Source organism: Nipponia nippon, unplaced genomic scaffold, assembly GCF_047370975.1.
Source record: "Nipponia nippon isolate SJK-2023a ecotype South Korea unplaced genomic scaffold, ASM4737097v1 scaffold_7, whole genome shotgun sequence".
In the NCBI taxonomy this organism is placed as follows: Eukaryota; Metazoa; Chordata; class Aves; order Pelecaniformes; family Threskiornithidae; genus Nipponia; species Nipponia nippon.
Genome location: NW_028262391.1, coordinates 43313781 through 43385869, shown reverse-complemented (window position 1 = coordinate 43385869; position 72089 = coordinate 43313781). Strand labels below are relative to the sequence as shown.

General features: G+C 40.5%; 1 protein-coding gene across 1 annotated transcript; it reads right to left on the bottom strand.

Annotated features, from left to right (window-relative positions):
- Nucleotides 1-34360: 34360 nt before the first annotated feature.
- GPI (glucose-6-phosphate isomerase) lies at nt 34361-58017 on the bottom strand. The gene is made up of 18 exons (XM_087740643.1): nt 57728-58017; nt 52560-52650; nt 51562-51630; nt 48527-48646; nt 46381-46464; nt 46142-46288; nt 44673-44744; nt 43576-43620; nt 42675-42728; nt 41658-41718; nt 39916-39959; nt 39525-39677; nt 39033-39162; nt 38583-38659; nt 37135-37263; nt 36517-36592; nt 36363-36429; nt 34361-34803 (listed from the first exon to the last, which is right to left on the bottom strand). The coding sequence occupies exons 1-18, from the start codon at nt 57844-57846 to the stop codon at nt 34680-34682; spliced, it is 1662 nt and encodes a 553-aa protein (XP_087596769.1). The 5' UTR covers nt 57847-58017; the 3' UTR covers nt 34361-34679.
- Between the last annotated feature and the right edge of the window lie 14072 nt (nt 58018-72089).

Sequence of the window (72089 nt, the reverse complement as noted above, 5' to 3'; positions counted from 1 at the left end):
ATGTAAACAGAATTGCACTTTGCAGGCATTTTCCTACCACCATAATTCATAAAATTTCTTTATCTAATCTGTCCAGAGTTTGTCTTTCCCATCTATACTATGCTGGAGCAGAGGGCCAGGCAGCCTACTTACAAAGAATATCCACTCAGTTCTCTGTATCATGACCAAGCTGAACGTTACAATTTTTCCCTTTTTATTAAAAATTAAAAAAATCCTGGAGGACATGATACACCATCACTGAAGACATTTTGTTCCAGCCACAGTAAAGAGCTCTTTCCAGCATTTATGTAGTTTCAGCAAAGGCCTGATATTGCAACTATTTATGCACAGGCTTAATGGGGAATAGCTTCGAAGAAATTAATCAGCCTAATGATCTGCCAAGACTAGTCTTGCACATAAACATTTGTAGCAGAAGGGACTAATAGCCTCAAAATTATAGAGACAATTCTCTTTAAATGTAACTTTTTAAAGATCTTGTTAAAATGTTAAGACAAATAGTTCTTTGATCAGCAAAATAAAGTATTATTTCTCATAGATTTTATGTCTCAACATTGAAGTCCTCGGAAGATTAACGAATACAGCTTTTCCCTCAGAAAAAGTCAAAGTTCCTTTCCACTTTCTCCCCAACTATTTTCACATCACTTTAAGAACAACAAAATTTGGTTAGAAGCTAGCCCAAAATTCAGAAATTATATGGGGACTGATAAAGCAATGCCATAAACCTTGTTTCTGGCATGATTTCTTTGGGAAAAGACTTAATAATGCCATGGAAGTCAAAAAAAAAAAACAAACAACAAACAACCCACCACGCAACACCTGTGCCAGACCTTATCAAACCCTCAGTTGTGAAAGATGTATCTAGTTTGTATACATTGAACTAGCAGATTATACGCTAAACAGAATGTGTAAGCACAGGGAGTCAGTCCAGACTTCATTCTGTGCTTCCTATCTATGGTTTTAGCTCTCAGCTTTGACACAACCTTTATTTTACTTCCAAAATGCAAAGTGGAACTATGCATTTCCTCACCCTCATTCAGCTTGCCAACAACTGAAATGAATGCCATACACAACCCCACAGCTTTGACATTACTCAATATTTCATGTGGAGCCTGCATTCAAGCAGGCATTTGAATGACGAGCTCTGCTGTGTGTCAGGCTACCTACTGTTCCTGGTCGCAGGAGGAAACCTGAAATATAGATCCCTGTCCTCATTTTCCCCACCATTTCTTTCTCTCTTCTGAGATGTGCTGATGAGGCAGTTTTATTAATTTAACTCTTCCCCCACCCTGCCGCCCCTTATCATCATAGCCTAGACTCTTCCACATTTTTTCTGGAGAAAACACATTTTGGTCAGTCTGGCTGCCAAGCAGTTCCCAATGCTACCTCTAGAGCCCTGGAGGTCCTACACTCTCAGATGGCTTCTCATACCTCATCCCATCAGTGACACAATGACATCTTATGGCCCCAAGTTGTTCTACATGCTGGTATTCCCCAAATTTGCCATCTGAGTAAAACTGCACAACCTTAATAGTAAATACCGTATTCACAAAGATGCCATAATTAGCACACGTCACTACTGAGGGTCACATCTCCTCTTCCCCTTGTAAACGACTAAGGACTTACTGCGCACCAGGCACTGAAAGTCAGTCCAGATTCTCTAGATACATGAAGCTGAGGAATTAGAAATAAGTCTTCTGGGAAGCAGAGGTTAGTTATTACATCCTCCTCCTGGACTCAATGGGCTGTCCTTCAGCATTCAGTGATATTAATGGTGGAACATGATATGAAAAAGAATCACCTCAACCTACCAGGTAACATTACTCACATCTGCATGACTAACAAGGACAGCATACATGTCTGAGGGTCAGTTTTGGCACACAGATGTTGCCCTTGTGATCTGACCCCCTTTCCATTTGCAGAATGAGAAGCCCCACAAAGCAGCCGCTGAAGGACTCCACAGGAGAGGAAGGGATGATATTGCAGAGATTACAGCTTCTCCAATTCCAAGTCTTTCAGAAAAGAACCTGAAGCTGATCTGTTTACTCAGACATACAAATGTGGACCATCCATTCTGCCAAGCAGTATTTTAATCTCGCGTTCTTGTCCCTGAATTTCCTTATTGTCAATACAAATATGAAAAGGAATTGAAATAAATTCTACTGTGTGAAGCTTTCAAATGATTATGTCCTGTTGCACCTTCATAGTCTGTTGATCAGGCCTAATTTCCTAGCAGTATTTGTCACTATTAATCTGACAAAACTCACTCATGGCACACCATTTAAGTAATTTTTTTAAGACCTCATCAGTGATGCTTACAACACCGGCTTTGGCTATACTTCGTAAATGCAGAGTAGCATATACAGATTTATGAAAAGGCATTAAAAAAGGCAGAGTTTTGAAACGCAGATTAAGCACATCATCATTTTCAGACCCACTTTGGCAAGCATTAGGTGCTGTCTTTATAGCTTGTCCCTCATATCTCCTGAGCAGCAGTATCTTCAAAGAATTCCATCAAGGCAGCGAGCCATGACCTCCACTTCCTGACGCCGTGTCAGCCTGCCGTAATCAAGCTGGGCTTTTCTGAGTAGTCTCCCATTTGATCTCTGAAAAATGATTTCTAGAACTTTCCCGCCAACAGATATCAATCTCAGTGGGCTGGCGCACACAGGAGCTTCCCCGGACAGTTAGGGCAAAGGTGGCGCGTCAGCGCACGCAAGGCTGCAGGCAGCTGCTCCAAACTGAACCACCTTGGCAAAACGCTTCCTGAAGATGCATCGCTCCCCTCCTTGCTCTTGGGCTGGGGTGGTTATTGCCCAAATACTGAGAGGGAGACAGGGCTCAGCCCCTGCCTCACATGACTTAGAGCATGTGCCCGACGCCCAGCAGGGTCAATAAAATGAGCAGGGAACAGCAGCAACCTAATAAATCTCCATGAGCTTGAATGTGTGTCCTGGTCTGCATCCCATTAATGACTGCTTATTTAAAAAAAAAAAAAAATATATATATATAGATATATCTAAGCGACACCTGGACACCAGCCAGTCCTCATTTTCTATCCCAAAAAGCTGATTCCTTAGTCAACCAAATATTCATATATGAAAGACAAACCCAAAATTAGGGTGGTAGATCTTTTGGAAAACTCATCCCAGTTTCCAAAAAAAATTCTTAGAATCATAGAACGGTTTGGGGTGGAAGGGACCTTTAAAGATCATCTAGTCCAATCCCCCTGCAACAGGCAGGGACATCTTCAACTAGATCAGATTGCTCAAAGCCCCATCCAACCTGACCTTGAGTGTTTCCAGGGATGGGGCATCTACCACCTCTCTGGGCAACCTGTTCTAGCATTTCACCACCTTCATTGTAAAAAATTTCTTCCTTCTAGTCTGAATCTACCCTCTTATTAGTTTAAAGCCATTATCCCTTGTCCTATTGCAACAGGCCCTGCTAAAAAGTCTGTCCCCATCTTTTTTATCAGCCCCCTTTAAGTATTGAGAGATCGCAATAAGGTCTCCCAGGAGCCTTATCTAAGCCTTCTTACAAGGCAGGTGTTTCTTTTAAAAACATCTTTATTGTGCTTATTAATGCAGCTACATAAAATTTGAGTTTCTGTTTTTTAAAGAAAATCTTGATGGTTGCTTTCAAGGTTCCTACAAATGGGAAGTTCTGGATGAAAATTTGGGATTTCAGTGTTACATTAGGTTTTTCTTGTAACAGTGTCACTGGTACAGCATAACATGTATTACATTATGGTAGTTTAAATAAGTATTTTTTTTAGGTACCACAGTTCGGCATATTGTTATTTTGTTAAATACTCCTGAGGTTTTAGACTTTTAATAATTTCTATGCAAAAAAAAAGTAAACATTAACTCTTGTTCAGATATACTTGGGAGTCATTTTGATGTGTTTACATTTGTACTAATTTTTATTTAAAACATTTGTGAAGTCTTTTGAATTGGGACAGAATCTGATATGACATATTGCTATGCATTCTTCCTAAGAACTGGTGTAAAAAGTATGTTCAATAACAAGAAAAAGACCTTTAAAACTGAGGTATTTTGAACAATAATTAGTGTTTCTAAAGTTATATTCTTCTGAAGTAAAAGATGATTTATTTTCCTGGAAAGTTTTGCTAATGTAGAAGTTCATTTGGGGGGGGGGGGGGGTAAATCTATTAAGAAATTATTACAGAATTGAACATTGCTGAAAATGTTTCTCTCTTTAGGAATTGGTAAGTCAGATAAATCTCATCTTCAAAGTAAATTTGTAGTGTCGGAGATGGACAAAGGTCCCTCAACATCAGTGAGAATACCCGATCCGTGCGTAGACTAATTCCCCACCTTCAATTACTTTTCAAGCTCTGATTATTTTTGAAAGCTTTTAAGCCACTGAGTTGGCCTTCCCCACTCTGCATCATTAGGAGACCATGTTAGGGGCATACATTACTCTCATCCTTTTTAACAGCAATTTAACACAGAACAGATCATGCTGTTCTAGTTCAGAGACAAAGGTCCAGCCTTAGCCTACATGGCTGCATGCGATGATGCAATTAAAACCACACCATTTTCTGCAGTGAATGAAGAACCAGTGGGGCTAGTATGAGCTCCAGTTGCTTCTGACTCCTGAGGCAACCAGGCACCCTTCCACCAAATGAATCAATGGGTGGATTCAAGTTACTCCAGAGCAAGACTCAAACCACTCTGCTCCACAGCGAGGGCACTGACCTACTCCTGCCTCCTGGTTCTGTCCCAGGAGGGTGTAATGCACGAGCTCCGGTTAACTTGAAAACTTGCCAGGCGGTAGTTGTTCAGCCTGATCAAGGAACGCAGTACATCACAGGGCAACAGGCAAACTGGAACATCTATTTATTGAATTAAGCCACAAAACAGAGGAGATTTTGTTCACTTGCTTAATGTGAAGTTTCAAACTGGCCTCAAGTCCAAGCTATTTAAAAACACAGTTCTCTGGATTTCAAATAATAATTCAAACGAGCAGATTCATACAGAGAGATTAAAACCATTTAGGTGCCATTAGCTCTTCTCCCTCCATCACTCTGCCTGCAGAGAATTAAACGAGGGGAAGAGAAGGATGAAGAGAACAGGAAGAGTCAGGGTACAGTACCACTATAGATTTTTTTTTTTTTTTTTTACCTAAGTTCTTGCCAAACAACTCCACTGCAATGCTCCTGTTATACTAAAAGTACATACTTGCCAAGAAACAAAGAAAAGCTGCATGGCTCTCTTTTTGTCCCTGGAAAAAAAAGGAACGCTTCTCTTGCCCTACAAAGTTTTGCCCTTATACCTTCCCTTGCCTTTATTTTCATTATAATCTTTGTCTCCCTGCAATGTCTGAGATTTCTTTTTAATCTTTCAATTACTCCCCAATATCCATTGTCCCAACTCTCTACGCTTCTCCTGCTTTACATGCAGCCCATGTCCTGCAAGCATGTGAGGAGGCCAAATACCAGGCATCTTGGCACAAGCTAGTACTTTACACCTATTCACAAAGAGAAAACATTCCTCTTTTCTTAAGGAAAAAGAAAGGGGAGCACAGTTCCACCAAGTACTCATAGCAAAGAGATGAAGTAATGTTTACACTCACCCTTTCTAAAACATGTCTGGTCCTTTAATAATGACCTGTCAAAGCTGAAAATTAAGAGCAGCCTTGAATACAGTGAATCTCTTATTATTATTATGCATACTGTAGTTATTTCCTTAGGTCCTGTAACTGTTTCCATTGTGCTAGCTGCTTTACATCTGCAGAACAAGAGGGTTTCTGCAGGCAAGGTACACCCCGGTGCAGCAGATGGCGGCACCCAGGCTGGCCTGATGTCCACAGCCATGAGTGTGGCACAGCAGCACCTGAGAGACTTTTTAAGTTCTCCAGAAGTTTAGTCCGAGACCCAAACCCCCAGAGGTGCCAGAGAAAGAGCAGAAGAGTCAGCAGAGAGTGGCGAGGCAGCCTTGGAGAAAGGGTCTCCAACAGGGAAGGTCAGATGCGCCACAGCGGCACTGGGCCCACTGGGAGGGGGTGACGCCAAGCACAGAGCAGGAGCAGCGTTTCTTTCAAGTAAGGCTCAACTAATAAATGAGATCGGGACCCTCCACCCTGGACTGTGGCTGTTGGGTCCAGACATCCTCCTTCAGACGCCGACATGAACACCATGCCCTGTGGAGAGCAGAGCAACACAGGTCCCCCACCGCTGCCCTCGCCAGCGGGCAGCCCTCCAGAGAGAGCAGGGTGGCAAGCTCTGCCTGAGAAGCAGAACTGCACAGAGGAGCACGGAGCAGCTCTGCCAGGCTTCAGCTTGGCATGCAATAGGGAATTTTTTCTTCCTCTATCCTACTCCACCAAAGAAGCTACCACGAGCAACAAGTCAGAGTCATGTTAGAGGAAGATCTTTGACTCAAAGCATGAGAGGTTTTACTGTAAAAGTACCCTTTTATTTCATTTCAGAATTGCTTCTTATGAAAGAGTTAGCTGCTATCAAATCCTGAGCTGTATTTAGGGGACAGTAAGCACTATGCTATTCCTCAAGATTTAACAGGTTATTATTGAACTTACACCAAATTCCCATTACTATCTTAATATTTTATCATGCTCTTTAAAATCAGACACTTTGCACACATGAACCTGGTTAAGGCCTCCCATGGGCATGGGCAGCATTAGCTCATTGACTTGCACAGCTGAGGATGATGTCCTCTAGGCATGATGGAAAGTAACCTAGTAAGTGCAAAATTTCTCAGTTAGGAAACCTGCAGTAGAAATATTTACCAGTGCCTATTTGTCCTTTTTCAGCTCTGAATTTTCAAGCTACTAAGTCAACAAAATTTCTAATATATGATATAGTCTCCTTCTCTTAGATCATAAGACAGATCCAGGCTCTTGTCCAAATAATTTATAGTGTAATCATCAATTACATACCTTGCTTTTATTTTTAATATTCACCAAAACACACAACAGTAACCATTTTGACATGAAGTACCATCCATGAACACAGATCAGTACAATTTATTTTTTTATGATCAAATTAATACCCCATCAGAATAATTCCTCTTCACATATTTCCACAAGTCCATCCTCCCAAGCAAACTTGTCCATTCTCATGGACATTCAGACCAACAGGACAGCAATTTATTCTCAACAGAGAAAAAAAAAAACAACCAAACACAGAAAACCAAAAACATACCTGGGGAGCAGCAAGACCTCTGCCAAGGGAGGAGAGCCAGGGGCAAAGCAAGGCAGGCAGGGACCTCACAAGCAAGCAACACAGTTCCACAGTCTCTGAGCAAGCAGAGCAGGTCCAGTGGCATTAACCAGGTCAGCCACAGTCCTGCACTCACCAGACAAGTTTGCAGTGATGAGGCAGGTCCAAGGTCAAGCCAGGAACCCAAGGCAAGGTCAGGGTCAGCAATGCACGCAGCCAGGTACAGGCACACACTCAGTGTAGCTCAGGCAGGGAACTGAGTTTAAATGCAACTCCTGAACAAAGGGAGAAAGCCCCCAACAAGCCTTCTCACAGCTTTTTTTCACACCAGCCTGATCCAAGGTTACACAGCTGCCCCATATCAGAGCTGGCCTTGATCATAGCCGGGGGATGGGGAAGAGGTTGCAGACCCTGCTGCCACACTCAACACCTGACATCCACCTCCTGGAGCAGAGAAGCAAGCCCATAGTTGCACAGCCCTCTCATCCTTCACTCCTGCTCCCATCATCACTACAACTGTGCTTCTCAAACAACCTTATTCTGTATTGCATAGACTTTCAGTATGAAAATTTATTAAGCAGGATAGCTTTCACATTTGTATTGCATACCTACTAGCTGATTTTTGGAAAACAATGTGACTGGAGCAAAAAATATGAATGTGATTTATCAATTAGACTGAAGGGATTGCATGGAAGGATTCTTAACTGTATAGTTTAAGTTAGGTATATGCTCATGTTAATGGCAAATTTGTCAAAGCAAGAATTAGGCCAACTGACTTCAATTGGTATTGTGGGCAAATATATATAGGATAAGCTACTCACATTTAAAAAATAAAGACGGTATTAATATTTAAATATGAAAAGCATATTCTTAATATCAGCCTGATCTTAAAAAAAAAACCTAACACCCTAGTTCACATATGTAAAATTCAATTGTATTCTCCTGTATAATAGCTATTTGCAAGGGCCTATGCTCCACAAATACATCACAGTATCTGAGAAAGCCTGCGGTTACATGTTAGACTTTTATGAAAAGCACAACCATATTCTCAAACATCTACTAGAAGAAAAGCAACATGGAGAACAAGCCAGGTTTTATTCTTGGGTCAGGCTAACTCAGCAGAAGAAGGTGTCTCCTCCAGCATAGCCCCCAGGCAGGCACTGGCTGAGCACAGCTGCAAGAGAGCAAGGCAATGCTCAGGTGATGCAAAGCAGCCAAAACGAGGGCACAGGCACCGGCCTGGTGTCTCCATTTGCCCTTGGCAGCAAATTGAAATTTGAAACACACTACTTGGAAGAGACTTCTGCCTACTCCTATTTTCTAGTATTGAAGGAGGTTTTTTGTTCAAAGAACATGGACTTTGTTCAAACCTGACATTTCTGCAAAGCTGTACATTGTTGTGGTCTTGAAAAGAAATAGTTTAAAAGGTTAAAAGAAGAGATTCCTTGCCAACTGGGATTTATTGTTATGTGTTTTTAAAAATACTGTCTGAAAGCCTGCTGATAGGGCTTGTGGCTATGAGAACTGAATAGTTACTGTAAATGATACAAATGATCACATACAGAGTACACTGCTCCAGGACAGATACCAGTTTTGCATCATCAGACAGGCATCTGTAGACCTCTTTCAAATTGTCCTCTTATTAAAGTTTTTGTATTACTGCTTCCTCCTTAACAGCTCTGTGTTATTAAACTGAATGTCAGTTGGGCACAATAAAGTAGTGAATTTAATATATGTAATGGATGTCGTGTCACAGTCACAACAGCTTATTAGCTGACAGTCAAAAACCTCTCCTGGCTAAGCCTTTCCTCAGGATAAACTCGGGAGTCTTGAATTCCCCCATCACTACGTCTTGCAGTTGGCACTTCCCTGCAAGCGGTGCAGAGGACGAGACATCAGCACAAGAGGCTGTGCCGGCCCTTCTTCCCTGAACTTGCCACTCGGATTCATGTTTCCTCCTCCTCCTGCCTGGACAAGCGTACCTGGGCCAGGGTTTACTCTTTTCCAAATTGGTCACGTCGGCCTCAGTCATTGCCCCACTTGCAATGCATATATTACGTTGTTTAACTACAGCCTCTCTTTCAGTGAAAGTTTGGGGGTTTTTGATTGTGCATGCAAACTAAAGAGTCCACCAAGATTTTAAGAACAAAATGTATCTAATTACCTAAGACAATTTCAACAGACTTCAAGCAGTGGTGATACAAGTTTTCTCTCAAACTAAGCTTTTATAATTACAGCTAGCCAGATAAGGATCACAGAGAAAGCCTTCCTGCTGTTTCCACCCTGTGAGGTGTCAGGTTCAGCACAGCTCTGGAGCTGCCGCTGTGCAAGTAGAGCACACTCCTGAAACTTCGAAGCAAGCACTCATGAAATACCTCTTCCCAAAACAAGACCCATTCCTGCAGTTTGCACATACAATGGACAAAATGTCTAAGAATACATGCAGTTTATCCTCAGTAAAAAAAATACTGTTTGTTTGCTTGTTTTTAAATCAACCTACCTTGTATCAGTTTACAAGCAAAATAATCTCTACTAGCAAGTGTTTTTGTTAATACAGTTATGTCTGCAGTCTGACCTTTGCTTGCATAGAGTCTGACTTGAAAAGAACAATAAAAGCCTTCTACAATCACCATTGCGAGGGGAGAACACAAATTCAGTTGAATAGTATAGAAGTCAGCATTCTTTAATCATATGATTCAATATACAAAGCAGATCATATTTTAAAATGCTACAGAATTGTACAGGCCAAAAATAGAAAGCTAAAGTGATCACATCTGAAATGCTTTATGTTGTTGTATGGTCACCTTCCAGCTGACAAACATTTACCATCAATGTCTGCTGTGTAGAGAGCTGGCAGACATAAAAAAAAACCAAACAAACAAAAACCAGAAAATAAGTGTGACACTAGCCCAAAGGTGAAGACTTACAAGAACAAAAATTTAGGATATAGTCTTTGTTTGCCATTTTACTCCTGAGGAAGATTTCTAGTATGAAAAAGTCAGCAGGATGTACAGATTGCTGCACCGTGTTATACTTTAAAGAGTACTTGTCAACTGGAGAAGGAGTAGGCGTTTTTGAAGTTTTTATTTTTTAGAAAAAGAGTAATTTCATTTTAGTACAACAGTCTCTGAAAGTAATGAATATGTGATTTCTAACAAAAAGCCTCGGTTCAAGGAATACAGCAAAGATGATCTTATGAAAACAAAGGTATACCGAGTCCATAAAAAACACCCTGCTGCTTCTTAAAGTTAATGCTGTAGCAAGGCTGGATGGCGTATGTAATTTTTCTCAAATCTATTTCCCTGTGTTTGGGGAAAGAAACCCATTGGAAAAAGCATTAATAACACAGCCAAACACATATTTGCATTGTAACAGTAAAACAGCTATTTTAAGAAATGTCATGCTTTTTTCCTCCTAAAAGTGTAAATCAAAATAATTTTTGGAAGAACTTGGTCTTGTGCTTCCAGGTACTGCATATACAAATACAGTTTAAAAAAAAAAAAATCCATAGGTCCCTGCCAGATATTAAGTATATATTGTCAACAGATGGTTTTGATAAAACCAGACCCAGTCTCTACACACAGCACTTACACACTCAGTACCAGCCTGGCTCGTAATACATTTTTATGTTTAAAGTATGAAAGCCCTTTGATACGCATTTTGTACACAGGGAAGAGGATGGCTGAATAAGACATTCAAAGCCACAGGGGTAGTGATCCCACGTTCCAGCCAGCACCATAACCACCCCACTGATCTGCTTTTCCACCTCAGCATCATTGTCACCACAGTTTATTATAACTAGTCCACTTGTCACTACCAGCCTCACAAGGCGTGATTTCTAACCAGTCACTGTGAATTAACCTTTCCGTTACAGTTGCAGGTCCAACACTCACTCTTATAAGAACACTCATCCTGATATATGTGCTCTGCTGTAAATCTCCTTTAATGAAGACCACCTAGCTCCCTGGTACAGCAATACTAGGAGCAGAGCCTCCAGGCATCCTCAGAGGAGAAACACTGTAAAATGAGTTTTCCAGAGTGACTCCCATCAAGCAAGACAAAGCTACTAGTTAGCCTCTACACAGCAATCAATGAAAACTCACTTGTGGTAGAGAACTCAAGGCTGGCCTGACTTCAATTTGAAACACGAATCTGCGCACGTATACTCATCGCAAGGGGCATGCATGTTGACGTTTTCTCAAGCACTTTTGAAGATGCAGTCTGTTTACTCTTTCTACGGAAAGATAAGTTTCTTTAGAGCTCCCTCTATTGTAAAACAGAAGAAAAAAGTTAAATTTTAATTCTCAGAGCAATTTACCCAAGGACTGATCATTTTTATATAGGAGAGGAAAACAAGTTATAAGAAATGTAAAAGTAAGAGTTAAATTAAATTATCTCAGGAGTTAGTAACCACAAGGGAATATGTAATTTTTGTGTTTTAAAAAAAGAGAGAGAGATTTGAAGCTCTGGGCATTGGTTTGTTTTTTAATTTTAAGTTTAGAAAATTGCAGTAGGGAAGTTAGAGGCACTTCAGCAGCTGTTTGAACTGCCCTCTTTCCACAACTTTCCAAAAAAACCTTTTCTCAGTGGCAGACTCTGACCATACTGGGATAAGCTCAGCTTTGGTATTCCATTCATTTTTTGAGAGTCACAGTAGGGATGAATATGACCCCATGTTTGACACAGATGGCTAATTCAGACTAACAATTTGAGTGAAATGTTAGTGAAGTCCTGAGAACACTACAAGTAGGAGCAATGAGTATATTGAAGCGGACTGAGTAAGCCAAACCAGAACAACATGACGAAGCCTGAGTTGTGATAGTAACTGATGTGACATTTTAAAAGGACCATAAGATACCTAATTCTGCACTAAAGGCAACAGAACAGAGATATCACCTTGAATGTGAAAGTAGCTAGAGCATATCTAGCAGTAGAGCATAAAAAGTCAACTGGATTGGAAGAGATTTACTGTGTAATACACACTGATACATAACATTTTTAACCTTGGAAGTTAAAAAAAAAAAAGTAATTTTATGTGGATTTGTGCTGTACATGGAGATTGACCAGGCTTACTCAAGCCTACCTTCTGTGTCAGTATGTTTAAGTTTTGCAAGCATGTATGGAAACACAGTTCAACTGTACTCAGCTCATTTCTTCCTCTACTCATCAGGTAGTCTTCCCTACCAAGCAGAAAGTTGAACCTACGCCATCCCAAATACCGCCTTCCATCCATTTTCTCTCCAGAAAAAAGGAAGACCAAGAGCATCACCGCCTTTCCTATGAATGGGACAAGGGATAGGCATACTTTCAATTTACAGCTGTTAAATTAGAAGCTTCTACCTCCTATCTCTTCCAGGAGAAAAAAATAAATGCTTTTTCTTCATCCAAAAGCCTTCTAGGACAGCCAAGGTCTGGCAACAGCTCCTACCACATTCCCCAACCAGGCACACGCACATTCTGAACACCACCTTGTACCAATACAAAACTTCAAGTTAGCTATTCCAGCTGAATTTAATGTCTGGTGAACTGTTATAACAGTTGTCACCCAGATTTATGGAGGTAAAAGGGGGAACCTGTGTGACCCCACGGAGCGGCATTGCCACCTCAGTGCTGTACCACCCGCTTCCACAACACACAGGGACCTTGCACTTCAGATTTGGGTCCTGCAAGCATGGTCCTAAGGGGCTGTCTGGTATGGGTGTTCTCAAGCACACTTCATTACATGGCAGATTCATCGTTCACAGATCACTTTTTTTTCACCTTGCACTGCAAGCTCAGGGTTCAAATGCTCCTTAGTCATTCACTCAAACACCATACTGTTCGTTCTTTGATTAGAGACCATTAGCCCAGACCCACTCTTGCTCTGAGAAACACTGGGGACAGAGCCCCAAGAACTGGGGAAATGGGATGCCAGGACCGCACGTGAGTTGTCCAAAAGAAAAAGCAAAGGCCAAAACAGAAGTAGTCTCTATTTCTCCAAAAAGGATGACTCTAGAGACTACAGGGACTCTTCCAGCTCCCTGAGCTTCCCGTGGCAGCCTCAGAGGCTGTGAGTGCCCCTCTCAGCAGTGGTGCATCACCACTGCCACCCTACAAGCCAGGGAGAGCAAGCAGAAACCCTCGTTGTCCCCATGGGACCAAATTTGACTGTAAAAGCAGCATTAACATTTCTGGTATCCCCAGAGCAATGCAAGCATGTTTTTAACAGGGAAATAATTAGCACATCAGAGCGCACAGTGCAAATCAGCATTGGGTGCACCTTGGTTTTAAACAGGAATCCAGTAACATTATACAGCAAGAGTCACATCTCCAAAACCCACCCCACTTGATTAAGTTATAGGGATATTTGCAAGGGTGTAAACAAGCCAACCGAATCTTTACTCTGAAAGCAGCTCATGCATCAGGTTCCACCACTGCTGTGAAAGCTTGATGCTGCTGCGTCACTGTGGCTGATGTATTTCAGTGCACCTCCGTAAACTTAGGGGAAAGACACAGGAAATGAGGTGAATGCAAACATTGTGCAGAGGGTTGAGATTTTTTCTCTTTGCCTTGGAAGAGACACAAATAGCTGAAGGCTGGAGGTCACTGGAGCCCCCCAGCAAGACTTTGTAATAATAGACAGCAATCTCCAGGTCTGCAGGTGATAAGCTATCGTTTTTCAGAAATATTTTGTACACCTCCTGCTGAGCTTTTCTGGCATTCAAGGGACAGATCAATATTTGGTATTTTCACTGTGCTTGAGGTGCTATTGTTCTTTGTATCTGAAAACAGAGTAACAGTTCAGATGTTTATAAAGGTAGCCAGGGCAGCGGCAGAAGGAATGTGACCAGAAAGAAACTAAAATATATTAAAACAAGTAAAAAAAAAAAAAAATCTTCAAACTCAGGTTAGCCCACAGGGTTCTACCAAATCAAAGAAACAATATAATATTTCTTGTGCAACACACAGAACAACTGTCAAATGGCCACAACTAGAAGCCACTGTTTCCCTTAGTGAAATTATATCTAAAAATTGGAATATTCAAGTGAAGCCAAAACAAAGACTATAAATAAGTTTTTTATGTCTTCAGACAGCATTATTAGAATGGTGTTTTTATAAATTAACGAACAAGTGTATTAGAAAGGCTTACATATTTCCCATGTTATAACTAATGGACTTTGGGAACTTCTCTCACTTCTGAATGAATAAAGGCTAAGCCAGGTTACATATTTGTGTCCATGAGGTGTGTTTAGGCTGAGTAGAGAGAAGGACCAACCATGCTTATCTGTGAGATCAGAAAATCAAAATAATTGCCAGTTTTAGAGGATTTTTTTCTTCAAAAAAAAGCAGCTTAATTGTTTCCTTTCTAAAATATCTGTGTTGCCTGAAGAAATTTCAATCTACAAAAGTTAATTTTGCCTATATCTGCTTTGGTCTGTCTTTAACCACTCAGCACCAGGCTGCACCACTCCAGAGTAAGAATATGAAAATGGAGATCAGGTATTTCTGTGGTGCAACCCTCCTTATTTGAAGGGAACATACCCAAACCCTGCTCCTCTGATATACATACCAGGTGCTAATAACAACAACCAGCCACTTACCTTACAAATCCCAAGTCCACCTTTTTAGCTAGGCCTGCGTCTCAGGAAATCGCCTCTCTCTGCTTCCGCCCAGACCCTCTTCCCTTACCTCCTACCTTCTCTTCCCCTGCTGTGCACACCCACCCACACAGCTGCAGCTCAGCAGTCCCTGACCCCTGTACGCTTTCCACCACTCCCAGAGAAATTCTCCAGCAACCCCCCAGCTTGACTTCAGCTCATCCCATTGCCTCCAGCTCCCTATTGCTTTCTGCTATGACTCTAGAAAAGGCTTTTCATTTATTTTTCTGCTTGATGTGAAAGAAAGCATTTACCCTACTCACCAGCATTAACAAGGCCTATAGTTGCCCACATATCAAACAGCTGTAGCTGCTATAGTCCTAAGGGTACAAGGACAGAATTAAACTAAATGGAAAAAATTAGGATTCACAAAGTGTCTGTAGGCTGGCTGCCCCATCACCATTCCCTACATGCCCTCTGCGAGCACTCAAAATCAGACTCTGGCCGTAGACACGCATGGTTTTGTTTGCTGCTGTACTAGGGAAGGAAAACACCTACCTGCCAACCTGCTCCAGGCTCTTTGTTTTCATACTCCATACTACATTTTGTTCACTTGCTGTTGGCAAAAGCACCCACATTTTCATTAATGTAAAGTCAAAAGTGGCATCACTGGGAAAAAAACCAAACAAGCAAACAAAAAAAACCACACCAAAAAACAAGACAAGCAAGGCATTTGCACATCCCAGGCCAGTCATCAAACTAGGCTGTACCGTCTGGGCTTTCTGCAGACGCAAATGGCACCAAAAATGTTTCTGTTTCTTTACTAATGTGTAGTCGCTACAGCAACAATGCTGTCACCTTGTCAGTCAGCAGCCACCACTCAGCCTCACAGTTTCACATGGCATCGATAACAATTTGGACTTGGCTCTAGTCAGCAGTAGCTTAAGGTGTTTTAGAGATGTGGCAGGACTACATATAAACTATAACCATATATAAAAATGGTTACAGGCCTCAGATCTGAGGACTATAATGAGTATGTAACTGTACAGGTCAGCCTTCAGTCTCAGGATCTACTCTAGCTCAGTCTCCTCGGCATCCTGTTCATTGTTGTACAGCAGGAATGGGGCTAAAACCTCAGTTCTGAAGAGTACAGACTTCAGTAGATGGTTAAGAGAGAAGGTAATATGTCCATTTTTAGATATTGCCCTCATTGCAGTGATATTGCATCATCTCATCCTTTTTTCTGTCTACTTTCAGCACTTAAAACATACGGAAGTATTGCATCATCCCATCCTTTTTTCTGTCTACTCTCAGCTCTATAGCATATGGAAACACAAGGGTAAAATGAGGTATAAAAGGATTAAATGGCTTAACAGAGGCTGCAGCAGAGCAGTAACCCAATCTGGTCACAGCACAGGCCCCTAAAGACTGGGGTCTCTAGGACTTCCTGGCCTTGACCCTGCACTCGACATAAGAGCTGCTCTTCTCTGCAGTGAGTCAGTGAATAGTCCAGAATAAGTCCCCTCAGTTACACAGCCTAGATCTGCATTATGTGGAATAGGGCTCTCTGGAGGAAACCAGTATTTATTCTCTTGAGGTCTCTTGCGCATTGAAGGCGACCAGCAAACAGATGTATAGCATGGTATCACCCTGCTGTCAGTCCACAGCTCTTCCCTGGGCATTGAGGAGATTCATGTCTTCAGCAGTGTACTAATTATACACTGACAAGCCAGGCTGAGTGACCTGGCTGGGGAAAAACACTTCAGCTGCCCATTAAGGACCCTGCAAACAGCCTGAGCCGAAGGAACACAACAGTCCATTACCAGTGCTCGGGAATCAGCAGTGAAACAGCTGCTTCAAGCTATCCCAAGCACCGAGCAGGAGCGGTTGTGTCTCACCAGGCCAAGGCAGGCACAGCACTTGCACTAGACTGGTTCTCTTAGCCTTATCCCATTTGAGAGGCCATGGAGATGGGTCAGCCTCACAGAGAACAGATCTTCACTCTCATGCTACTGTTTGGATGGGGGATAGAGCCTAAGCCCTTACTGCAAGAAGCAACAGATTTGGTAATGCAGCTGGTAACAAGCAGGAAGATCTTCACAAAGGTGAGAAACAAACAGCTAAACTGACTTCCAGCAATGGTGCAGCTGCAGCACTAACAGCCACTGCCACTAACCTGACTGGAGTTCAGTCCTTTTAGCTGCTTCACTGATGGGTACACAAATACAATTGTAAATGGAGACTCACCATTAATTGACTGTATTTTTAATGGTGTCACACAGGGTTGGTTCTTGACACTGAGCTGTTTAGCATCTTTACCTATAAACTGGAAAAAAAATATAAACCGTTTGGCTATTAAATCCACAGGTGACACATCTGTTTGAGAATGGTAAATGGTGATAAGAGCAGGGCTCTGAGACAAAGCAATTGCTCGGTAAACTGGCTGTGTGCACTGCAAGTAGTCAGACGTATGCATTTGGCCTGAAAACTGCAGGCCATAACTCCCTCCATGATGGGGTGGTCTGCAGGAATAGCAGGAATCAACCTTAGCACCACATGAAACACTATGGCCAAAAGGACTTACCCAATCCCCAGGTCGCTAAGTGGGAACACCGGATAAAGGCAGAGACGATACACTCCTACTGCATATTCTGTTGGTGTAAATCCTGAACAAAATTACCATGGTTCTGATATCCTTAATCCAAGAAGGAAATTTTAAAAAGAGTGACGATTCAGAAAAGAGTTATGAGACAACGTCAAGTACCAATACAAGAGACCAAGTGAGAAGCTGAGGGAGACTGGTCTGCTTAGTTTGTTCTTGTCTGATTTGAATGTGTGGTTTTAATCTTAAGGAGATTGTGCTTGTTGCACCATATTTGTGCTGTGCTCCTGTTGTCCAAAATAGGCTAAGAAACTGTATATATTTCTCCCTTTTACATATAACTTGACTTTTTAGGACTTGTGGTGGAAGAGGGAAAAATGATACCTTTTCCCTGAAGTGGCAAACATTAGGTATAGCCAGGGTATTTGTGCTCTTTATGGTATTAAACATCTCTGATACACAGGGTTAGGCAAAATCAGGAAAGCTTTTAATTTGGATCAGATTGTTAAGGCAGATGACAATAATTGTTTTGTCTTCTGGGGTACTGTAGTGCATAGTTCGCTTTCCAGATAATCCGGGAATGTCACTTAACAAGTTCCATGTTAATGCAAGGATCTAAGAGCAGAATGAAGCTCTTACTCACTCCAGATCTCTTCCAGTGGGACATGGCAGTTGGCGGCTTTTGATCTTATTACATAAGATTAATAGTTTTAAATTTGTTATAGGGTGTGTTTTGCAACCTGCGGTTTGTAGAAGCATGTGGAGTGTGTGTTGTGAAGACCATTCTGGACTTTCCAGACACAACTACGACACAGTGGCAGCAGGCAAGGCTTGATGAAAAGGCGATTCCTTCTAATCTTATGGACCTACCTACATGAGCAGAACAGAATTGTGACGTCCACTGTGATAGCAAGTTCCCTGGAGATTTTGAGCAAGCTGTCTAATTTCACCCCTATTGTTCCTGCACCCAGTCAGGTTAGGAGAAAATAGAGCTCCTTTACTCCACAACAGAAAGTGGGATCAGGTAACGCTAGTAAAGCTCCTGAAGATGGTATATGTTGGGTAATGAAGATACAGGCAAAGAATTTGATTCTCATAAAGGGAGTTCCCTTTGCAGCGCTGTGAGAAACACAAAGAGATCCTGTTTTGACTAGTTAATTGAGCAAACATTCCATCCTGCCCTAAAATATGCTTGCTATGCTTTTTCAGATTTTTTTTTTTTTATTGGAAGCGTATTCCCCCTTAGCATGTTCATGTCTCCACCAGTCTGAAGAGCAACTGTCTGTTCCAGCCCCTGGGGCTCACCTGCTGTTTCCCTACTCCTGTCAGGTTGGATTTCTTTAAAGAGCACATCAGTTGCAGCAAATCATTTCATGCACTGGGAAAGGGAAGACTTTTATATTTACCACCAGATTGGTTGTGCTGTCTACTCCCCCACCAAGCTTCTACCTCCCTTGACTGTTCTGTGTAGGGCCGTTCATGGCACGCTCTTAGCCCTGCCTTTGCTTGCCCGCCTCTCCCAGAAATGCTGGCTGAGCGCTTTTCCACTGAGTGCTGCTTCAGCTGTGCCAGGCTGCCCTTCTGCCCTCCTCCATACATAATCCAAGTCTCTCCCATCACTGGCAAAACTCCCCAGCAGTCTTCCCTCATCTCACTGTGCTTTTCCATTATACACAAGCCCCTTCACCAACTCCCTGGCCTGGCCCCTCAGCCTGCTGTCCCCATGCCGTGCCACCCCATGCCTGCATTCCCAGCACCTTCCCTGCAGCACTATATCCCAATAGACATGCCAGGCCTGGACCACGTTGCCGGGCTCTCTCTGTTTTCTGTACTGTACTCTTGACGTGTTTTCAGCCTGATGCAAAGCTCATTCAACCAACAGAAAGAGCTGCTTTGACTTTAATAGATTTCAAATGAAGACTTTAGACTAGGTCTCCACAGCAGCACATAAATAACAACAGTGTTGTGTAGAGATACCCAAGCCAGCTTTAAACTAATTAGGTTGTGTCCCAATAACCATCTAATCATAGAAACAGGGAGCTCAGTACTGGGTAATTTACCCTAATGAGACTGTAAGCTTGTCAAAGGAGAAAGCCTGTGTTTGCTTTAGTCCAGTTCCAATTTAACATCATATGCCCATTGCCTTTTAAGAAACACCTACTACTATTCAAAATCAAACCAGCACATGTCAAGATAATCTTTCATAGTAATGCAGCTATACAGCGCAACTGTCTAAAACATTCAATGTCTCGTGGTCAGTTTTCTCCTCTCTCATTTGCCTTCTGCACAGAAAACAAACATTACATATACCAATAAAAGCAATGTTTTACAAAAAAACAGGAAATGCAGAGTACAAGAGAATATGTGATTTATCTATCAGCTTATTTGGGGGGGAAAAAAAGCAACAAATCCTTTGTTCCACAGTACACACAGAGACAGCTATACCTTTCTTTGTAAAAAATGTAAATATGATGAGTATTATTTTATCCTTTCAAAATGCACAAACAAGATACAGGGCTCTCCAGCCAGAAGCATAGGTTTTCCCTTGGAAACCAGAGGTAATCACACCTGCAGCCTTCAGACACAGGAAAGCCCGCTAAATTCCATGTAAGAAAAGCATGTTGCATGGACAACTACAGGGTTTCCTATATTTCAGCATGTACTCCAAATTCCAGTTATGCAAAGCCTACAGCTTAGGCTTCACTTCAAAATGTTATTTTCTATTTTACATTTGCATATAATTTTCTGATTTTTTCCCCATTCTGATTTAAGGAAAATTTTGATTCTGTTTTAAGTCCATACGCAAGCGTCATTGTCATGTTCATTCTGCCAAAATTGTCTGAAACAAGTGCCCACATTTCTGAAAGGAGACGCCTGACTTCTTCTAGTGCTTTGCATTCAGCAGCCACCACTGAAGCCAAAGGTATCTCCATACTCTTGAAAACCAGCCAACATAAGCAGCAGCCTAAACATAGATTTGGAGTCTAACTTTGGGTTTCCAGCTTTGAAAGGCATGATTTGACTTTACTAAGTACTCCTTAAACCAAATAGCATGTGTTCACCACGAATGCCTTAATCCCTGAAAGCAAAGCAGAAGAGTAAGGCACAATATTAGAGCAATGTGCATGAGCATCTTCCATATGATACCGTTAGGCCTGAAAAGACAAGCAGCTATCCCTGCAAAAATCAGATCTCTGAAATAGCAGGCTGTGGGCAAAGGCAGACACAAGTATCAGTGTGCTGGCAGAAGCTGGAGAGCTCTGGGCTTGTGCTGCCTTGCTTGATTTTGTTACCCAAAAACCTTTGGTGCCTTCCCAAAATTGCTTCTTTTCCTTCAAGGCGAAGTCAAGGGAAAGCTCTAAACCAAGACTATTTGGTTCTCATCCCCCCAAAAAACAAAGTGGAGCTTGTAAGCAACTACTAGTTAAGACACTGTCCTTTGGAATTGCTCCCTTTCCTCGCAGGTTGCTGGTGGTTTTGGAGTTCCTGCTCCTTTTTTGACTACAGCTTCTCTGATCAGTGAGAGCCAAAACTTAGGAAAAGCAAAAAATGGGGTGTGCTGAAAAAGTGCCTGCTAAAACCCAAACATGTCTGCGAACTTGTGCTTCTCCATTCTCACTGTCCCACAGAAAATGACTCCTACATAGGACCACGGCCAGCCTGGGACAGCAGCTGTATGACACCAAGTCAGCAGGACCTTACGGACACTGCCACGTCCTCAGCGTGCCCTGCCAGGTTCTTCACACACTGACACAGGTCGGGGCGGGGGGGGGGGGGTGGGGGTGGGGAAGGTTTCCCAAATGGCAGAGGCCAAATTCAGAGCTCCTCAGCTTTGTCCCCCTCGCATCTCCTCAGAGTGGTTTGTGGTAGTCTTGTCAATCTGAATGTGTTTAATGCTAATACCAGGTGTACAATGAAGAGAAACGTCCTACTTTTTTGTTGGATATGCACTATTCGCTCCAACATTTCTAGTCTCCCTGAGCAAACACCTCCACTATAACTTTGTTTTTTTTACTGTATTTTGAATATTCTTCTATGTCTTTTCTGGTACAAGTGACAGATAATAGATCCAAAGTCTTAAAAATATAGGTTAGGTAAGAATTGTCCCACTGTTCCTTTTTTTTTTTTTTAAACTATAAAACTCCAAAGTTTTTTTCTTATTTTTTTCAAATTGAAATTAGTAAGGTTTTATTAAAATTTTCTGGAGAAAACTGTTCAAATATTTCAGCAAGCTTATCCTAAAGAGTAAAATCCTGTATTTTGTCAGAGCTGTACACATCTTTACAAAATTGAGACTGTTGCATCTATTTTTCAAATCCCATCCACAAGGCACTTATGTATTTTTAAAATACAGAAATATATGCCAAAAAGATCAAATAATTTGTTTTCTATCCTGAATCACTCTCAAGAGCTTTAATAAAGTTAATCATTATCTGTCTCCATAATTAACATATCAGGCAACCTGCCTCATTTCACCTAACATTAATGTTTTACTTTTGAGGGAGAAGTGTAAGAATGCCGAAATATTACTGATTTGCTAAGGGAATTGTTTTGTTGTTTTTTTCCCCCCCTAGTCACACAAACATAAGGTATTAGAGATCAGTTTAAATTGGCAAATGACAATTACATCAAATACAGCTAATAAGAGACTTAAGTAAATACAAATAAGGAAAAAAAATGCATACAACAGTGATTTTTTTTTTTAAGGGGGGGAAAAAAAAAGTCAATCTCCCATGGAGATATTAACTGTATTTTTCTTCGAGTCAAAATGCAGTTGGTTGGCTACGGGGCAAGGCAAGGTATGTTATAGATCTGACAGATTCTGACAGACATTTTTCTTACTCTAAGTGAATCCTAGCAAACACAGCCCTTGACCATGGCACTGATTTGCCCAATCAAAACATTACGCACACAAAGAAATGCATTTAAATTAGCAGGCTCTACGCCAGCCCAAAATCCTATCTTTATGGGTGAGATTGCAGGATCAGGAACATGAAAACCAAGCTTTAGTGTTGTTAATGTCTGTGTTCTTGCTACAATAACAGGCTTAGTAAAACTAGATTAAGTTACATAGCACAGCTTGACAAGAAATATAATTGGGAAGGACAGAAATTGCATGCCTTTAATAGTTTGCTTCTGTAGAGTAGAAAATCTGCTTCAAAACAGGGAATATGAGTCATCTCCATTGCCAGCATTAAAACAGTAATATCTATTGCCCTTGTAAAGCCTTCATTTATACCAGTGACATAACTACACTGTTTTGAGTATAGAGTTAATACTGGGGCTTAAATGTACTTTGAACTATATTGACACTTGAAGGGAGATCAACACCTGACAGAGAGAAAAGGCAAGATGATAAACCAGCAATTGCACAGCATGCCTCCAGACTGACTTCAAACTGTGGGGAAAAAATAAAATACAGCCAATCCCCCTGAAATGTATTGACATAGGGGGTCTCCCCCACCTCTGGCTTGCAATTTTGCTCATTACCTGGAATTGTGTCAGCCTCTATAGACTTATCATAACCCTAGCTTTGGTATGTATGACATAAGGCTATTTGGCTGCTTTACGGCTGAACGATCACCATGGCTGCAATACAAGAGCACGGCCTCCCCGCTGCCTCTCCCGCAGCAGCCACATGGCACCTGCAGACAGGACCTGGCACAGCTGCACTCCGTTCTCCAGCAACCCTGCGTACTCCCAAAGCTCAAATAAACAGCAGGGCTCCTACTGCAAGGCAGGGCTGTCCAGTGCCTGCCATGCCCATCCACACTTTCCCAGTGTTGGGGACAGAAGTTGCCTCCCCACTACCCCAGTAAAGGTTGCCTATGTTTGGAAATAAGATACTCCTGTCTCTTCCTTCTCAGCCTGTGTCCACCTCAGATGAATACTACAGATTAACATGGAGAACAATCCTGAACTCCCTGAGCAACATACGGACCCGATGAGCCAGAATAAACGCTGAAATGTAATATTTGCGAGTTAAAAGCAAAATTTTTTTTGGCATTTTTAAATATTCATACCAACTTCAAAATTAGAATACTTTTTCAGGTTGATGTTCCCAAACACATTTTCCAGCATTTTTTGAAATTCTGTAAAAGTTATTCCAGAATTTTTACTTTCTACCCCAATGTGAGTTGGGGTTGCAACTTCTTCAGGGACAGACCTTCATAGTTTTGCCCTTCTGTATCTATTATCCTACTACATACTGGCTTGTTTCATAGACTCACCAATGAAAAGCAGAATGAAACCGCTCTGTATTTGAGCAGGAGTTTTTAGTGGGCACCCCTAGATTTTGCAGGAAGGAATAATGGCATTCAGTTAATCTTTGAGTCCTGAAAGACCCCTTGTTGCTACAAAACATTTTGCTTCTGGAAACTATCTTCTTGAAAAGATATAGAAATGCAGCTGATTTCTAGAGTCGGAGATTCAATGAAATTTTTCTTAAATCGTTCTCTCCAAATTCTAGATCAAGTAATCATATTCTTTCTTCCCCAAATTCCCTTTTCGGTTTGGGTTACTTTCAGGCCTGACACTGTTTCAGTCCTGGACACCGTGATGTCGTGTTAAACAAAGGATACATCATACAGCTTGCTGTACTTAGTTAATTTTAAGTGCCTCTCAGCTTTTTTCCCCCACAAACTACCTTGGATGACAAATTCACCTTCAAATTGAAGCCAATAACAACATTTTAGCATCCAGTCATTCCTTCAGTTTCGTATGTCATTTTGGCCAAAGATTATAATTTACTATAATGAAGACTTTTTTTTTTTAAATAACTAGAGATAGTAGGTGCTGGATGTGGTTATTGTAGAGTGAATGCTCAACAATTTCAGACGTCATCCCACAACTTACATAGAGACATTACAGACGTACCACTGGTTGAGGCACATCTGTACAAGGCTTTGGTGCACTGCCACAAGCTACATATTAAACCTTAAGCTTCACTAAGTCCTGCTTTCCTTGAAAATCCTGTAGATTCTCAGATCCAAAGTCTCTTATTAGTGTTCAAAATTTCCTTCCAGCAGAAGGGAGTGAGGAAGGCCCCAGCGAGCGGGAGGGAGCCTGGCACTGCAGGAGTGGGATTTCACGACCAGCATTACCGCCTAGTGGACACAGCTGCTCCGCCTGCAGCTCTGCTCCAGTCCTCTAATCTCCATCCACACGGGATAACCTAACATTGCCCTTCGCTGATGTATTAATCAACAAGTACAGGGCTGTATCTGTGTTTGGAGCATAACTGTTTGTTCTTAGTATGCTACCACTGCAGCCTCACATCTAATGACCCACAAAAAGATCCATTAAATATTCAAGCACAGGATAAATCAAACCTCCCAAAGTTATTCAGTCTCAGCTTGATGCTCCCTGTCATTTTTCATCCTTTTCTTAATGCTTTCTACTTTATATTAAAACACTTAGCATTTCAGAACTCTTGAAGAATCCCAAGCTATCCTTCAAGACTCTTCATTTTATAAATATATTAAGGATGCTATTAACATGCTTTGGTTCAAAAGGAAACGAGTGCCCTGTTAAATTTAAAACCAAATGAAACCTAAAGGGAAGAGAAGAGTCCAAAGTAAAGCATGTGGGACTAGACTGCAAAGCTATTTAGGTACCAGACTCCTGCTGATTTAGGAACCAACATACCTTGTAGACTAAAGCTGATTTATGATTCCCTCAGGGAATTCTGCATTTCATCAATGAATTTTCTGTTACCATAACACTTTGTCAACATCCTCATTCCCCCCTTTGCACCTCTCCCTGAATTGTTAATCTTCATTTTGCAAAGTCCATTAAAGGACTCTCGTTTTCTTCCATTTCCTTTCATACTGTTTGACTGCTTTGAGTACCTTGAATTTCTCCTACATTCCAGTCCTATCAGACTCCTGCAATGCCTGTAGGTTTATGGTGTTGTATATATTAAAAGATTACACAAATTTAACTAAATCAATTTACAACTCCAGATGTGGCCTATTTTTTCCTGCACTTCTATAACCCAGGAACCTCTGTCCAGCTGGACTCAACAGTATTCTCACAAGTTCAGCAGGATTTAGGCATTTCTGTCCACTGTTGAGATCCCCAAAAATCCCTATTTTTCTGCTACCCAGTCACTACTCATTTTTTCCCATCAGCATCTGCCTTTCTCCAATGACTGTACTTTGTTGTAGAAGAACAGCTCCATGCAATGTCTAAAATTTAGGCAAAAACTCAGTGTTTTAACTAGACAGATAAATCTCAAAAAAAATGACCTGCCACTTCTAAATCTGAAAGCTTAGAGAAGCCTATCGGGGCATATATCCCAACTGAAGCTAAGTCTAGCAAGGGAGTCAACAGGGACTAAGTGGTTACAGAGGTAGATGTCTCTAGGAGATGTGCTGTTACAATGGCCACACAAAAGCACTTTGAGTATTTGAGGAGCCTTCAGTCTTTTTTTCTGTCTGAACGCTGCATATTTCTTACTTAGAAGTAATTTTAATTAGAGCCTACCAATCATGAAAAGTAACAGGCTGGCAGCCCAGGAGGCTCCATGGAATGTGACCAAATACAGAAAATGAGACAATGTTCAAAATCAAACCAGGTTGCCTTCTTCCCATATGCCATTCTCAGCTGTTGGCCTCATAGCACTGCACCCCCAGGGTCATCTCTCCTGAAACTGAATCCTGACTGCATCATGAAGTGATCCTGACTGCATCCAGAACAGCAGTCCTTCATACAATCTGCCATGCAGCTTTTAATCAGGAACCCTAGAAAAGGTACGTGTACAAGCAGCAAACGACAGTGCAGTATGTGAAGTTTTGGCTTAGAGCCACGTACACCAGCAGAGAGCAGCTCTGCTCAGCCACAGCACAGGCCATGAAACAGAACGCTTTTTCTCACTGGTACACATTAGTCAAACCCAGTGCCGTTTCCAACATCCCTTTAAGGCTCACAAAATTTCCTCAGTTTCATAAATGCAAACTAACCTTCTCTTCCCATTTGTTTTACTTTGCCCCAGTAAGTTCAGGTGACTTTATTTTACTGAATACTTTCCTTTGGTTTTGTAGAGTGATTGCTCATTTACATAACTGACTGCAAAACAAAACCCCCCAAAATAAAATAAAAATACATTTCTCTAAATATTTCAATGAAGTATGATTATTACCTGTATTGTAGCAAACAAGCAAGGGGCTGAGCACAGCTCTTTCTGTTACGGCCATACTAAAACCTGCTATTTTGATTTAACATGACTGAATAAAAAGAGACAATTATTGCTTGCACCATGTCAAATAACATATCTAACCACTGGAGTGCTGTTCTGCATTAGGGCAGCAGAAACCCCCAGTGCTGAAGGAGAATCTATGTGCATACTTGTGTAGAGCATAAAGCTAATGCTACTAGCCCTTTTGTTTGTGGAACAAAACAAGTATTGTTTCTTTGGGCCCAATCCTGCACCTTTGCCTGAAAACCTCCTTTCAGGCAAAGGAGGTTTCCTGCTAATGGAGACAAAGTCACACAAACCTCTCGAGCATTTGTTTGTTTTCTTCACCTGTGAAGATACACAGGGAGATCAAGCTCTGTGCAACTACAAAATTACCTATCATATAGTAAAAAAATCGGCTTGTTTTCCTGTGACTGTCCTCAAATTAGCTTCTAGCTACATCACGCAGAAGGGTGATTTCTTATTAGAAGAAAAGGGTATTTTGTAAAGCACCTTACTTCTGATATACGTATGCCAGGATGCCAAAAAGACTACCACGCATCCACCACAACCTACATGCCAAAGATTGCAAGGAGGCCAGAGAGCCCATTCCAGTTAGTGCTGTCACTCTAATCTCTCAGGGAAATAAACTCTATCCAATTAGCAGCTCTGTACCAATAAAACTGCATCCAAACTGAAGGGGATATATTAATTTCATTGTACAGGTTTAATTACAGTGGTACAACCTGTGAGCATACAAAGCTTCAGTATATATAAAGAAAACACACTTCCTCTTAAGACAGTGGGGTAAGATTTAATTCCCTTAAAGTCAGCAAAATGACACTGGGGGTGATTGAGGCCCAGTGCCTCTGATAACAAATATTCCTGTAGCTGAATCCCTTTGCAAGCCAATTAATTACCTTCATACCCTGCTGGTACATTCCAAATTTTATTTTTATTTCAAAATCAAAGCTAAATAACTAGAAAAATCATGTGGCTGAGCCAAACTGTGACTTTATGGGTTTTAATTTTTGAGATTAAAGCAAAGAACAAAGACACACCCAGTCAGCAAAGTCTGGAGACAATAAGATGTAAAGCAATCCTCCTTCTGACCTCACATTAACACAGAAATCACCCTACAGCATGCAAGTGTCAGCCAACAACGGCACCTACTTATTTCCTGTCAGCTTGTCCCTTTGATCTAACCTGATCCTTCTTCACTTTATTAAAAACGTTCTAATCTTTTGTCTTTGATCTCCCTGTAGGATTCTTCAAAGAGCTTCAAATTAGCAAACATGCAAACAACAAAAAAAAAAGTACTCTGTATCTGTATCTGCAAGAAACAATGATGTGGGGAGCCGTTTCCTTCCTCAACACACAAGTTTAACGAGGGGCAGCATTTTAAAGCCAAAAGATGCCATAGTTATCTGTTGTTTATTGGCATTAGGGTGGATGACAGAGTCCAAGCTTTTTTACTGGGGGGTGGTTTGCTCTGAAGGTGTAACAAGGCAGCCCAGCAGGGGTAGCAAAAAAGCCATGTGCATACTTCATTCAGCATGCCAGATGAAAGGATTATGTCACATTCAAGAGCAACAAAGAGCTCTGTTTAAGTTTGTACCAGGCTGGAACTGTGGGGCAGCCGTTAAAGACCACCAAGGTTTTAAATAAAACCGGACACTTTTAAGTTTCCTCTGGCTCTCCTTGCGGTAAATCCACCCGATATGAAGGGAATGTCAGTATCTCCCAGGAGGAAGATCTCTGAGGCTTTAAAGAGGAAAACAAGTTTAATCTATTTTTATATATGCAAACCCCATATGTCTATTTTAAATATATATCTATGCTTTTTTTTTTTCTTATTAAAGGTACCATCAAATTTAAGGACATCACCATATTAATTTTGTTCCAGCTTAGACTTACTCAACAGCAAAATGTTCTTCTCAAGGAAGAGCATCACTCTAGGACCTCTTCTACCACGTCAAATAGCTAGCATCATTCCTCTCCTATAATTTTAATTTAGCCCCAAAGGTACACATGTTCCGAATAAAATTGGTGCTTTTTATTGTTGAATACTGCTCACCTCTGAAAAGAGTTATGAAGCCAGGTTAGACAGACTCTATAGGCTACACTGTAAGTTCCTTGCATGTGCATCTGCCTCTTAGTGCAGAGACCTCTTTTTAACTCTCGCTCCATGAAGGAGTGTATCTGTAGCCAGGCTGAAATAGTCCAAAATATCTTTGCCAAATAATACAGGTCACCAGAATCCCTCATGATTGCAGTTAATAATCCAAGGCCCAGACCAATCTCTATTGAAGTCAACGAGACGTTTTTACTGGTCTATGAAATCCTAGTTATGAACTGTGAGACAACAAATCTTCTCAGTAAAATCTCAAACCTGTGGAAATATAACTAAGCAGGATTTGACCCAAGCTGGTACACATGTACCTTGGCCAGTAGTCTGTATACCAGGCTCCATACTTCTAAGATTAGAATGGATGAAGTCCCCATACCCTTTATTTTTTCACTTCTTTATCATCCTGAAATCTACTATGATTACAGGTAGCAGGTGTATATCCTGAGAATTAAACATGACTTAGACAATATATCATAACTCTTCCAACTCAAAATGATGTAATTTATGTTAAAAGGCTATTGAAGATCAACACTGATGTAATTATTTATGGAAAACTCCAGTGAGGCTCCAAATCATGCCCTCTTGTAATACTGATTTTCTTAAGTGGTTCAGGAAACACTGCTGCTAGAACACAGACTATCCAGCCACAAACTTATGCCAACAGCCCTTTTTTGGTCTATGTTAATGTCTATAATGGATTTGGGAGAATAAAGCAAACCTATTAGATAACGTATCAAGAGCAAAAAAGCAAAACTGCACAGAGATTTTTCTGTATAGTTTAAAAAATATGAATGCATTTCTTGAAAAGCCTGGAGAGACAGTCCTAAAATGAGCAGCTCTACTGGCACAGCACTTTAGTTAATCTAGGAGTCCCTGCACAAAATTTAAGAATAAATTAGACCAACTGTAAAGTGAAATCTTTATGAAAAGTCATACTCAAAGTTTGAACTTGTCAAACTGATTAACTGCTTAGACACTGGTTACCCACTTTACTGACTTATAAAGACAAAAGTGGTGTTTTTCATTAGTCCAAAATCATACAGGAATATTCAACAAAAAACTATTGGAATTACTGATTTTTTTTTTTCCACAGCTCACTAGCACTTAAAAGTCTATCCAACAACAAATGACATGCTATGCTTTTATCCTGTGAGAGAGGGATCTTTCTACCAGATACTGTCCCTTGTGGCTGTTGTTAATGATGAAAGGCAGAGCTCAGCCTTTCTAGGAACTGCTGCGTACTTGAGAGTGCTCCAGATGCATGGTTCCAGGCCAACTTCTTAGCAGGCTTCTTGACATCTAGCTCTTACCTTGGCTGAATCCACTCTGCAGCCTGCTTCCAGACTGCAGGGATTATCCATTCCCCGGCTCCTTTCATTTCTCACAGCCTGGGACAGCCCCATGCAGCAGGGACTGAATGGGCAGCCACACTGGGTGTCTTCTCCACATGGGACCCATTCATCCACAAGTCTGGACTCAAAATATTTCCTTAGAGGAAACATTACATAAATCTCAAAAAATACAGCTTAGAGAAACACTGAGGAATGTGTCTACTTGTGAAACCACCAAATAAAATCCAAATACCATGACTCTGACAACCTGACTACAAATACTTTTGAGAGTATGCTTTTAGAAATTTCTAGTACATTCAGCAGGTTTGAGAGCTTTGGTTTTGTTTTATGAGAACCTCAGAATTTTCTATTTTTGTTCTGTCAGAAAATCCAAAATGAGAAAGACCACAGAAAGGAAAACCTGAGGGCACAATAAAGTCATCTGGACATTACAGCCCTCTGAAAATGTTTAGTTCTGAGATTATTTTTTATCTTATCTATTTTGGTAATCCCCACATGCCACAAAAAAACAAAAACTTGAAAAGCCTCTCTCAAAGAAGGTAGAGCAATACAGTTACTAGCATTCAAGTTTGATTGAGACAGCAGCTAAAACGTGTGCTCGTCTCTGCTGAATTTTAATAATCCAAGTTGCTTAACACTTAACTCTGGAAGCCAAACTGCTTTCTATTTGTCATGCTCTGTAGTCCCTAAAATACTGTTATTAACATAGCCTACAAGCTAGTTCATTTTTATCTACATAAGAGTTGACAAGATACACGCCCTGCCAATATCCTACCAAAACTTCACAAAACCAAATTTATGCAAAACTTTAATGCTCTAGACTTCACTACTCTATTGTACACTGTACTTATCTACATAACTCTCTAAAATATCTTTCCTTTTAACAGAAAAGAATAGCAGGAATTACCAAAGTAGAATATTTTTAAGAACATCTAAATAGAAGTTCTTTGCCTGGAAGAATATAAAGATAAAAATGAATTAATATGGTAAAACTATCTTCTTTTTACTTGACTGATCTGAACAGACTCATGGCTCAGCTGCTTCAGCACTGACGCGGCAGACCTGTAAGTACTTTTTGCTCCTCCAGAACAGCAACAGTTTCAACTGAAGCTCTTGGTGTGGCTTGGGAAATTTTACTCATCTTATCCTCCTTCAAGCAGTCTAAGCTCAAACCATTACCACCATTGAGTCTGCAGGAACTCTGCATGTAGTGCTGGATAGTTTGGAAATTAGAACGAACCCAGCAGATCAGATCACTGTGAACTGGGCCAAAGGGGATCACTTACTGATTATTTCTGCCAAATTCTCTTTAAACAAAAGAACTGGAAAAAGTCTTCACTGCAATCATAGCTCTCAGAGAGCTTTTTTTAAAATCAATTACAATGTAAACATATTCCTCCTTTAATCTCATACCAACGCAGTCTATATTAAGTGCATGCCCAGCGGGTATACCATATGAATTTCACAGAATTTTCTTTAAAAATATTAGAATTTTCCCTTGAATACAGTAATTACCTTCTCAAGAACTCAAAATATATTCATAGATGAATTTTGACTTTGAAAAATTATGATGATTATATAGACCAATTAGCATTGCAAGTGTAAAGACTTAACTACTTAGACTGACTGAAGCATCCCCACATTGTATTTCCTCAGAGGCCTTCAAGAGGAACGTCCATCTTGTGGCTAACGCACTGGTCTGAGGATCAGAGATCTTGTTCCAGCTCACAGGCCTGACAAATTTCTGCTTACTTTAGGCACATTACTACCTTTCATTCTCTCTCGTAATATGACAATACAGTTTCATCACAGACCTCAGCCATGCCTGTTGCACTTTCCCAATTAGAATTGACTAGGTTGGACCTTCTCATTACTAGAGCCCTATTTATGAAGATACCTGTTTTGTTCTAGCAGGAATTGGCTGCTGGTATTATACAGAAGGATTTAACCTGGAACTCAAGTACCAGAAACTGAGTCAAAAACTTCTTGTGTTTTTTATTCAACAGGACATGTGTCACAGCTGAAGGTGGGAACAGCAGTACCAGCTCAGCCCAAGGACCCAGCTGGGTCACCGTCCGCTGCGGATACAGCCTTACGGCAGTACGGACACACCAGGGAGGAGCGAGACCTGGGCAGGCACACGATTATGTTCTTGGCTCTTAGCCTCCCACTCTCATCACTGAAAGCGACTTCCTGAACCCTACATGGTTTTTATGCCATCTCACCTTCAAAACGTAGCCACAGCCTGTTCCCTAGCATGTTATTTGTGACCTCTCCAATCACACCCTCTTCAACCGCTGCAGGGGAAAAAAAAAAAGTCTCCTTTTAAAGCTTCTTTAGTATTTTCATCCTGTGTTTGACTACAGCCATGAGCAGTTATGCCACGGAGCAGTCATTTTCACACTCTGTAAACTCTAAGGTAATAATTTTGGCATCCGGGTTGATGAACCTGCAAGTTGCCGATAAGCAGTGCTTCACTTACCCTGGTAATTTTATCGTCAGCTAGCAAATACCATCCGCACCCAAGGGGCAGTCCTGAGAGCTCTTACATGAGCAAGGACTCGCTGGAGCGAGGGAGGGCCTGCAAAAATCCAGCCCCGAGGGCACCTCGGAGGAGGCCGAGGCCAAGGCCAAGGCCTCCGCCCCGCCCACCATTACCTGACAGGAGGGGTAACAGAGCCAACAGCCCCGCGCCACCAGGGGGCGCCCCGCTGCCCCTCCCCCGAGCTGGGGCCCTGCCCTGGGGCAGCGCCGCATGCAGCAGAGGGCCCCGCGTCACCCGTTGTCAGCCTCTTTCCGAAAATTAAAATTGGACACCCGGACTCATTGGTATCGGAGAGAGCTCTGCTTTTCTCCAAGGGGAAAATGGTGAAATGCTTCTAAAATGAACTTTTTTTTTTAAAGCCTCGAGGACTGGGTCTAAACACGCCACTGCAGTAGTGTTTCATTACACAGGAACAGTGACTCGATCTTCATGCTGCTGAGCTAAAGGGTGGTAGCAAAAACAGCTGATGAGTAACCATCAGGTGTGTTATGTTTCACACCAGTAAACACTCTGCAAGAAAAAAAAAGGTTTTGGAAATAATACCATGGTTAGAGAATAACCAAGGAGTTAGAGAATACATACTGCTTCCTTTCTTCTCCAAGAAAAGTTACTGGGGTCCGATTTTCAAGAGAGGCACAGACAAAAGGTGAAACAATATCACTAGGACAAAACAATGGGCTTTACCACTCAAATGATGATAGGCATCTACACAAAAAGATCTCACCTCACACCTACCTCTACAGAAAGAGGATGAAGTTATTTAGCACATGCTTTTGCACAGCTGGATGAAAGGTTTAAGACCTTCTAAGAAAATATGATGCCTCCCTCTAGTGGGTTCTTTTTGTGACCATCTTTTATGTGGAGAAATTGCTTTATAAAGCTGATCAAAAGCAAAGCATCTAAGCATTATATATACTTAGTCCAAGTTTAACAACTCAGATGCATGCAGCCAGATGGCCCAGCACTATGGAGTTGTTAGTGTGCCACCATCAGCGAGATCAAGCTTCTCATCCTACCAGTGAATCTGTGCAGCAAACATGCATTAAGAGTTTCAAGCTCAGACACTGAAGTCACAGTAGCATTTGTCATGAAGAGTTCAGGGTATGAGAACGACAGTTAACATCTCATTTTTCCTTTCAAAGCTTGTGTCTTACCTTTATTAAAGGTATTACAGAACAATAGCCACAGCATGCCAGTCTGCTAGCAGAGGGGTTAACAGTGGTAGAGAATGAAAGAGGATATAAGCAACTTGTTTATGAATAGGGAAGTTGTTCTCTAGTCTTTTGTTGTTGTTGTTGTTGAAACAGTGATGCTGATTTAAGAAGAGTGAGAGAAACTGCCTCTGGAAGACACCAAAAATACATTTCTTCTGCAAGTGATCCCAAGCTTATGCTTCACAAACTCTTGAAAACTGTTTGGAAAATTAAGATATCACTGTCACTCCAGGAACTTTCTTCCTTTTCAGACAGGTGCCCACACAGGGCTTCCATAGCTTATGGAGAAATCAAGAGATCTTTTACCAAACATTAGTAAACTTTCCTTTTCACAGTAGCATTGAAAAAAAAAGTGTATCTCACTCAAATGCATCAAGTCATGCAGTATGAACAATCTACAGCTGTATATTTGATTCTTGGAACACATTCTAGTTTCCAGCTTACAGCAGAACCAGTCCAAAAAGACAGAAGTTAGTTTACTTGGCTTCAGAGGACCTTACACAGTCAGTAAGGCTGAAGTGCAGACCTAGTAACATTTAAGATACAGAGTGAAGAAATTTTACTCATCATCATACCTTTTATTTTCTAATATCAGTATGTGATCATCTTCGAGGAAGTTGAGGGACAAGAACTGAGGAACATACCAGCTGCACTTTACAGATTAACAGCCACAAAAATAGAAAGCAACTATACAATCTCTGGATTTCACAAAACTAGTTTTCATTTGCAACACTTGACGCAACAAGATTAACTGCAACAAGTGGAGAAGCTACATCTGTAAAGTGCTATTTTTGTTAGAAGTGGCTAAAAAAGCACAGCTACAACAGATTTGGGTATTCGGTGGTGAGATTGTCGATGTCTTCCAATTCTTTCATTTCAGGCTCTGTGTTTTTTGATGAAATTGATGAGCCCATTTGTTGAGCTATCATGAGATGTTACTGGAGCATCTGACTCCAGTTCAGGCTCAATTTTCTTGGCAAGTTGTTTTCCAAGCTCAACTCTGCGTTTATAAAAGCAGGAGAAGAAAGAAGAAAAACAACATTAGTGCTAACAACTTACAGTATTTACTAAAAGCCATTGATGTTAAAAATAGGTGCCAGTAAAAAGTAACTTGACAGTGAACACTGATATATGTTTTTCCCTTCACAAATTACTGAAGTTTAATATTATTCAACTCTGTTGCATTAATGAACAACTGGAGTTCTCACAGCTGCTTAGTTGAACAGAGAGCTCTCAAATTACAGGATGTCTAAAAAGAGAAAGTTTTGTTTAAAAAGTTAAGCAGAAATCTTTTCCCTTTCAGTACTCATTTGTGTTATGCAGCCTGCCCCAATGCAGAACACATTCAGCTTGCTACTGTTCACTGTTGAACATGACATCACTCAGAACACTTATTTGTAGCATCAAGACAAACAACAGCTGAGCTGCAGGCCTGGAAGCCTTCCCCAACACTACAGCATGCTATCCAGGAGTTACAGCCACAGACAGGGTAAGAATCTAGGATATTCCAACAGCTGCAAGAAAGTAGGCTGGTTCTACAGCATCCCCACATTCCCTAGTTAGTTTTGGATACCATTCTAGATTTTGATGTGTTGCAGTAAAAGCTGTACTTACTCCTATATCCCCCTCCTGATTTCAGAGTTTATAGCAGACATCAGCTTTTATTAGACAATTTTCCATTTTCACTTTCTACTACGATATTTTAGTTAAAAAAACTTGCTGTAGTAGCATAGCTCTAAGAAAACATATACAAAGACGACCTATCCTTCAGCCTTTTAAGAAGAGAGCTTAGTGTGAACTGCTATTCTAGGCCTGCAGAGCAAACTTTCTCTTCCAAATAACTCCTCACAGCATAGGCAGGTTTCACCTGAAAAATCTTACTCATTTCCCAATTGCTCTTTCTTCCTGCATAAGTCTCCATACAGTATGTTGGACAGCTATATATCACTATGGATTAAAAAAATCTGATTAGCTCCTGATTAAGTCTTCCATTTTTAATAGTGACAAACTCCTTGTGAAGCTTCTGTTCTCCACATGGAGCTCTACCATGAACCTTGGTCACAGGTGCAGCCTGCATTAGACCTAGGGCTCCTATATATGAAGGCATCTGCCAAGAATGTTCTTGTATCTCCAGTATAGGAAAATTAAGAGGTTTTGCTTAACAGATACCATTCAAACTGCCTACTAAATGTTTCTAGAGGTAAAATATTTTTTTTCCTCCCCTTTTCTAAGGGAAATTATTTCCCCTTTCTAATTCTCAGAGCATGTGTTCAGCCTGCTTGACTATTTTACTCATTACTGACTCTTTCCTGCATTCATAGTATTTTTTTTAATCAAATTAAAAGGTCCTTCACCAAATTGTATCTACAAAGTCATTATGCATGGCTGAACAAGGATACATGGTGACTTATCCCCAGAGAATCTGTTTTCATTTAAAACTATCCTATAATCATTTGCTCTAAGTATAACACTTATTTTTTCATTGTCTTTTCTCTAAGTCATGACAGATTAAGAAATACCACAGTAAATAAGCATACAAGAAACAGATCAAAGACTTACCCCCACTGGTCATAACTGTTAATGTCCCAGACAATTCCTTGAACAAATATCTTGTGCTCATACATGGCTATAAGCAGAAAAAAAAAAGATTTATCAATAAAGTTTATCAGAATATCTTCACAAGTATTCACAGATGAGAGATCTATTTACTTACCAATGATGGCTCCCAGAGTGAATGGGTTGAGTTTTGTAAACATGATGGAATTTGTTGGTCGATTTCCCTCAAAGACCTTTCAAAACAAGAGTTACATTGTTATTTATTATTCTGTAAGACTCACATCACAAACTGGCAGATTATATTTTCCTTGTAGCCCACATTGAATTATTTGTATTAGCAGCAAATACAAAATGCTGAAAGCTTTAAAGGCTAACAACTTCAACCAGAAAATTGTATCATTTTCACGTTTTATTACAAACACAATGGCAAAATGTTATCTCCAAGCACCATTACTGGCTACTATGAGCTACAGGAAGAAGTAAAGTACAAGTCAATATCCCAGGGGCAGTGATGAGAGAGCTCATCTTTTCTGAAATGCCTCAGAAGGCTTCCAGATCAGCATGCTTTAGCAGGAGTGCCACTCACAGACTGCTCCACTAGACCTGACAAGCTACGACCTGTAATACAACCTTCAGGGCTGTCAAGACAGTAGCACTTGACAGCCACCGGAGGGCACTGCCCCATCAGCAAACTCCACCAAGCAAAGCAACACAATGCCCTTGCCACCACAGTATCTAGCCAGAGGAAAGCTGTGAAGTGCCCAAGCCTGGTTACCTTATGGGGAAGAAGCTTCTCCAGAGCATCTCCACTAAGTCCTGCCGCTTGAAGTTCCTTACGAGCTTCATCAGCAGTCTTTCCTTTCATCAAGGCCTCAGTCTGAGCAAGGAAGTTGGCCAAAAGGATCTAGCAGGTAGAAATAAAAACAAACTGAAGCTATGTTTCCTTAGCTGGAATAGTGATACCTGGTGCTTGAATCTAGACTGAGACAGTCTGGAGTTACAACTCATTTTTAACACTATGGCAGTAAAATGTGCAGTAGTTTTAAACTGTATAATGCCCACTATTGCTTTTTACCTCAGAGCGCCAGGAAACTTGATTACTATTTTAGAGCATGTATCTAAAGACAACCAGAACTGTTTTGCAGAATCCTGCCCCTGCTGAAACTGACAGCAAGCCTCCCAGTGAGAACAAAGGAGCCAGGATTTCACACACCCCTTTCACCCAGTATAGTCTATACTTTTATCCCATGCTACACCATATGCATGGAAAGCCAGGTGCAAAGATTGGTCAAAGGTAGCCAGCTAAGATGTATTTACTCTATATGAAGGAAAATCCTCACAGCATACCATATACCAATCCCTACCAATACAGTAGAAGTTTTTAGTTTCCTCTTCCCTGCCTAATGTTAGCTTGCAAATTCATGTGTGGTTTTGTCCTACCCATTACATTGAAGATAAACTCTTACTATACCTACAGCTGAATGAAACCTTTTCTCCCCTTCTTTTGCAAAGTCATCTTCCAAAACTTCCACCTGTACTTGGTGTTACTTGACAAAAAATTACTATTACACAATTTAAATTGCACTTGTAATCTGAAATCATGACAAGATTGAAATTTAATGAGGAAACATGCTTTTTCTGAAGTATGCAGTAAGTAGTAGACATGGCCATACTTCCATCTATGGAACTTAAATTGTCAGACATGGTTCACTGAAAATCCTTAGTTGGATGATACATTAAACTAAATAAATCGGACTGGTTAAAAAGATATCTATGTGCAGAAGGCTATCGCCCTAGCTGTGCTAGTATACTCACTAAGTTTTGTCCTAAAGACTTGCAACAGCCTCTCTAAAGATGTTTTCATCAGCTCTGAGAATTCACTTCTTCCTACTCTGCAAGAATTACACTTAAAATTCCTACAAGGAATTTTCTCTCCAAATACTTAATTGCTCAACTCTTTCCAGCCTCAGTAGGCCAATATGCCACACAATTAATCTGCCCCAAGAACTGTGGCTGCAATTTCTTCAAGAACGAAAGTACTACGGTATTACATATAATATGCAATTATAATTTAGATATTTTCAAACCTATAGTGAATGTTCGCAGAGCCTATGTGTATAGTTTCAAAGGGACATTTAGAAATCTCGCACACTGCAATACTGAGAAAGCTTTGGTGCCTTCAGCCACAAGAAAATATGGGTGTCCTGACAAAGAACTTATTACCTTGTGATGCAAGCCATTTCTGACTGGATGCTGGGTCTGGACTGGGATCAGAAAGTCACAGGGAATCATGCGAGTTCCTGTAAGAAAAGCCATGTTAATAACCCTGCAACAGGAAAGTCTTAGAAAAATCTTCAAATCTCACCCCATTTTCAGTTACTGGAAGACTCAGCTACTTTAAAAAGCTTTTTAAAAAAGCTTTTTTTATTAACAGCAGTGAGAAGTAACAATACAGCTGAGTAGTTTCAGCTTTAGTTCTCAGCTCCTTCTTGTAGAATTAAAACCTGCATCTTGTAACCTTCTAAAGCCACTAATTAAGAGCACCATAGCAACGTGATGCTAGGTTAGATAAGAGCCCAACCTGTAAACCAGTGTCAATTCTGCAGACTCTTCCAGCTTTGCAGCCATTCAGAATTTAATTCCAAAACAAGGTGTTGAATAGTTTCAGTTTACCTTGATGAATGAGCTGGTAAAAAGCATGCTGCCCATTTGTGCCAGGCTCTCCCCACACAATAGGGCCAGTACTGTAGTCCACCCGAGAGCCTTTCTTGGTAATGTATTTGCCATTAGATTCCATATCACCCTAAAAGAAGGGAAGGGTAGTATCACCTTTCTTGCAGAACCACACAGTATCAGTACAAGTTTCCATACATACTTCAGCTATAGTGAGTGCTGCTGTTTATGGAAATTTCATAAGTATCAGGGATATAGCTGCTTAATTTATGGACACCATGATAATGGAGGTCTGAGGGGAAAAAAAAAAAATCTAAGTCAACTGAGCAAACAAGCTGATATCAATCTTGGCACCAGTCTCTTTAGGCCCTTGATTGCATGATTTTAAGTAATTGCAATTTTGACCTGGACACATGCATACAGGTTCTAGAATCATGACAGAAGCAACCTATGTATTTGCCTCTTGAAACCTTTGCTCTGTTTGAGCCTTACCTGCTGGAAGTAGGCAGCAAAGCGGTGCATATATTGGTCATAGGGCAGAAGGGCATGGGTTTCACATCCATAGCAGTTTATATACCAGACCCCTAGCATGGCCAACAGAACAGGCATGTTTTTCTCCAGTGGGGCAGTGTGGAAGTGATTATCCTATGTGACACAAAGGAAGGGAATTACAGTTTTGATAAAGCAATCGTCATCCCTCCCAGCTCTTAAAATTGTTTTTCTTGTTCTTTTCATCCAGAGAGCGCTTCCCAAGCACAGTTGTTTTAAAAGCATTGAGAGGCCATGGGGAGCTGAACTTTAGAAACCAACCTGCCTTCAGTTGTCTTACTTACTAACAACTCTGTTAAGAGGAGCACATCTGAAATAGGCATCCCACACTCACCATCCAGTGGGCTCCTGCAAGCAGGCTCTCAAAGTTGTCAAAACCTAACAAGGGAAAAAGTCAGTTTGTATTTACTATTACAACTCAAACTGGATTTTTCTTGTAGAGACAATTGTAAAACAGTCGAGATTCCTTGTATGCAGCAAGGCTCTCAACTACTAATTGAGTTTAAAGTTGCACTTTGACTTCTCCTGAAATTTGCATCCCATAAGCCAGATATATTTAGTTATGATTAAAGCCTGGACTTCAGAGCAAGTCCAACTTCATGAAACATCCTTCAAAAACCTTTGCCTAAAATCCCCATTCAGGCAGAATGAGCAACTGGAAGGAAAACAGAGGCATTAAAACCAGACTCTGTATTAAAGGCTACATAGTTTTCAGCAAGTTTGAACACTTAGTCACAGTGGGAGAGACATCCCAAAAAAACAGGGCAAGGCTAGTACAGCAGGGATTTCTGTGTTGGTCTGAGGAGAAACAATTGTAATAAGGTCTTCTCAAAGAGAAAGGTTCCCCCTGCTGCCCTGTTCTCAACAATTCACCTGAGTTTTCTTTGCTCTATAATTAGGGTATTTAATTTATTTCACCATTCATTTTCACTAATGAGTAGTTTAAGTAATACCATCCTTTCCTGCAAAGCCACAAATCCTGATTCTTATACGGAAAAATGGAGATGGCAGTGAAGTGTGTGGCAATGAAAGCAGCAGCTGTACCTATGGTCAGAAGCCAGCTTTGGGAGATGAAGGATGTAAGAGCAAGAAGTGCAGATAGACTGGCATGTCAGCAGTCAGCACCAAATCTGTCTGACAGCAGAGCTGAACAGTTTATTGCAGACAAAACAGTAAGTGCCTGACTGAAGTTTATTTTGCTGATCACATTGGTTTTTCTACACATGACAACTCCTATTCGTATCACTCCAAAAACACCAAAACCAGTGGTTTTCCTTCTAACCTCAGTCGAAGGGAATTCCAGCTTTTATTTAGAAAAATAAATTATGTTCTGGTTTCAGACTAAATATCTGCAAGAAGTGATGAGTGAACAAATGCAAAGCTGCTGAACAGCCTGCTCACCAAGAAACAGCAGACCTTAGAGCTCTGACATTCACTGTGTACTCTCCACCTGCATGCAAGATCTGCCTCAGAAATGTCAATGCTATCCCATAACAATACAAGTCGGTAGGGATCAATTTAGAGGGTCTATGTTTGCTCCACAGTCAACTGCAGATAGAAACAGCATTCCTGTATCATCAGGCCCTATAGCCTAGAAGAACAAGTACTGGGGACAAAAGGAAGTAGTGGGAGAAGGAAATAGTTAACAATGCTAAACAGAGCTCGTATGCAGAACTGGAGACATAGGATTTTGATGTTTAGTGTGTATGTACTCATGGAAACTAAATGCCCTACTCTTAAATAGTTTAGAAATGTCAGTTGCAAGGTCTAATTTTCAACCTTGACATAGCCTTACATAAATCAGGCACTTTTGGCTATACAAGTGACTAGAGAGATGCAATTTGACTATCTGTACCTAAGTATGGGTAACTTCCAAAACTGCATTTACAGTACTAAAATCTCAATGTTTCCATTGCATTACAGATTGGTTTTTAGCACAAACATCCAACTACTCAGACTAGGCTGGGTAAAATATTTGCCCCACATCGATTCACAATCCACTGTTAATGCATTCTGTAGTTATATTCCTGAAGCAAACATTAACTCTTGGCATTGTTACATCATAGGAATACGTACCAATATGCAGGGCAATGGAGAGACCAATGGCAGACCACAGAGAGTAGCGGCCACCAACCCACTGAAAACAAGAGATTGGTTTAGACGGGGCACATGCAAGGCTTTTAAATTCAAACTTATTCAAACTACTAGGAAATAGCATCATGTGTTTAGACTATTTTCAGCAAAATCAATATTCTTCCTGGTGTTAATTTACTACACATTATATGGCACAGTCAAGGGAACCTGCACCTTACAGTAGCCCCCCCCAATGAATCCTTAAGTATGCATTTTTTTGAGACTTCAAAGTTATCCATTTGTCTGATTTATATCACATCTGTTGAAGCAGATCCCTTGATGATTCCAGTTCACTTCCAAATACTAAATCTGCAGCTTGTATTAACTGCTTTCCTAATACCACTCCTCTATAGGCAAAGCCTGCTTCAGCAAGATTATAACACTATCCAGGGAAAGGCAGTGCTCTAGATAGTTTCTAAACAGCAGCTTTAAAAAACCTAGTTTGTCAGGCACATGGTCAATGAGACATAAACCAACCTGTTTCTGATCAAGTATAAAGGCCAAGACTAAGGGCAGTATACTTAAAATATGCAACTGCTATAAAATACCAAATTAGGCTCCCATTTCTGATGTTTGACCTTTACAGGCCTAGATTATATACAGTAGACCCCAACAGCCAAATGTCACAGCTTATAATAACTACTTACACAGAGGAATGAGCTAAGACTTGTATCTCCTGTTACCCAACAGCTGATTAGACAGCCAAGAATACAGAAGGCTCCTCTTCAGACCTCTGACTGCAGGATTTTAATGGCATGGCCAAGAGACAAGGCTGTTTTGCTTGCCTGACATGTTCTCAATTTGCCTTTAGTTACAAGTTTTCAATTGTTTCAGTACAGAGCATACAACTACTAAAACAGGAGGTTTGGCAGTCTCCTGACATCTACTTAACATTTTCTGAAGCAAGTTAGATTATTCTAACAGTTAACATCTACCACACAATATTAGACATTTACTTACATCCCAGAACTCAAACATGTTCTCTGGGTCAATTCCAAAGCCTTTAACTTTAGGCTAGAATAAAAAACACATGTAAGAACACCATTAGTAAAACCAACATTCTTAAAAAGCTTTATGTCTAGCAAATAAAAAGCACAAGTTGGGTACCTATTAAATACACAATTCCCCAATTACATCCTCTATTTTAAAAATACATAGCACCCATCAGAAAAAAGTAGACCTTCATTTCCAGAGATCGCTCTCACTATTCAGCAGTCTCAAATAAAATTAATGACATACACTCATTTTCTGGTCAATCTAAGTGGCAATATAGTTAAAGAGTTGGACTGCCATTCAGTTTACATTTAACAGAACCGGAATGGAAGCAAGGAACTTCACGCTGCAGTACCTGACAGCCTCTCAATTATTGCACAGTCTTTTTCTAATTGCTATTGGTCTTTTACTTCATACTTTTGCACGAAATACCGCATCAGGGTACATTATGCTCATCATATGCTACAGATTATTCACACAAACTACCTGCATCACTTCAGCATTTACTTGAGGAGTCTAGGAGAGTAATATTTGTTCACATAACTGCATTCACACACACTTAAGCAACTACAGGTAACACTCATTAATAACAGGACAGTCACTTCAAGTATGAGATACCTTGATTTCAGATTTAAAGCTCTAGCAGAAAAAGCACAAATCTATAACGAAGGTCCAATCTTGCTATAGCTCATTACTCTGCAAGCGTTCCAGTTATTTTCAGTAGAAAAAAAATATACTTCCTTTCAATAGAAAGGCTAACTATTGGTATTCAAGTAATGATGTCTTAAAAGATAGCCTCATTTTAAAATCCAGTTAGTAAGCCCATCTTAAAGGTACATAAAAAATAAAATTGATTTGTTATACTTACACCATTGGTAGACAAGGCAACAAAATGCTTGGCCACAGCTGAAGGCTTAATAAAAATAAACAGATAGTTAGATCTAGAATGCTAATTATTTTGATTTCTGGTCATAAAGCTGATCTGCTACCATTTACACTTAAACAAAATACCATTGACTATCATCAGTTATTTTTGTGTTATCACCTTGAAATCATCTTATTCACATTCAATGTGGGATTTGGCAGCATGCCTGTCTGAAGATAGTATTCTGATAACATTCTCATGAAGCCCTCTCAAAGCAGTCACTACTTAGAGGAGCACGCTATTTCCTTAAGTGTATGTTATCAGTTTGGAACATCACTAACACCACTTTGGAGTAGATGGAATTTGTTGTACATGTGCTACCTTTCCAGCTAGGGTCAAAAGATCAAGACAACTAGAATTACTGATAAATCTCAAGCTCCAGATTTAGACTTTGGTCTTTCAGTTTCTGGGGAACAAAGATGAGTTGTGTGCAACAGTAGCAGAACAAGGAATTTCAATGCCCAGCTTTCAAACTAAGTATAGCTACCCTGACTGGAACAGGTTAAAGACCATCTTAACCTGAGCAGGCAGTATCTGCTTTTTTCTTTTCAAGGTTAGAAATAGGGAGAGAATGAGCCAAATACAAGGTTTCTATTCATAGCACAGCCATCTGCCATAGAAATGTCAGTGCATCACTCCAACCATAGCTTCATTTCTAGTTTTTAAAGATTTGCCAAGAATTGGAAGGCAATGCCACATGAACACCATATTCTTGGATTTCCATGTCAGTGGTTCCACCAAATTATTAGCCAGTTCTAAGGTAAATGCTATACTCTATTCCTTAACAGGCAGGACTTGGGGGTACAATGCATGACAACCATTTATAATGAAAAACTAGTGGGTTTATCACTTTGATTGGACATAACAGCCTGTCACTAATCACGAAGCACTGAAATGTTTTATGTACAGCATTTGCTGAGCTATATAGCTTATGTTTGGGCAGCTATTGGCTCTGCTCCAAAGCACACAATGACCAGGGAGAAACTGCACAATGAAAAGCTGTTGCATTCTGTTACATAACCTAAACGTGTTATACTTACATCATTAGCAGCATGTAAGAACCACTCTTTAGCCGTTTCTGCATTGGTGATAGTTTCTTGGGTGGTGAAAGTCTGCACATTGTAAAACAATGAAGTATATAAAACACTGTACTTAAAACTGAAACAAGTTCAGGCTGCTAAAACATCCTAAGTTCCAGATAATCAGAGCAGAGTGATTCTAGATGTTCGTAATAGACAGCTGCTGCCAGATTTCAGCAAAAAAGCAACCTTATCAATGCAGTGGAGATTAGCGCTGCCAGATTTACCTGTCTAGTTTTAAACTAGCATGTATCTGGAACTGGAATAATTATTCACCATTTCCTACCTTCCCTCCCCCAAACTGTTATGCAAAACCTTGAGACTGAGATTTTCTTAGTCTTTCACCAAATATGAAGTTTTACCATTCAACTAAAAAGGAACTAATTGAGCATCAAAACAGGGTAACCTAACTGGATTGTCCTCTTGTTCTTCAATTCCTAATTTTTCATGTGGGAACACTCTCTTCTGCTAAGACTCTTGCCAGAATTTTATTTTGCTGATTAGAGGAAAACATTTTCCTGCTTCGTGAAGTGTGCACAGAAGTTCAGTCATGCAGTTTTGCAAGTATCTACAACCATTCTGATTTACTCAACCATCAAAATTTAGCTTTAAGGGTGAACACTACATTCAACCTACTCTCATCCATCTCCAGAAATATTTCATTATGAAACACAAGCCTGTTAGGAAAACCAAAAAAATGTCATTCATCCTCTTCCAAATATATCCAATTATCTAACTGCAGTCTGGCAAACAGAAATTGAAGCGTTACTCTTTCAATTCGGCAATCGTCTAAGCCTTTGAACCGTGATCCTTGAACTCAATTATTCAAAGTGACCATTAGTATTAATTTGTGAAGTTTCCTTATTACTCCATAAGTTGTTGCTCAGCTGCAGTATCGCCAAGATAAGATAATGAGCACCACCGTAGAGCATGGCCAGCATTACACACATGTTCATTTGTGGCAGATTCTGTCTTCAACAGCAAAAAGGTTCTACTGTGCTTTACAAATGAAGGCGACCCTCAAGTTACATAACTATGAAGTTTGTCTTCATCAGTTTCCTCTGCTAAGACAGAAGCATTCCTCAAAGATGGCAACTAGCAATTATATTTACAGAATAAGTTCTTAGCAAGGCAAGACTTAAAGCTTAAACTTGTGTTGACTGAGAAATAGACCCTAGACAACATGAAATTGCTCATGTGTCTTACTTGTTTAGGTTAAGTCATCTTCAGCACTTGACTCCTGGATCCCTAGGTATTTCAGTAGCAACACAAGCTTGTACTGCAAGTTTAGGATGACTCCCAGCGGGCCTGTCTAGAAATAGTCCACACTAGAAGTCCGTGATCTAGATCTTCTTGTGGACAGGTCTCTATTCTGACTGAATCCTTAACAGTTAGAGAAAGTCACACCCCAGTGCTTGTACTGGACATACCTTTGATGCAATGATGAAGAGTGTAGTGTCTGGTTTAAGCTCAGCCAGGGTTTTGGCTATATGAGTACCGTCAATGTTGGATACAAACCAAACACGAGGGCCTCCCTTGGAATATGGTTTCAGGGCTTCAGTTACCATCAGAGGGCCCTGGACAGAAGCAACAATTAGATTTTTGTCTTCATTGCAAGCATGTACACGCACAAAAAGATGTGGAAGATGTACAGAAGTCAGGAGCTTACCAAGTCAGAGCCACCAATCCCAATATTGACCACATCAGTGATTGCCTTTCCAGTGTAGCCCTTCCATTCACCACTACGGACTCTCTGTGGCAAAACAAAACAAAAAAATCGCAATGACTACACATACACTAAAGTTAGTAATTCTAACATTGGAGATAGGCTGTGTTTTCAGGCATTGTTGTAGAAAGTTTCCAAAGACAACTTAAGATTCTAGACTTTAAAACCTACACTCAAAGCTACCTTCTTAGCTAGACATTTGGTTATGTCTAAGATGACACTTTATTAGAAGTCTAATGCACATATTTAAAAACACACTGCAAGATCAAAGTCTCCTGTGTGGACTGCTATAGCATTTACAGAGTGTTGGCAAAGGCAAGAGAAATCAAGCTAAAAATGGAAAAATCTTGGGCATTAAACTATTTGCAACAAATATTTGAACCTAAAGGGGTTCTTTAAGTGTCTTTAACTAGAAGCAACTTTGCTAACTAAACCGGAAGACATTAAAACATGAATAAAGCCATGGAGATAGAGATTTATTGGCAAACCAAACATTCAGAAAGCTTTTCTATTGCATGTATGTTTTGCATTAAGAGTTATTTCTGGGCTTTACCTTAACAGCACATAATACTGGTTTCTGCTCTATTCTTGCTGTTTTAACAGTTATGAGAGTTCCGACAAACAAAATTACAATCACTAAGTAATACTAAAACACTGCATTGAATTTGTCCATCATGTACCTCCCGTGCATGAAATCTGTTCCAATCACAAAAGGAATCTTTCTAGTATCATGCACACTTATACATACATTTCCCAGCTCTAAAGTTGTTTTTCTACAACAAATCACCTGGTTATGCTGATAGTTGCTCTTCTTCCCTACAGATGTTTAAGTTAAAGCTTATTTTTTCCAAACAGAAGATCCATTTTTAGTATACACCATTCCTGAAGCCTGTAGATGTTGGCATAGTTTTAAAATCCCATCTGCTTACATGAGTCAACTGAAACAAGCATCTTTGTTAACCTTTCCAAAGGAACTGCTTAACATGATTTTTATTTTGCAGGGAAGATACAGCTGCATGGAAAGTGATATTCACGGGCTCTGATGACTGAAACCATCTAGCAATAAAGAGGGTGGCACTAGTGCAAACTTTTTTGCACTACTGAAATTCTTAATCAGCTAAAAACTCTACAGTGGAAAACAGACCATTGAATTTCTGTGGCTAATCAATTCTGACATTATCTGAAGAAACTACCAAATTCAAACCAATTAGTGTCCGTTATTGTGGTTTTGGCATTTATCCATTAGGAACTGGACATAATCCAGGCTCATTTTGTACAGGTTAACAAGTATGAGTTGACAGTGATACTGGCCACTACCACCTGGATAAGACTCACAATAGCAACCAAGCAGGTTCAGTTCCTCACAGCCATGTTTAAAATGCACTAAAACTATTCAGTCAGCTTTTACTGATTAGTTTTATCACACAAATTTGACTTTGTTAGAATATTGCATGAAGTTCTTCAGAGCATTTCCTCAACTGATCTGACAGATGCCTGCATTTTAAAGGCGTACTGAATCAAAGAACAATTAAACATTATCTTCATTAATCATTAACTGCTGTATTTAACTAGGGAACAAAAAACTTCCATGCTGCTAAAGCTGCAAGCAGAATAGAATCATAAAGGAATCTGACATAAAACTAGAAGATTTCCTATTTAACTAGAGCATAATCAAACTGCAAGTGAGCTGGGAGCTTCTACCTCTTTCCTGATTTTACACAAATTTTAAAAGGCAATTTCTACTTGATAGAGTCAAATAGTTGAAAAATTAGCGAGAAGAAATAAGGCAATATTTGAATGGTTCTTCATGATTTACAATACTTCTGAAGTAAATGCAAGATTACTGCTAAAAGAGCAAGATCTAGAGAGCCCCTTAAAGAAAAATCCAACTGGGAACAGAGGGAGAAAAGTGAATCATACTAAAACCAGCTCCAACTCCATGCTTGAGCCAGAATTATTATAAGCCTGAAACAATGGCACAACAATTCATGTGAAACAGCCTACAATCAATGCTTCATAATACACATACAAGAACCTGGCTGGGTATAGAACAAATATATGAAAAATAAACTATGGTGGTACTTTATACCTGGCAGAAGTGTTTCATTTTGTCCAACACTTTGTTTACTTCTGGAACAACATCCTTCCCATCTACAAGTATTGGCACATTGGAACGATTTCTCAGAGCAATATGAAGCACAGCTCGGTTCTGAAACAAGAAGGGGAAAAAAAATTGATGAAGCTATTTCCAAATTGTACCCAGGGGCCTCAGGTGCCTCATCCAGAAGGCAGTACAATCTTCAAGACTTAAAAATCCTTTACATTAACTAGAATTAGTAGAGCAGTAGTTTGTGTGTGTATGTGTATATACACACACTCATCACCTGCTATCTAAATCAGCCTCTCACTTCACTAGTGAGAGGGCTTACAAAAGCATAATATGCAAAGCAAACAAATAGCTTATTTGTTTACTTTGAAAAGAAAGCTCAAGAGCCCTTGAAAAGCATTTAATGATTGAGGTTCAGAATTCAGCAATATTCAGTACTCAGTGATCTTCATTATTTTGGCATGCTTCAGGTATACAAGGATGAAGCTGTTTCCTATTAATGACGATACTGAAAATCAATTATAACAAGCAGCCAAAGTTATTTTCTCTGACATTTTCTCAATTATCCTGAGTAGTCTATTTCATATAGGAACAGACAAATATGTATTTAAACATTCGACAAAAAAGGAATACAATAGCCACATCATTCTATCCACTCCCCACAAGTAAATGTTCCCTGAATACTTGCACACCAGATATGTAGGTAGTAGTTGTGTTATGAGAAAAAAAATCTGTTAGCATGCATCATTTTATATTAATTCTCCAGTTATACACAAGTCAAAGCATTGAAATCTGGCCTGTGATTCGCCTGTTTAGGAACTTAACAGCTTTAATCTAGAATGAAGGAGTTAGTCAATACTAATGAACAAATTAAAAAATTAGTCTGCTCTGCCTCATTGTTCCTTGCTACAATGAGAGGCATTGTGAGACAAAGACAACACAGACAATATGAACTGCCAAGTTATGATTTAAATACCAAATGCTAATTTAAAAATCATTGAGTTGGTGGTACTGACTTAGAATATGAAAAAGCTCTTTCAGTTGCTAATTGTCAAAGTGTACCAACTTAAATTTGGGGTGAACAGAGGCACGTTTTTTGCAACACTCAGATGTGGAATGGTATTATTTGTTAAATATTGCTCACTATTAGGCTTGAAGGAACCTTTGTCTTGATCAAGAGAAGCAGTCATATTTGACCTAGTGTCTACTGTTAAACAGAAGTATTTTCTAAATATCAGGTGGGCTGTGAAGACTGTCCCCATAATGAGTGGAAAGATGAGTTACCTTGTAATGCACTGTCTTTGTAGCATATGAAGCTGCAAGTTTTAACTCATCTGGGACAAACACCTGGCAATGACACACTTGGGTGCACTATAAAGAATTTCCACATAAGCACACACCATGTAGCCAATGCCTGCAGCACCAAATACAGACAAGTCTTAAATACTTCAGACAAATAGCTAAAAAATGTTCTAAATCAGAACAAGAGCAGTAGACAAGTCAGTTCCTGCCAGTAAGCAGCTCCCTTCTGTCTTATTACTTTAGGTTTATTCAGTCATGCTGTTCTGACAGCATCCTGTTTTTGAGGTTTCACGACAATTTCACATTGTCCACATGCTCACATTCCAGAGCCAAACCAATTTGATTTGATGGTCTAAACAAACAGAAAAAATTAAACTAACCAAATCTAATTTCAAGTCAACTTCTGACTGCAAATGAGAAACAGCCTGATAATGAAAAAGATGTTTCTAGACTTATCATGCAGGTAATTGCTATATAAATTTGCCATATCAAGATAGTAGCATAAGAGGAAGCTAGCAGCAGAAGCCAAACACATCACAATTTAATATTGTGTTTAAGTGCTTTCTGTGAAAATTGCATCCTTCTGAGAAGACTTCAGCTGCTACGTTTGCTCTCATGTAGACAATGAAATATAACTCCATAATATGTGGTCAGAGATGGGCTAACCCTGTAATAATTTGTGTTACATGAGGCTAGTGAGAGGCACTATTGAGAAAACAATCCTCCAGGTAGATTTAAATCTATCACCCTCTTTTCCCCGCTTGCTTTTTTCACTAGCTAGAATTACATCTGTGAATTGAAGGCATTAATACAGAAGGAAGAGGAACCATTTCTCCAGTGAAGCTTTATCTGTTTGTCTGTGCACTTTTATATACACGTAGCATTCACGAACAATACAATGTCCAACAGCTGTGTTATTTTAAGCAAACAGCTTGTGCAGCAGCTAAATCAGTCAATAACCAAATCAAAGGAAATACCAATTTCTGTGAATTTACCTCAAAATACTAAATAGCCTTTAATATTTAAGGCAGACTAATAAATCACACTATACTGTTAAGTTTCCAGTTTTCATCCTATTTTTAATTTCAGAAAAAAGGTACAGTTGGTTTTCTGCATGTTTTAAGTGAAGATTTAACCATAATTACAACCTTCAGATATACAAAGAGAGGAAGATACTCATCCTCTTACTGAAGTAGGTGGCTAATTTCCCAAGATTGTTTATAGCCTCTACTGTTAAACATACCTAAAGATAAGTAGCATCAACAACCCAAAGCAGAAAGTCTTGCACTATCCTCACGGAAACTTTGTAGGCAGTTTACTAGGCTTTATGAACACTGACATTAGGCAAAAGCATGTAAGGGATACCTGGAATGCAATACTCTGCTCCATGCCCTTTGCAAGATCTAACTCATCTTCCTCTCTACAGAAGAGGGAAAAAGACAAGAAGAAAAATATACCACCAAAATCTCTAAAAAAAAAAAATTAAGATGTGTGTTGAAGGGAGGATTGAATAGCTTTATTCACATGCTTTTTTCTTCTTTGTCAGAGCTTTAAAAATTTCTCATGTCAGTAGTGCAGCAAACATTACAACCACTCAGCATTTCAGAGTAGCAATTAGAGTGAGTTATTTCAAGACTTCTCTTACACAGACACATGAACATCCATAATATATAGGCACAACTGAGGGGAAGAACCATGGACAGAAATAGCCTTACCTCAGTGAAGTTGATCTTCTCTCCGCTGAACATGCGCTCTCTGGCACTTTCTACACCCCTTGACTTTGCCTGAGAAATGTAAAAATAGATTCCTCTTAAAAATAGTAGGAAGTCAACATGCACTACAAAGGTCCAGCTACAGTAAAGAGGGTGAACATTTACCACATAAGACACTGAAACAAAAATTATTATATTAGATTAAAAGACCCACTAGATTCTAGCTTAAAAATTGATGCTCCTATTTTAAAGCAAGTATTTCTATGCAGGCTGTTTACTTCCTTAAGAGGTTACACAATAACATGTGGTGAATGACTAAGATAAAATTGAGTAATTAAGATGGATTCATTGTATCTTGTCATACTGCTAAAGCATTCATTAATGATTCTTTGTACCAGCTTAGATTTTGCTACTGAAGAGTAGCAAAAGTAATTTTGCTATGGCTATTTTTGCTAGTTCTTCCCTTTTTAAAAAGCTGTGTCCTATCTGGTCTAAGCCTTTGGCTGAACCAATAGTTAAGGAATAGTTAAATATGGACACCATGTTAAATTGAAGTTAGCGACACAAACTTCTTTCTTAAAATACATCCAACTACAAATGAATCTCAAAACTAAGACTACATGATATATGAAGTATTGTTTCAATTGCAGGTATAGAAGACATCACCTTCTCTTACAACTTCATATGAATCTCTCATTTTACTGCAGACCTCAATAACAGTACCATATGCCAGCTGGTCTGTTACACAGACAAAAAAAAAAACTTTCAGTGAGTACAAGAAACAGATCTGCGCATTGAAAAATGGCCTTGTACCTTGGGGCTAAAGGACAATGCAAGACTTTGAACAGTGCCAAGATTTGTAAACAGATGCCTTTTAACTTCAATGGTCCCTCAAATTCAGAGCCAAATGTACATAAGCAATGCTAGAATAATCAGTTGCAGGTAAAAATTATTTAAAAAAAAACCTATTTGGTTTATAATTCAGCATTTTAAAGAGTTACCAGTTCCATCAGCATTTTCATCACTTCTTCTGTAACAAGGTTCTTCGAATAATCCAGTAAGATATCCCCATGATCAGTATTCAGAGTCAAGCTGTGAAAACAAACAGGTTGTTTAATTGCACATTCCTGAAGAGTGACTGTTTTAAGCAGGACAATGATAACCCCTCTACAGATTAAAAAAATAATTGGAATCCTAATTATACTAAGTTAGTAAAGATGTCCTGAGGGACTGATTTGCCCCACAAGTTTCACAAAATTACTTACTAGAGTGTAGTTTTATTTGAAGACCATGGTTTTCAACAAGCTAAATTATAATGTCCACTTTCTGCTTGTGAAAGTCCAAATACAATGAAGTATATTTAATGCACAGTTGGACAATCACATTCTGTTTTAACTGAGCCACTAGCATTCTCTAGCAATAATGAGCTTTTTCATAATATATCATAGGTAAAAGGCTTACCACATTCTTTTGCTGCTAAAAAAATTAAACTGTAATCCCACAGGTCCTTTCAACAAATATAGTCATTCTTTTATATGAATACTTGAACAAGCCTGATTTTTAAATCTATACAACTTAATGTACAGAAACATTCTGTCAGCTACTATGTAGAATTAAACCCCATTTGTGCATGGTGTAGTCTCACTCTCCTCACTGACTCAGTGGAAGTCTCTGATTATTTAACCAGTCCTCCTCTAAAACCTACAGCCTAACACTTCAAAATACAAGCACTTTTAGGTTTACATCTGAGACGAGACACAGAAATGGTAGCCCAATACGAATTACATCAGCCTGTTTGTATTTACCAGCCTTGTATCTATGTGAGAAGTTCTACAGTCCCTCTAGTCCTTTGCAGCAGTTTTTACCCGTTTCTTCTTTGCACTAATTTACAGCCAAATATACACATTTACTCTAAACTGAAGAATCAAAGCTCTGTAAGTAATTCACAGAAGTCCTTTTATATCTTACTCGCTTTTGCTCCACAGGCACAACCCACAGGAAATTGCATGTGTCTAAATTCTCAATGTTTCTACATCGTTCATTATTTCCCCTGCTTTTTCTTTCCCCATACTTGAGCACAGAAATACACACTCTTTATTTCAGTGACCACGTATGCCAGAGACTTCATAGGGACAAACCATGGCATAATTGCTATTCCAAACAGACATAAAATGACAGAGCAGGCAAGATTCTGCAAAGGAAGAATGGAGCTGAACTTGCAATAACAGTAATAATCAGCAAGGCCTAGACATTAGGGTGGTTTCATTAACTTGAGAAAAAAACCACAGTAACATGTCCTTTTTCTGGTCTTAAAATACAAGAGACACTAAATAAGGAAAGAAAGGTGTCTTCAAGCACAATCTTAGAAGAGTGTTTCTTTTATAGGCAAGAACACAAGGCAAGTAAGGAAAAACAGTACCAATACTGTTAATCACCCTTCTCTTCAGTGGGCTGCAAACAGTAATTCTGAAACCCTGACCATCCAGTACAAGGATACCTGGAATATGGGTAGCTAAGGGAAGGACTATTACCACTCACCTGCCAAATTTGCTATTTATTGATGCAGTACAGAAGAAAAATAAGAACAAATCCTGGAAGTCTTTCTATTTGAGATTTGATGCAATTTATTTACAGACAGGTCTCAGATTTGAACACATTTTACTAATGACACAGCAAGGCCATTAGTATACTAACATGTCTTCAATTTAAAGAACTCCTCTTAAAATTCTCATCTACAGTTTAAATATAAAAGATAGTCTTTCCCAGTGTTCTACTCCATGAACATGAAATCCTTACAATCTTTTCTTTGTTTACCTGACATATGCCTTACTTCTACAATTCATTGTTATTTTACTTATATGAATAAAAATCTATCTCACTAGACCTAGAAGACAAAGTATCCATGAAATTCTGGCTGGATTGAAATCACTACTCATTTGAAGAAACTGCAGAAAGATGGCATCCCAAGACATTTCATGCAAAAAAAGCAAGCAGTGTCTACCAGATCTAATTTCCCACACACAAGGTGGAACACACAGCATGCAACGTAACCTCATCTTAAACCCTTACAACAAGAGATCCACCCTTTATTTAAACAGAAGCCCAAAACCCTGCAGCTCAGTTGTATTCTGCTACACTACCCATTCTGCAATGCAGCAGCTAACGGTAGCGCTACCCAGGTGGAACAAGAGCCTTGTCACGTAAGCCACATCCACGTTTAAGTGATGCAGCCCTTAAGCGGAAGGTCACCTGCAGCATCTCAGAATTTTATCTCCCATCTAAACACAAACTAAAGAAGCTGTATGTAACCCCTAAATGTATTATTACACATGGAATCCTTGGTGGCAAGTGTTCCATTTAGATCGGAGGCTCTTTCTGATCCTTCACAATGGACAAGCCAACTAGCAGGAGCGTAATACTAGTGCTTTACATCTTGTGCTAGCTATTTGCATTAAGAGTACCTTAATCAGCATCCAGGTGGCTATTATCTGCTGAGTTTTACAACGGCTGCATCATATCAGTTCTACCCCCTTCAAAACTACTAGAGTTTTTCTAGTGAACAACCCATGTCGTTAAGACCCACTGCTCCTACCAGACCTTACATTTGGGTGGCAAAGAAAGCCAAAGGTGTACCCTACAGGTTTGACTACACTCCCTATCAGGAAAACAAGACCTACAAATTCTGAGGAAGAAAAAAGGACAAAAAGGAAGAAAGGATCTTCTATCTATATTCTGTAGAACACAATCAGTGAGTGTAAGGTTCTTATAATAGCATTAGATAGATACTTGCGCTCAGAGATAAAATATTCAGATTAAAAATTATTCACACTACTCTGAAATCTCTCCTCCAGAACCAGTATCAGGAAGCACTTTTACATGGGTAAAATTTTCTCTTTTCCTTCTAAAGGAAGAGAGATAGTCAATGATTTTATGATAATACCTAGCAGAACTAGCTGAAATGTATTCATAATGATTAATTTCAATTGAAGAGAGAGGTGCAAACTACAGAGAGGACCTTGTGGCCAAACCTCCAGACCGCTTAGGCTTTCAACAGATGTCAACTACCATCATCCTGCTGATCTGGCTCAAAAAGTGGCAATCAGTGAGAAGCAGATCTGTCAAACTAACCCAGGCTGTCAGTTCTGCAATTGTATTTTGCTATGAGAAAGTTCTCCCAATAGTCTAGAATGTGTTGGTCTATCAGGAAACAGGACTGAAATAATGAAAAGAAAGGATTAAGATCAATTAAGTAAATTTACAACACTAACTATTTCCTATCCTTATGGGCAGCACAAAAGGACGTTAAGTTGGACAGCTATTTGAAACAGATAACCATTGTAAAGAACATTTCGCAAAAAATCTGATAAACACATTCTAGGAGACACACTGACTACTTTCAGCATGGAGAAAACACGTTGGAGATGAGCATGTGTACCTGAACCAACAGTTGCCAAATATCTTCTCCTTGGTTAACTGTACACAGTGACAGTCTAACACTCAAGAAAACTCTAAGAATATTACACCTTCACAAGAGCAATTAAATACAGACTATTTGAGATTGAGAGAGTGTATTTTATGGCTAGAGTAGCTTGGACAATATTAAAGTAACAGCCAATGAGATTAAGATGCAGGGCTATCCCCAAGAAGAGTACCTGCTTAAGCCATTCAGGAAGGAACCTTATAAGAAACCTCTTGATTATACCTTCTGATTTATTTAGCTAGTTTGCTTCAGCTTTCCTTTGTCCCAAGGATGTTGCCAAATTCAGCCTCTGTGGATATACTGGAGATAAGGGAAACTTGCAATCAGAACTAGTTCTATTAGAGAAGAGCTAGTAGATTTGTACAATATAATATTAATAAAGTCCTTTAACAATATAGAGAGTCCTGGTAGAAGAGCCAGACGAAGTCAATACTCCAAAAATTTAGCATACCTTTTCCATCAATGCAAGTGACATTTTAACTTTAACTGGTATGCAGGACTTGATATGTGATGTTCAAGGACCATGTAAGAAGTACCTACTGAGGTCAAAAGGAAAGAAAAGTCACTTTACCTAGGATGCTAGTGAGAAGCTCAATACATGCAACAAGTCTTATCTCCACACTCAAAACCAGAAGCTCACTGTATCTATATTATCCAGGCCTTAAATCTCAAGTCAGGAATGCATCTACATAGTATTACATTTTTCAGGTTGCTGGTGTAGTCCAACAACATAACCACAGACACGACTCCTCAGCACAGTCTGCAGCGTACAGAAAACATCAGTCCCACTTCACAGGATGAAACCGCTGAACATTATCGTACTGTTTCCACTTCTTACTTCCTCCTCTAGCAAAAATACATTGCAATGCATTTTCTGTAACAGGGATAGCATGAGGCAAGGGAGGGCTAAACATCCCCCCTTCCCCACCCCAGGGCAGGGGCAGGCACCGCCGTACTGCCGACAGGTAGGGCACGCGGGTGGATGGCTCCTCGCGATCTTATCACGGAGCTTATCATGACTAAGCACAGGGCTGCGAGACACTGAGAAGCGAAGGACCCAGAATGCCGCTGTGCGAGCCGCAGCCCGGCGCTGTGCTTCCCGGCACGTACCCTGCTGCAAGGCTGAGTCAAGGACACGCACGCACGGCCGCCCTCCTCGGGGGCTGCCAAGGCGCGGCCCCCCCCCCGCCCGCCACCTGCCCCCCGCCCGCCCACGCCGCGCTCCCGGCGGGGCGCTGCCGGCCCCGGGCGCATGTGCCCGGCCTGCGACCGGCCTCCGACCGACCGGCCGGAGCGGCTCCCGCCGGCGGCAGCCGCCGCCCCCCCGAGGCTCCCCGCACGGCGGCGGGAGCGGCGGCGAGCCGAGCAGCCACCTGTGTGCGCGGTGCGGGCCCCGCTCGGGCGGGAGGGGGGCGATGCGGGGCTCTGCCCGCCCCCGCGGAAAACGCGGCCCCGCCGGGAGGGCGCATCTCGCCCGCCCGCGGCGAGGCCCCGGCTCCCCGGCAGCGGCCACCTGAGGGAGGGAAGGAGGGAGCCAGCCCCACACAGCCTCGGGCCTCGCACGCGGAAGTGCCCGGCGCGCCAGCAGCCCGAGGGCCCGGCGGGCCGCGGCGGTCCCGGGGGAGGGCAGGGGCGGCTGCTGCCCCGCTCAGCCGCGGGCGAGGGCGGGCGGGGGCTGCCCCGCCTCACCTGAACTTCTGGAAGCGATCCTTGTCGACCTCGAACAGCTGCCGCAGGACGAGCTTGGAGGAGTTCGCCTTGTGCCACTCCACCAGCTTCTTGAAATGGGGGTCGCCGGAGAGCGCCATGTTAGCGGCCAGGCAGGGCTGAGGCGCACGTAACAGCCACAGACAAGCGAGCACGACGAGCGGAGCTACCCTCGCTGCCTCCGCTTTTATGGCGGCGACTCGGCCTCCCGCCGCCGGCCCCGCCCCGGCCCCGGCCCCCCTCCCCTTTGCGGGCCGCCCCGCCGGGCGCTGGGATTCCCTCGCTGCCGCGCCAGCGGGGAGGGAGGAGCGGCCCGCCCGCCTGCCGGTCCCTGTGAAGGGGAGGCGGCGGCGGCGGCGGGGGGGGCCGGGGCTGCCCGCCGCGCTCAGCCCGCAGCGTTCGCAGCGGCCGGGCGTCGCACGGGGCGGGCAGCGGTAGCGGCCCCCGCGGAGGGGTCGCCGGCCCCCGGGGCTGCGCGGCGCACCCCGGCTGTAAATGCCGCGCTGAGGGAAGAGCGGGTTCCGCCTCGCGGGGCACCTGTGCGAGGCGGCGGGCGCAGGGGCCCGGCGGGCCCTGCCTCGCCGCCCGCCCTCCCTGCCCGCGGCCCGCGGGTGGCCGCCGCGGTTGCGTCAGGGCCGCTGCTCGTGTAGGTGCGCAGGGAGCGACCAGGTTAAAAATAACGTCTCTTCTCGGGGTTATTTTTGCCCTGGGTCGGCCCCACGGCCTGGTCCTGCGTGGCGCAGCCCAGCTGAGGGGGACTGGCTGGGGGGCTGGCGAGGGAAGCACCGCTCACTCTGTGGTCCCGGCACCAGGCCTCGGGGCAGGGATGCGGCTCTGAACCCCAGCCTGGCGTCGGTGCCGCCCCGAAACCTGCGCTAGACATCTCAGCCCCCCGCAGAGGGGTGCCCACCCTTTCTGCCAGCATCATCTGCCCGCTACCTCAGACGGCCCCCGCACGACACATCGGCTGCTCTGGTTTGCGCTCTGGAAACCTTGGCTTCCCCGCCGCCATTACATAAGGAGCTTACAGGCCCGAGCCGGGGTGGCGGGGGCCTGCATGCCCGCGCTGCCAGGCCCGCTCCCGGGCAGCGGCACGCCGGCTCGGAAGGCAGGCCAGGGCAGGCCGGCCAGGGCAGGCCAGTGAGCAGCTGCGCCGTTCTTCGGGGGCAAAAAAAGCTGTTCTGGGCGTAAAGCAGAATGCTGTTTAAACACGGGCGTGTAAAGGAGTACGTCAAATTCCAGAGATTGCACTCTGCGGCTTAGGTGAATAAATCCCAGCGAAGTCATATTTTAAGCACCTAAGCCCCTTTATGGATCTGGGCCTAAATCAGAGTCACAGAGCATGAACTTGGCTCAGATCACTAAAATCACAGCCCAAGTCTTAAGCAGCAGAATCAGCATCTTTCCCTTGCTGCAAAACAAAAAACATTCTTAATTGATCCTTAATTATATTAGCAAATGTGCACCTTTAGTATAGTGATAACAGACTGTCGAAAAAAGGTCCTTCCTTACCTCACGCTTGTTTCTAAGGTTTGCTTTTTCAGACTTAAAATAACTGTTCAACAGGCCAAAGCCTTTTTCTTCAGCAAAATAAATCTTAATCACTTGATACGTTTTCATTTTTTTTTTACATTTTTGGAGGCCACTCTCATCCCTGCTAATTATAGGTTTGGGCAATTTCTTCAAGGCAAAGCTGCTTCTCTCATGTTGCCTGACCTACCTGACCATCCATCAGTGCATGTGGTTCCCTGCATACCTTCATGTAAGGAAGGAAAATGAAACGACAAGTAACAATTGGGACTATGGAGTTGATTCCACAAAGAAGAACACAAGTGCCCAGTAAGTCTTGAAGGAGCCACTGAGGTCATCATGCACACTGCCATGTAAACATTACACATTTTCCTTCCTTTTCAAGGCCTTTAGGATAAAGTCCTCAATAATCCTAGACTCCTGTTCATAGTCATGCTGTAACCCAGGATGTAAAGTTATTTGGCTTAATAAATATCTCCTATTAATCACAGATAGAGAATACATATCCTTTTTAAAATGTTAACCTTACTGATAGCATTTGATAGTGAGCCATGAAATGCTCCTGATTCACCTGTCTGATTTTTCTCAAACCAGGGCAAATGGATTTCATGAAAGTGGTCTCACCACATCCCTACCAAATCCAGGGATCCCTTACATACATTTTTCCTGAGTTTCTCTCCTGCAATCAGCAATAGCCATTGCTCTCAGAGCACCCTCACCTCTTTCTACGGATCAGCTTCACGCCGAAGGTCTGCCATGTATACAAATTTACATTCACTTTTCTTGCAGGTCCTCCCAGCTATCCTGTTGTTTTCTTAAATGATGATGATGATGTCTCACTTTTGCTTCTACTTTTCCACTGTTATTATTTCAAAATTGGCAATTTCCCTGTCCTGCCTTTCACTGCAAAACTTGGGCGGTATCTGAGGTGTTATTCTCTTCACACTCAGGATTTCACTGCCTCTTGTTACGTGACCTGCTAAAATGTCTTTCAATGATTCCTTTCTTAAATCCTCATTCATTACTGTAGTTCTCTTTTCTGGCCACCTCACTTTTCCACTTCCTTTCCAAGCTACTGAACCACAGTAAAGCTCTGTAGCTTCTTACCGCTCTGATCATGCAGCAATTGTGAATCTTGTAATTGTTCTTTTCCTTTTTATATGAAATTTGAATCCCATGTCCTTGTGCAGCACAACTGCCCAACTGTACCTCAGTCCAATTTTCAACACAGCTCTCTTCAATTTTGTTTCCCCTTCTGTCTTTTTTTATCATAGTCCTTGCACTATTTGAATTGTCTCCAAATCCTCCAGATCTTAAACCTTTAAGATCTTCAAGTTTATCTGACCCAAATCCAAAGTCAGCAGGATTTTGTTGGCTTCACATCCCAAATCTACAAGCATTCTTCTCATACTTAATTGTATCTGCACAAGAATGTATAGACTCAGGTAATCAATAAGGTAATCAATAATGTATTAATTTTAGTTCACAGTGTGGACAAACTGTAACTGTAACACCACTGCCTTGCTACCAATTCCGCTTTCTAAAATGCTGATTTTGTTACCCATAACTAATGTGCTTGCTGCTCACATAATGTAAATTCCATTTACTTTCTTTTGTAACACTTAGTATTCTAAGATTTTGAGATGTTCTCTCTCATTTCATTAACCTTAAAGTTTATAAATTATCTGCCATCTGTATTTTCTTTTCTTAGACCTCCTCCTTTGGTTCCAGCACTTTCTTACTTCCTTCCTTCTTTCCCTAGGATACAGGCTATACACACCTCAGAGAGTTCTAGAGTTCAAACTATTCCTGCAGCAGACTATGCAAATTTTATGACATATGCAAAAGATATCCAGGTCAAGGTCCTAATTCTAATCTTTAAAGACCACAGGATAAGGTTTGTAGCTGTTCCAGGAGTTGCTCCATAAGCTGTGCAACAGCTGGCCACTACAGGGACAGTAAGGCCTTGTCTACGTTGAAAAGACCAGTTGATTTCATTGTAGAGGGTAGAAGGAGGATTAGGACCTGGGAGGTTCAGCAGTTGAGACAGCTGTTTCTTTGACAGCTGATAGCTGTCATACCGATTTCCCTCAAGATTAATTTTAAGGCAGCTCTAATGTAGACGGAAGCGATAATGTAGAGTCACGGCAAAACCTTAAACTAATGGAAGACAGATAGTGTGAACATAGTGGTGCTTCAGCTCTTGCAAAATAACCAGCTGAAACACACTGCCATTCCAAAAAGGCCAAAGGCTATCGTAGCGAGGGATGACACCCTTTGGGGCTGAGAAAGGGCTTTTTAGTAAAGGATATTCTGTAATTGATGGAGATCAATTTTGTGACCGATGGGGTACAATGGTGGATTTACCATTCTACAAATGCCAGCCTCTATTAACAACAGCTGCACAATGACCTACTTATACAAAAGACAAGTGAAAATTCCATTTTGGAAGACAGCTGCATAGAAATTAATATTTCCAAATGAATGTGGAGAGCCTAAATACTACTGCCTCAGGCACTTACGCCAGAAAGGTTAAGTGGCATGTTTAATAATCTCTATGATTAATTTATCAGAAAGAACGAAGTGGCTAATTTCCCCTAATTGAAATTTTCTGGCATGATAAAAATTTTCATATATAATTCCACTTCCATTTAAATCCATTGTACCAACTTGTTTTACTATATGAAAGCAAACAAAACTACATTCTTGAATCCTGCTTTCGTTTTCCACTAATGAAACAGAATACTTGAGTGGCCACAGAGAAAGTAGTAGGGTGGATTCTTCTGAGGACCAGTGATAAGAAATGGGACCAGACTTCCAAATACAGTCCCAGGTTTCAAATACAAAAAAGGAGCCAGATTTGCAGAATGCTTCACAGCCATCAGCTTTTGGTTTTAACAGTGGGATAAACCCGAATGCACACCCACTGCAGTGAATTGGGTGGAACAGGGCTCACTCAGATCAGCAAAGAAATGTACTTTTTATGAGATTGGAGCAGGTTTCAGGAAAAAAGCGCATAGCAATCTGAGGTCAGGACTGACTGTGTCTATGTACTAATTCTGAAATATCTGAGCTGATCGTCTATGCCTACATTTTTAAGTATTTCTAATAAATTTAAGCGCCCTAAATTTTTAAGAAAGGTATGGCTTGCAAGGAGAGGTAATCTTTTTACTCAAGACTGTGATAGTCAGATACAAACTCTTCTTCAGATCTGGCACAGAGAGAGCAAACTTCATGCTAAGGATAGCCAGGAAGAAATTGCTCTGAATTTAACTTTGCTAGGTAAATCAGTTAAACAATTTGAAGGAAAAAAAAGGATACCTGGTATCTGCAACAGCGGAGAAAACTTGCAAGGGGAGAAATAATACGGGTCTTATACAGAACAGAGAACCGCAGTTACCCATTTCCTTTGGGCCATGAGGTAGTATGTGTGTGGAAAATGTCAATGTATTGTAAAATCAATGTCTCCATTATATCCATGTTTTTTCTGCCCTGTCATTTTTGTTCCTGGGCTTGTCTTTTCAGAATACTTTTAAAGTCTTTCTTGATGGTCAGGACAGCAATCACGGGTGGTGATTACTTTAAGGCTCCCACTGCTAATTCTTTCTATGTTTTATTGCTTGTCAATTGGAATTAATTTTTGTATATAGTAATTGTTTTGGTGTAGTAATTGTATCGTTCATATAGTCCTCATAAGGATTTTTGGTTCATTAGCTAAAACAAAATTTTGGAATGTGCATGTTTAGGAAACATGGATATTTATGGATCTTGTGCAGAGGTATCAGATCTTGAATCCGCCATACAGACGCTTGGCACTCCTGAAGCTTGCTGCAGAGCATCTCAGCTTGGCAGTGCTGAAAAAGTGAACCTCTACATGGTTCCCTGAGGATTTCCTAATGAGTCACCGGCACTGGAACTCCACACTCCTGATTCCAGGTCTTGTGCCATATCTTTTGTACTAAAAAGTATTGCCGTTGATCAGATTCATGATACGCAAACACTTCTTGGCTAGAAAGTAGAACTGTGTTTTTAATATGCTTTTTATCTGTTGCAGGTTTTACAGGTTTTAAAACTCGTGCAGAGAAATTTCGCAGCTTCCACTCCCTTCTCTTCCCCCCTCAGAGGTGTGGGGGGATTCTTAAATATTCCTGCTACAGACCTGCCTGGTCTTCGCAGACTTTGCCCTGGCAGTAGGTTCAGATGTGGAAGAGGATCTGAACAATCTGGGCCAGAGCTGGCAGCCAGAGGCCCCCCGTCCTGTCCAGCCCGTTCCCCAGCAATGCAGCGGTACAGGGCAAATGCCCTGCCAAGGAAACGCAGCCTCTCGGAAGCAGAAAATAGGAATAATCTACAGCAAGTCAGTGTGGCAGTTCATCGTCCAAGGCTTTGCTAAGCGGTTACCAACAGATGGCAATACTGCACTGAGTATTCAGTATCTGTATGGGGTCCTGCGGCCTTCCCCCTGTCCTCACCAGGAAATTGCAAAATGGTTACTAGGTTGTTTTAAACTCCTCTCATAATGATGTCACACAAACATAATCGTTTTGAAAAAAATTATTAACATCATTTGTTTTGATGATTATACACGGGGCAGTGCTTTTGAACGCCATCAGTGGTGGCCCATCTCTTTACCCATTGAAGGTAAAAGGAAATTCAGTAGTTTCACTGGGGATTCTGTTAATAATCAACATTTTTGAAAGATGTCACCCTTAATATACTAGAGATTTGTCCAAAGCACCAAGTTCATTTTTTTATACACGTAAACCTCAAGTTTCAAAGGTCTGAAATTACTTTTTTTTATTTAAATAAGGCATCTTTTTCCTTTTAAGGAATAATTATGTGGTCGAAAACCCCCATAACACAGGCATCCTAAGAACATAAATTGTACTATGGTGGCAAAAAAATTTCAGTTATGTCAGAGACATGGTCCATAATAGATATTTTCTATAAGTAACTTATTGTTACAAGTAGCTTTTCTGCTATGAAAAAAGGAGCCAGAGTATAAATGAGCATTAAGCCACCACATTTTAATTACTTGGCATTCTAAATTGGGTAATGGCAATAAAGTTTAAAACAGGAGTGGGAAACGCACTAACTTTCTCAGAGACACCAAAATTGTTAAAACTAGAGCCTTTTATATTAGCACTTTTACTAAGTAAAATACTAGTTCTCTGTGGATTAATATATTTATTACTGCTCTGGAAAGAAAACAAAGATCTGAAAAAGGAGCAGCAAAATCTGTAGATGACAGGTTATTTATACTACGGTTAGAGAGGATTGCAAAGAATGTCAAAAGACCTAATTAGACAATGTCACATGGGCAGACTGATGGCAAGCAAAACTCAGTTTTGGTAAGTATTATGTATGGAAGGAAAGAAGAGAAGTTATTTATGTGATTCACAGCATTCTAAAAAAATGTATCAGCTTAGAAAACAGAGTGAGGTCATGTTTAGCTGTGGTCAAAACAAGGAAACAAAACAATGCATAAGAAAAGTCATGATGAATGAGTTGGAGAATGTCAGAGAAATCAATATTGATATCTTCATCTGGAAGAAAGTGTCATGATACAGGCTGCAAAGATCTCAATACAAGATACTGCAGAGCTAGTTGAAATTAAAAGAAGGATGAGAAGAATGACCTGGGCCAGGGAAAAGGCAAACTAAAAGATGTTTGGTTTTTACTCTTAAAACGAAGCAGGCCTGAAAGGCCTGTGATAAAAAAAAAAACACATAAAAATATTAATATTACAGAAAAGGCAGATTTTGAGCTTCAGTTCTTGCTGTCCTCTAACAGGAAAACAAGAGGAAATTTATTGTGAAATGCAATAATAACAAAATAATATAAGCATGTAATTGTATTACAAAACTTATTGTTAAGGGAAATCATTGAGACCCACCATTTCACAAGATTCAAAAAGAGATTCAGTGGTTAAATTGTTACCAATAATACTCAAAAGTAGTGATTTCTTTGAGTAAAAAATTGTGGGAAGTCTATGAAAATGCCATGCTTCAGGTTTTTAACATTCAAAACAGATTTCAGATCAGGTTGAGATCTCATATGTACAGCAGATTATTCATTACCTATGGGTCTTCTACGCCTTCCTCCAAATCATCTGCTGATGGCTTCTGTTGGAAACAAGACATTGGGCTAAATGTATATTAGCTGAACAATTCCTATACCCACACTGTACGCAATTTCTATTGTGAGTCATGTTCTGCAGTGATCATATTCTTTAATTATACTGAAATAACAAATAGATTTCAGCAAGCCTGTGCAGAGATGCATTTCAATAGACCTAACAGTGGCTTCCTAATTTGCACATTATTTACTGTAGTTATAGCAGGCAACTTTCTGGAAAAAAAAAAAAAAAATTAAGTGATGCAAACCTTTACCTTCCTGCAGAACAGCCAACAGTGTCTCTAGTCTTTCCTCAAATATGCAACTGCTTCAGATCCTTAAGAACACTGCCTGGCTTCTTAGCCATCCTATTTGGGCTCGCAAGTGTCCAACACAAAGCTTCAGGCTGCATTAACATCCTGCTTTGGGTATGACTGAAGTTGTTCACAGTCTCTCCCAAAATTGTTCCTGCTCCTTTTGGGCTAACTTGATGGAAGATCCATGGAGATCACTACTGCATAAGCAGTTCACCTCTCTGCAAACACCGGATAGGGAATACACATGGAAGAGAACCCCAGTCTCATTCTTTCTGAAGAACTTAACATTTCCATGCTTCAGTTATGAGCCCACAAAATGCTAACACTTTACATGAATGGTAACTGGTTAATTAACATTTCTTAAAGTCCTGAAACCTCAGATTAATAGTGCTCTGGAGTATAAAGACATAATATTATTTCATCGAGCATTTGTCATTTGAAAGGCTCTATGCCTAAAGCTTTAATCAAACTCTGTAAGATGAGAGCAATTTCCTTTTTGTCACGTTTGGGTTTCTTGTCTCCGCTAAGATGCATGTGTAGTTAAACTACGTATTTCTTTTGAGAGGAGCACAGGTACTACTGTTTATATGATCATGGAAGCCAAACCCAGCAGTAGAATCCTACACTTGAGAGAGGTATATAGTTGGATTAAGAGTTATTTTTAGAAGATAGGTTTCCTGAATTTACAAATTGTGACACTATATCACTTCCATTAGCACAGGAAAAAAATCTCCTCTGTAGTTAACCATTGTTTTGCTAAAGCTGCCAAGTCACAATGTCTCTAAAATGTCTTGTTTCTAACAAAGACCGCTGTTTTTTGTTATATGAAACAGTCACTGGCTACCAGATTTAAATCTGTTTTGGCAGCATAGGAATACATTCATCTTGGGTACAATTGCTCTATATGCGATGGATATTAAGAAGGCAGGCAATTTATTTATAATTTACCGTTATGTTATATCAAATACCACAGAAAGCAAGGGTATTCTTTTGAATAATGAGCAAAGAACTATGAATTTTCAGTAATGTCCACTACTACAGGAATTGGAGCTTTTAATGGTGGTCAAGAACACTTACTTGAATAGTACAAAATCACTTCGGATATATATGTGTGACTTGAGGCTAAAATTTCATGGTCAATTGGCAATTGTGCCATAAACATCACTATAGGAACACAACTGAAAATGTTGAGACTTCAATGGCAATAAAATCAGGCCCCATGCAATAGTAGTTTTCAAGCTGCAGATGACAGTATGGAGCATCAGACTGCTTACTTGGACTCCGCTTTAGTGTCCACGCAAAAATCTTTCTCTTTTCCAAAAGACCTCTGGCAAAAAAGATACTACAGAGCAGAAGATTGTTATTCAAGCCTCATCATCTGGCTTAGCACACAGCATCGAGAACATTACTGCATGTACAGCGCAAGCAGCAGCGAAGTCTGAGGCTGAGGGCATGGTGGGGCTGCCCCTTTCAAAGGCAGCCGAGATTTCTGCTCGATCAGAAAGACTGCATGATGATGGCCTGCAACCATCCAGGTTCTAGCGGCTACACAAAAGCAGCTCTGAGCACACGTATTCTTTTCGTGCATTCTGGGAAGCCAACTGTATGCAGAAAGCTTTTTCTGCTTTTTTGTGTAATCAATACTGACAGGTAAATTCCCTCTGAAGTATTTTTAGACGTTACATATAAACCTCACCCAGTCTCTTGCAATTCAATGTTTCTTTCCCTTTACAAGCAGAGAAGCTGAAATAAGATTTTTACTCTGAAAGGTGACTGGAAGAACAGAAATGGTGCTGCCTCTGATTTTTATATTACATTCGGTTTACACTTTCAATAAAGATCTGTTTATTTACTAGTTGTCAGCCTTGCCCATTTAATATTAAAAGTTACTATTGCTGACTTCAATATGATAATGAATAGAAATTCAGGAAGCACAATTAATAATTCTGCTTATGATGCAATGGCCAGGAAGCTTACTCTTTCATAACTGCTTTAGTGGTGTCACTCTAATAAACCAAACCGTCAGGAAAAATACTCATCTAAAAAGAAAGCAAGCAGATTTTTTTTCATGTAGAAGGATAGCGAAGTTGTTAAATTATGTATACTTTTGACAATATTCACAGTAAAAGCACCTGCCAAGTTCACAGAGGAGATCATTACGCAAGCCTGGTTCACAGGTCTGTGATCCAGCCATCGTTGTCTCTTGTTTTTATAAGGTGAGCCAATCAGTTAGGTAAAACACGGTTCCGCTGAAAACAATGCGAAATTCATTTTTATGCTAGTGGAATCATGTCAGTTCCCATAACTATTACTTTTTCAGGTAATTGTTACATTTAGTGTACATTATATTGTCATTAATTAAATATTGTTATAATTATGTGTAATTATAATTATATAAACATTACATATTGTACTTATTTTGCACATATACTATACAATAGAGAGGAAGGGTCTTAAAACATACTATTTAGAGAAAATGCTACATATTTCCAGGGTTAAAAGTACTTTTCACAATGGAAATGGTTTAATACAGACATTTAAATTACTTTGGTTTCTAGAAAAATACATTTTTTACAGTCATAGGGTCTGATCTACACCCATTAAGTTTAACACAAAGATTGCCGCTCATCTTAAAAGCAGCAGAACCAAGCTGTCAGAATATATTCTTTAAAATACGCTTGCTACTTTAAATGTCCATCATTGCTGCAGTGAATAGCATACACGTCTGAGGATCAGGAATTCGCAGTATCAAATAGAAGGTGACTTTAACTTACATTTTTTTGGTAATGTGCATATGAATTCAAAGTTCTAGCAAATTCCCTATGGATGATTTTTCGATCGTAAGTCGAGTCCCTAATGGGAAGCAGAGACAACTTTAAAGTACCATTCACATGTAGCAATTCTTGGCAGCTGACCCACTAAAGCAGAGTTTTGAGACTTGTGCTTTGCACCGCTATCATTTCTGCGACTGGTTTCCTTCCTCCCCTCTCAGTGGGGCTCCTGCTGGGAATGTAACACACATCACTGGAGTAAGCAGTGATGTGCCAGTCTGCATCTGCTACAAAGCAGCCTAAAAATAAAACCCAATTGGACAATGCCATTTGGTGTACGGCCGCACATAGTCAAATAACGTAAACCAGGCTGTCAGCAAAGATAAATGACTGCTCAGCTACATGCCAAACAAATCTCAGGGTCTTAAAAAAACCCAGAAACAATCCTTTGATATTCATTTATAAACTTCATCTCTCAAGATTTATTATCATTGCAATTTAATGAATTTGCATCAGTGAAAGCATCATGAGAATGTCTCATCAAAATTTACTATTAATATTTTAAGAAATCAGCCCATCTTGCAGCTTGTTTCAGTTCAAGGAAGTTCTTTGGTAATGTAGATTTTGTTTTAGAAGATGTCTACCCTTCCAGTTGATGTTTTTTTCTGTGCTCATCAGATGAGCCCAGTTCTTTTGCCGGTATCTCTCTTTAAAATCCCAGTTCTGTAGACGGAATCTTTTCAAAAAGATCTACATGTTAATGTTGTTCTTCTACAGCTTCTGTTTGAAATAGCTGCCTGTATTTTTTTGCTTGTGTGTATTACCAGACTTCTTGAATTTAAAAAGGTATGGTCATACAGAGGGCACAAATGACTACAATGCAAATAATTGCAGGCTCTTAAATTACAACTACAACTTTGTACCTCATCCTTCATGCTACCATACAATTTTGCAGGGGGAAAACTCTCCAGATCTTTGCATTTTTGAGGTTTTGAAACTCCTATTGAATTGGATTTTGAGGATATTTACAAATATTATTCTTAATTCATAAATTGCTGACCTTGAAACAAATGGCCACATTTATTTTATGTAAAATGGGAGTGCAACTAGACACAGAATGGACTCATATTAACTGCAGGTCCTGGGCCTTCAATGAGATCTATGTTTAAATGGATCTCACTGCAAGATCAGCACCACGATTTTTAAAATCATTAAGTGAAAACATAACCGAAGCTAACAGGCTTTAAATATCTTTTGTTACTGCTACTATAGTTATGGCTGGAAATCCCCAAATTACATGTATACCATTGTACAGCTGGAGAAATGAGCTTTACAAAGATTTCTGTTTATATGTTTTCAGAAAAATTATTACACACTCTTAAAACCATAGGGTATAAAACCCTACAGATTGAACTTCATTCTTATTACGTACTGTGCTGGTTTACCAACTCTAGATGCACAAAAACCATGAGAGAGTGTCCCAAAGTATCATGACCTTGATTTTCTCAGGAAACCACCATTCCTAGAATTGTGAGACAAAGCAAAACACAAAGTTGCATGGAATTTGCAATCAGAAGGCCAAAATTAGCAACTCTGAAGACTGTCAGTATGTTACTTAATCCATCTGAGGAGAAAAACACAACAACTGTCAGGGACAAATGTGTCTAATCCCCAAATCCTACTTTTCCGAACCCATCATTGGGGTCACCCTGCGTACATAGTCAAGCGTTTGTTAGTTGGCACAAGGGTCAAGCTCACTTGTTTGTGGGCAATTATTCCAGGAAACAGCAAATCATGTTACCTCAACAACTCGACTGATTATTTGTTCTCTAGAAACAGTATTGAGTAGATTGGGGGATAGATGTGCATGTTGTACATTTTCATTTAAGAGTGCAATAATAGAAGTTTTTCACTACTTCTATGATTATTATCTGATACAGTCTCTACGACAAGACAGAATTGTCTCCAAAGTTGTAAAGAAGAGAAAATATTTTGATCTGCATTGTGTCCCCAACTCAGAATGCTATTTATAAACCCTGATGCTACTGCAGTTTATTTACCATCTTCTTCTATTTGTAGCCTTCGGTATGGTGAAAAACAAAGATAAGTTTGACAAATCAGCTCTGTGTATTTATATCATATCAATCTTTGTAAAACCAGGTAATTCATTTATTTCTCACAATATCTGTGGTAACAACTAAAGGTAAGACAAATACGTGTGTGTACCTGTGCATGTACATATGCATTTCCTGGCATGTTTTAAGGTTGTCTTTGAGCTGGATAAGAACTGATTACAGCTAGCATTAGTGAAATATCAAAAATGATGGGCTTATCACTCTATATTACCTTTATTTCATATTGAGGCAGCATGTATTTAGCTTGCTTAGAGGAAGCTAAGCATAAGCTACTTTATTGTGATAAATTCACAATAGGTTCCCTTACTAATTAGTTCTCTTACTAATTAGGTTTTTTATTTCCTGTATGACTACGCATTTCAATCTCTTTTCTTCTCCTTTTTCTTTTATGCTAAACTGAACATCTGTCAACTACATCACCATGTCTGAAATATTCTCCCATTAAAAGGAAAAAGAGTCTACTCTGTATCCTATTATTTATTGCCTTCTCATCTTCCAACTCTTGGAATTATAAAGATCCTTGAGATGTATATACAATGTGTTGACACTCAATACCACTATCAAAGCTTAACTTTGTGTCATGGTTTAACCCCAGCCAGCAACTAAGCACCACACAGCCACTCTCTCACTCCCCCCTGGTGGGATGGGGGAGAGAATTGGAAGAGTAAAAGTGAGAAAACTCGTGGGCTGAGATAAAGACAGTTTAATAGGTAAAGCAAAAGCCACGCATGCAAGCAAAGCAAAAGAAAGAATTCATTCACTACTTCCCATTGGCAGGCAGGTGTTCAGCCATCCCCAGGAAAGCAGGGCTCCATCACACCTAACGGTTACTTGGGAAGACAAACGCCATCACTCCGAGCATTCCCCCCTTCCTTCTTCTTCCCCCAGCTGTATGTGCTGAGCATGACGCCATATAGTGTGGGATGTCCCTTTGGTCAGTTGGCGTCAGTCTGTCCTGACTGTGCCCCCTCCCAGCTTCTTGTGCACCCCCAGCCTTCTCAGTCAGCAGAGCATGAGAAGCCGAAAACTCCTTGATTTAGTGTAAGCACTACTTAGCAACAACTAAAACATCAGTGTGTTATCAACATTATTCTCATACTAAATCCAGAACACAGCACTATACCAGCTCCTAGGAAGAGAATTAACTCCATCCCAGCTGAAACCAGGACACTTTGAAAGATCTGTATGATACGATTTCCCCACTCTAACTCTTGGAATTCCAAAAGAAAACTAACATATGCAAAATCCAACAACAGAAAACAACTGATGTATAGAATTTGTATGGCCTACAGATTGTTTTACTACTCCCTTTTAGTAACTGTTGGCTTGAGGTTGTGTGCCTAAAAGGATCTGAAGTATATATATTTGGGTTATAGTATCTTGATTAATCAGTGTGAAATTAAAAAAACCACGCACCTGTAGGTACTGCTTATCCGCTTCTTTGAATTATACAGCAGTGCACACACAAAGCTGA

What these genes read in the sequence shown, in the direction of transcription:
- GPI (XM_087740643.1), bottom strand. Translation starts at nt 57,846, where the DNA reads ATGGCGCTCTCCGGCGACCCCCATTTCAAGAAGCTGGTGGAGTGGCAC. An exon ending in TTGCCTTGTCTACCAATGGT is followed by an intron (nt 42,729 to 43,575) that starts GTAAGTATAACA and finishes TTTTTATTCTAG; the next exon opens with CCTAAAGTTAAAGGCTTTGG. An exon ending in CTCCATTGCCCTGCATATTG is followed by an intron (nt 39,960 to 41,657) that starts GTACGTATTCCT and finishes TTCCCTTGTTAG; the next exon opens with GTTTTGACAACTTTGAGAGC.